We start from the raw sequence: 72089 nt of genomic DNA on the forward strand, positions 1-72089 counted from the left end.
GTCCAAGTAGGCTTTCTTAGCTTGGTATGCGTTCAACCTAAAAGATAAGTTGAACTTGTCCTATCATGCTTCATTCGTTGAGTCTCTCTCCTTCTCTACTAACACTTAGTCCAAATTCCTTATTTTTTATTGGACTATATCTTCAACATTTAGCCAATTTTACTAATCCTTTACTTCTAGGCCAACTCATGCCCTTAAGCTTCTCAATGTTCAAAGCATAGTTTGAATACTTAGGCAAATTGTAGCTTCTTTAATCTAACCTAGAATCCATTCTAACTTCTTAGCTCAATTGTTGGCTTGACTTATTCTTTAGCTTAGATCAAAGGCTTACATTCGGGGTGTTTGGTTCATCAACTTCACATGTCGATGTTAAATAACTCAACTCCATCAATATCAATAGTGTTCATAAAGTTTGCACATTTATTAAGAAACTTCATCTTCTCATTTCTCTCTTTTCCACATTTATCGATGACCATCTTCACAACTATACACAACACTCCCAAACACTCCATTTGTCTCCTAGAATCTCTATAAAAAAAAATGGAGAAAATGACCTGGATAGCTCAAATGAAAATTGACCTAGGTTTTGAAAATAAGGTTTCTCGCCTTTTCGATGTCATCGTTGAGTGAAATTAGTAAAAATACCAAAATTGAATCGTGCTCGTGATTCTCGCCTTCTTCCAATTCTTCTTTTTCCGTTTCTCTCTTGTGCTCTCAACTCCGTAGCTTTTTCTTTTTTTCTTTTTAAAAGTCCAATATGTATTTTTCTTCTTCTCTCTCTAAAATCCAAGATGAAAGATAGAGTGTGAATTAGAGCTACAACGAGACCAAGGAGTGAGAGTCAAATTGAAGAGCTAGGAAAAAAAAGCAAGAAGATGAATTCAGCTGCGAATGAGAAAAAAATTGCTGAACGAAAAGTAGAAGAATTAGAGAAATGAGGAAGAAACGAGATCTACGTTTGCTCTCGGTCCATCGAGTATATTTGTGTGTTGAATTAATAAATTTTCAAACCACGCCTGCGTAGTAGAAAGTGAAACTTCGCTTGATCTCTATGCCCCAAGAGAGGGGCCATCTCTACGAAAATCCACAAAAATCGAAACTGCAACGGCTCTTTCTTTATTTTCGCGCACTGAGCCGATGCCTTCCGTTAATGGCTTCCGAATCTTCCACACCTGAACCCCTGACAATCGATTCTTCCCTCTGCTTCGTCACTGCCATCGAATCGTTTTCGCGGCAACTGAATTTATCTCTTCCTCCGCTGAAGCTCCCATTCCGCCCCCCTCCTTTTCCCTCCGATTTCCCCCAATCCAAACTCATCCCCAAATCCCGTTTCGTCGTCGACGCATTCGGCCACGCCGGCGAGTATTCTCTTTCCTATTTCCTCTCTCATTTTCACTCCGATCACTATGGCGGTCTCTCCCCTACTTGGTGCAAGGGTATTATCTTCTGCTCCCACCTTACTGCTTGCCTTTTGGTCGAAGTTCTCAAAGTCCCTTTGCCTTTCGTCCAGCCATTGCCGCTCCGGGAGCCTACAACAATCGATGGTTGTGAGGTAATACTTGTTGATGCCAATCATTGTCCTGGTGCAGTGCAGTTCTTGTTTAAGATTCCCTGTGGGGATGGAAAGTTTGAGAGATATGTTCATACTGGTGATTTTCGGTTTTGTGATTCTATGAGAGTGGACCCTATTTTGGAAACATTTACTGGCTCGGATGCGGTTTTCTTGGACACTACGTACTGTAATCCGAAGTTTATTTTTCCCTCCCAGGAGGAGTCTATTGAGTATATAGTTAACATCATAAACAAAATTGGTGGTGGAAGTAAGGGTTCTATGGGGAACGTTCTTTTTCTTGTCTCAACTTATGTAATTGGAAAGGAAAAAATTTTGCTTCAAATTGCAAGTCGTTGTAATCGTAAGATAATGGTGGATGCTAGGAAAATGACAGTCTTACGGGTTTTGGGATATGGTGAGAGCGGGGTGTTTACTGAGCATGAAAGTGAAAGTGATGTTCACGTTGTTGGATGGAACGTGTTGGGTGAAACCTGGCCTTTTTTTAGGCCTAATTTTGTTAAAATGAAGGATATAATGGTGGAAAAGGGGTATTCTAAGGTTGTTGGTTTTGTTCCGACAGGGTGGACTTATGAGTTGAAACACAACAAGTTCTCAGTAAGGACCAAGGATTCACTAGAGATACATCTTGTGCCATATAGTGAACACTCAAACTACAATGAACTTAGGGAATATGTGAAGTTTTTGAGACCTAAAAGAGTTGTTCCCACCGTAGGTTTGGATGTTGATAAACTTGATAGCAAGCATGCTGGAAAAATTAAGAAGCACTTTGCTGGTCTAGTTGATGAAATGGCCAACAGGAAAGAATTCTTAAAAGGGTTTCATCGTGGATCCAGTGAAATGAGTGATGATGCTGATGAAAATACCACAAAGGCTGAAAATGAGTTCTGGGAGTTCGAGGAGAAGGAAATTTCACCATGTATGGAGATAAGTGTCAAAGCAGAAGAAGCATGCAGTAGTGGTATGGGGTTGTCTTCTCTGCAAGAAGTTGGTTCTACCAATCTATTTGAGTCAAATGATGAGGAACAAAACAAGATTATCCAGGAACTTCGTGAGTGCTTGCCTGCATGGGTCACTCAGGATCAGATATTAGATCTGATTGGCAGCTCTGGAAGAAATGTGGTTGATGCAGTTTCTAATTTCTATGAACGAGAAACTGAATTTTATGAACACATTACAACTCTAACGGATAACCTTCCCAAGCACCAGAGCAAAGTACTAGATAGCCCATTTACTTTTCCTGCAACAGATATTAAAATGAAGGTCGTTTTGGGAAAAGTCGACATTTCTTCAGGCCAGGCTTCAAAGTTGTCCAGTCCAAGGGGCACGACCAAGAGTAAAACTTCTCCTGGAAAAAGGAAGAGAAACGCTCAGGATAAGCCCAAAAATAAGTCAAAAAAGAATCCAAGTCTGCAATCGGATGGGTCAAAACAATCTACAATCACAAAGTTCTTCAGGAAAGCTTCACATTTGTCAGAAGGTCCTAAAATGAAATCTACAGAAGAGCAAAGTTGTCAAGATCAAAGTTCTCCAAATGATGTTACTGAATATGTAAACAAGATTGACAAGTTTATTCAAATAATAAATGGTGATGAATCTTTAAAAACACTTGTTGCATCATTATTGGTAAAGACCAACGGAGACATGAATATGGCACTTGACTTGTATTATGCTGATCCTCAGGAGAGGCTTGGTCAAAATGAAAAGGGTCACATCTTCAGTGAGAACCCAGTCCAAACTGAAAGCAATTTAGATGAATGCATATCTACCCAGAAGGAAAACATGCTAGAAAATGTTGGACTCAAGACTGATTTGTCTAAGCTGTCAGGTTCAATGAAGAAGATTAATGAAACCTTTTTATCTCTACCACCCGAAGAGTATGACCCGGTCAAGCATGGTTTGTATTAGTTCATTTACGATTTTGTCAAGCTGCCACATTTTCCTAAGATATGTTTGCATATTTGATTTTTTGATACACTGCTTGAAAATCTTGCATGATATAAACTTAGCCTGTTGGCGGTATGGACAGCCTGCCCCATATATACATCTTGTACGTACCTTTGATCTGCTTGAAGAGGAAAAAGGCAAGATAAAAGCTACATCTATGCTTTGCAATATGTTTAGAAGGTTTGGATTCTATTGATTGTGTCCTTTTGTTTTATTTTGTATTTTAAATGTCTTTTGCTTTGTTGATTATTGGTTAGGTTTTACACTATATCTTATGTAATACATTGTTTTTTTTTTTTTTTTTTCCTGTTCATTTTAAATTTTGCAGTTTATTGGTTTTGTCTTCTGAGGATGTGCTGCCTGCAGTGTATTTGTGCACTAACAAAATTGCTGCTGACCATGAAAACATGGTTTTGTTACTTAACTTTATTCTCTGTAAATTATGTTCCAATAATGCAAATTTTACTATGTTTTTTTGGATAAACGGGCTTTTTACGTTTTACCTGATGGTTAAGCACGGAAGTTGTTACCCCCCCTCCCCCAATCATCTTAATGTGTTTTTATTTCAGTTATTGGAGATTGAGAAAGGAAAAAAGAGTTATGGGGATAGGAGATTAAGACAATGTGAAATTTTCATAGTCATTTTGAAGCAATAGACTAGGATTTTCTTGAGGGTGTTCTTGATGGAAGATTTTTGTTTTGGGGAAAGAGGAAAGACTAAGTGAGTGGGTTGTCTAAAATCTTTTAAAGAGGGATTCATAGGGATCCTAGTGGTTTTTGGTCCTTTGTTAGATTCGATATTTCTCTTTTGATGTCGGTAATGAAACTTTTTGTGATTATGTGATAGGTCTTATTTTACTAGATTGGAGCCCCTTTCTTTAGTTAGGATTCCTTTTGTAGGCTTGGTTTTTGGGATTCTCTTGTATTCTTTTTTATTTATTCTCGATGAAAGTTTGATTCATTATATAAAAAAGAAACTTTTAAATTTTCGATGTTTTTACAAGGGTAAGAATTAAGATTAGAGCTTCTAAACAAGAGGGATGGGACAAGGCAGTCTCTTTTTGTTATTTATAATTATTATTTTCACAATTTGAAAGTAATTTGAAGGTTGCATGTACGATCCATGTTTGGTGTACAAGGAAAAAAAGAGGGAAAAAGAGCAATATTATAATGTATTTTCTATTTTTCTCAAAGTCTAAAAGTGTTGTGGTTCTTTTTGGGGAGGAGCTTCTTGCCACTCTACCCCTAGGCTGTTCTTGTTTTTGATTAATACAAAGATTCGTTTCTTATCAGAAAATGATAACGTGGATCTGTCTCTCATGTCCTTGAATCTTTGGGACTAATTAATTTCTTTTTTCATAAATCCTTTTTTTCCCAATCTCAGAATCGAATTGTGTCACGAAATAATAGGCATCTTTCGGAAACAAGTGCCTTAAGGAGGTTTTATAGGGATATTTATAGCATTTTTGGGTTTATGCTATTTCTAGATGTTGCTTCATAATTAATCTGTGCCTTTCTTTTTTTCCTAATATGAAATTCCCTCGCATGCTCTGTTTCTTTTATATGGATGAATATTATTGGGAATTTGAGTATCTAGTTGAGTGGTTGTGTAGATGTAAAATTTTTTAATTTAGAGTTGCATGCGTAGATTCTTTTGATATTTTAGTGCACTCTTGAATCTCTTTCCTTTCTGCAATGGGAAGGTCCAAGTTATTGTTTAGGTCATCTTTGGTGATTGGGCTAGGGTTCAAGTGATTTACAGTGCTCGGAAGGATTATTGTCTAGTGAAGGTGAAAGTCTTATTTTGAGTTCTTTTTTTAGTGTTATTCCGAGATTAATTATAGATCAAGCAGTCTGTCTAATTCAGTTATGAATGTCTCCTTGCAGGATGGTGTGTTTTGTGCATAAGTTCTTCAGAGTATGCGGATTATATCTTCCCCAGTTTCTGCATTGCAGACACCTCTTTATGGTGGAAGGATGTCTAAATGGCCTTCCCGCTTCCCTTTCATTGTTACACTTGCAATCATTTTAAGATTGTTTTGAACGATTCTCAATAATGGGCATGTGTATTGTTTTCTGGAGTAATGTTGTCAGAATTATCATTTGAGAAGTGAGGCTTGAGAAAAGTACTTGATTTTTTCTAGATTGAAAATTGTTCGTGTGTTAGGAATTAGGATGCTGCTATTGTTGTTGTCTCCTTCTATTACCGTGGGTTGAAAGTTCATTTTTTGGTCTTTTTCTTTTATAGTAATTACTCCCCCCTTCTTACATTGTTCTCAACCCAAGAATATTGTTATAATTTCATTTATTTTGAGGCTCATATTTGATGAAATTCATTGCTCGTGAAAAAACATTGCAGGAACTAAATATTGGTGGGAGTGTTGTCACAGCAGCACTTGAGGAGGCATGTGGGGTTAGTCGTTCAAAGATAACTGAAATGTATAACGAATTAGGTGATTTAGGTACGTACAACTTACACTTGCTATTTTTATATGTTGTCTTGCACATATTCTTATCACCCTTGGCCAGGTAGCAGCCTCCAGGCCAAGGTAATATCAATAACTTGCAAGGGTTTCTTTTATGTTTGAAGGAGATGTTGCTCTTGCATGTCGCCAAACACAGAGATTATTGGCACCTCCATCACCCCTCCTCATTAAAGATGTATTATCTACCCTTCGAAAAGTTAGGTAAGCGAAGTTGATCTTGAACTTTTTGATCACAGTAAGAATTTATTTACTACTTTACACTGATAATATATTAATATGAATTTTTTTTGGTTTTTGTTTTTGTTTTGTTTTGGTTTTTTTTTGTTTTGTTTTGTTTTGTTTTGTTTTTTTTTGTTTTTTTTTTTTTTTTTTTTTTTTGTTTAGAGGAGAAACAAATTTTTTTGGTGAAATAAAATAGAAGGGTACAGCCCCCAAATACCTAATGGTGAATTACACGAAAGTTTATGTAAGGTATCACTTGCAAACAGCAAATATCAGCACACACGCACATTGGTGTTTAATTTGAGTTATGCAATGATTATCTTTTTGTCCAATTATAGTCTATTGAAAGTTTTATTTATTTATTTTTAAATAAATTCATTTTTGTTTTGGAAAAGTAAACCTTGTCATCCTTTTAACTGTCATACTTTTTTCCCCCCTTTCATACGAGTGTTTATTAATGAAGAAAGAATTGGTTTTTTCTCATGTAGTATTTATCAGTGTACAAACAGGTAGTGGAAGTTCTGTGCGCAAGAGAAACCTCATTGTCAATCTCATGCGATCTTGTAGAGAAAAGGAAATGAAATTTCTTGTAAGAACCTTGGTAAGAACTTGCTGCTTTCGTCTTCTCCCCCCCCTTTTTTGTAGCTTTTAAATCTGTGTGAATGTGAACTGTGTATATTAAATTTAGTAGTCATCTTTGGTACAATTTGTAAAGTATAGTCGTACTTTGACATGTAGAGCAAAGTTTATTTTGCTTATTTACGGGAATTATGGTTTTACATGTATATTTAGCTAATATCTTTCAATTCACATCCCTTATCTGCAGCATCTTACATTAGTAGAAGTGTGGCATATAGTCCACTTTGGTCATAAGCTCAGACATTATAGCATATGCTACTTCAAATAAATACCTATTTATTTTTCAACAATCTCATTCCGTGGAGGAGTATCTTGGTAAGTTAATTGATGAACAACACCGGTACCTTTCAGGAAGCCACCAAACTATTCATTAAAACATCAGTTCCATTAGAGTGTAAAATCAAAATTTGTATCAAAATTAGGTTTCGATCGTGTTATAAAAATGCCTAAAAATGTCTTTCTCCTCATATATATTTTCCATTAAATAAACCCAAGATGGCGATTTTGGTCATCAATAACGTAATAAATAATCTCTTTTCACTAAGTCGTTATTTTATAAGCACCCCAAACATCACTGAAGTGAATAAAAAGGTTTGAAAGTTTGGTAAGATTATGGTAAATTTGAAAATAAATGCTTGAGATAAGAAAGAATGAGATGTCCTAGCCTAAGAAGTAGTAGCATAATTTGTTTAATGGAAAGAGAACTAATAGGACTTGAATATTGGGTTATTTTATTACTAAACGGACCTTCATTAAAATAGCAAAGACCATCAAACACACTCATACTTTTTTTTTGGATGAGAAACAATCACTTGGAATTTCATTGATAGTATGAAATTACAAAAGTGCAAAATTGTAGTGAGGGATTACATTATTCCACTGTGAAATAGGAGATGGAAGATTGTAATCACAGGGGTGAATTTACACAAAGTGAGTGATGTATACAAAAGGTGATCAAAAGAAGCGAGTGAAATTCGTCTCTCTATCTTCAAAGATACAATGATTCCGTTCTCTCCAAATGAGCCAAAAGTAGGCTTTGATGATGAAAGTCCATAATATCTCTTTCTTTGCTTTGAACAGATGGCCAATAAGAAGCATATTCAATAGAGTGAGAAGGTCATTTGGGAAGACCATTTGATAGTTGAAGCATGATAAAACTCTCTCCCAAAAAGATTGGACAAATTCGCAGAAAATCAATAAATGCATAGTGTTTATAGAAGAAAAACAGTGCATAATGGACTCTCCATTTTGATGACAAGGAGGAACACACCAATTTGGAGCCAACGTAATCCAAGGGGCCTTTTTAATAAGAGCATCTGCATTATTTATGCTACCGTGACTGACCTCCCATAGGAAGAATCGGGCATTTTCAGGAATGGGACCTTTCCAGATATTCCTATAAAGGGTAGCATTCCGATCAATGCCGCAAGAGGCAATGCTTCCCTTCAACTTATCATGGGTGTTTAGCAAAGACTTCCGGGGGAATGTACAACAACTTCTGGTTGGAACGAGCTTTAATAAACCCATTTGTTTACTATGGTTTAATGCGGTCAAGGCATTATTGGCAGAATTATGGTTTGAGAGAAATCAGAGGGTGTTCAATGATAAATCACTTGGTTGCCTGAATCATTTTGAATCTGCCCGTCGTATTGCTTCATCTTGGTGCATCCTCTCTAACCATTTTAATAGCTACAACATCCTGGAGTTCAACCTCAACTGGAGAGCATTTATCCTCCCTTCCTAATTGCGGTCTTTTGGCTCCAACAACTGCTGTTTTCTTCCTGTTATCTGTTTTCGTTCTTCCTTGGTTCTTCTCACTATGTTGTTCTCTCTTGTACTGACCATTTGTTTTGGTCTAGCTAAACAGTTTTGCATTGTTTTGGCTGTGTTTCAGCCGTTTCTCTTGTCCTTCTTGTGTATGTATGTATTTTGGATATGATGAGGGGGCTATGGGGTTCAACCTAGTTGAGATGTCCGAGTGCCCTTGCTGATTCTTAGGCCTATTGCTCATTGTATAATACTCTTGTACCTTGAGCTTTTGTCTCACTATTCAATTAATATAGAGACTTGTTTCCTTTCAAAAAAAAAAAAAAAAGCCATTCTTAAGGGGAGGGTTCCCACCCAAAAGTCAATCCAAAATAAAATATTATGATCATTGTCAATCACATGAACAATGTTATTGTGAATGAGATCACTCATCTTAGAAATGTAAGTCCATGGGCCTTTGGATTTTTCAAAGAATTTGCTGTGTGATTGATTGTAAAGGGGAGCCATATTTCAAATCAACAAGGCGCCGTCAAAGAGCATCTTTCTCAAATTGGTATCTTCATATCTATTTCGCCAAAAGGCCTTTATTTCTTTTCTTCAAGTGGGTCAAGCCAAGACCTCCTTGGTACTAGGAAGTTGGACTGCCAGTTAACTGAGTGGATGATACCTCTTTTGTCATTGTGCCCATCCCAAAGAAAGTTCGTGTATAGTTTCTCAATCTGCTCAATAGTCTTGGATGAGATCTTGAAAATAGATAGGTAATATATAGGGAGATTGCTGTGAGTGGCTCGAGTCAGAGTAGGTCTGTCGCCTTTGGATATATGAGTACCACCCCAACTGTTGAGGCGCCTTTCCACCTTTTCAATGACAGGTTCCCAAAATGCATATGAGAATGGTTTCCCATTCAAAGGTAAGCCATGATATGTGAAGGGCCAAGTGCCAACTTGACAACCATATGAAGCAGCCAATGTGGAAACCGTGCTAATAACTTGGAGTGATTGATGTGAAGACCAGATGAATGCTCAAAAGAATCAATAATCTAAAAATAGGTTTGCTAGTTTTTTCTCATCATTATGTGAGAAAAGGATAGTATCATCAACGATAAATAACACATAATAAACATCTAATATTACAAAAATATAAAGGAAATCCAACACTGTCTCTCAAGCTGGTTTGTAGATGTCTTTCACAACCAGCTTATTGAGAAGTTTATCGAATTGTTATTTTAAGAGTCCTCAGTTTGCATATCATTTCAGAAGGTCTTTAGTTAGCATATCAATTTTGTTCTGTCATCAGAAGATAAGATGTGCATATAACACTTGCATCAACTTTCTCTTTTATGAAGTGCTTGTCAAATTTCTCACTAGAAGGAACTTCTCCATTCTAAAGAAGATAATTCTTTCTTAATTAATAAGAATAGGTACAAGACTAATCTTAATAGAGATTACAAGGAAAAACAAGTTTTGGAAGGAGAAAATATACAAGGAAGCAATTACCAATTAAGAGCTCCTTACAAATAAGGAAATAGAATACACAGAAAATAGCTGTAAATTGTAATCTGACACTCCCCCTCAAGGTGGTGAGTGAATGTTTTCCATTCCCAGTTCGCTAACTAAATTCTCAAAGTTGTTGTTGCTCAATCATTTGGTGAGGATATCTGTTATTTGATTATCGGTTGACACAAAAGGGTTCAAATGAGACCGCTATCCAACTTCTCTTTTATAAAGTGTCTATCCACTTCTACATGCTTCGTTCTATCATGTTGAACTGGATTATGAGTGATACTAATGGTAGACTTATTATCACAATGAAATTTCATAGTTCCTTCCCATGGAATCTTTAAGTCTTTTTAGGATAATTTTTATCCAGAGTAATTCACAAATGCCCAAGGCCATCGCTCAAAATTCTGCTTCTGAACTTGATCTTGCAACTACATTTTGCTTTTTACTCCTCCATGTAACCAAATTTCCACCTAGGAAAGTACAATAGTCAGAGGCTGATTTTCTATCATCAACTGGTACTTCTAGATTGAATTTCTCACCTTTCTTAAATAGCAGTCCTCTCCCAATGGAGTTTTTGAAATAATGAAGTATCTGATATACTACTTTAAGGTGAACTTCCTTGTATGAGAGAGATATATTAGTTTACCAACTAACCCTTAGTATGTTTCCTTATTTACTGGAGAACTCTCTTCGCTTGCACATAATCTATGATTTTGATCAATTGATGTTCCCACTGGTTTGCTACCAAGCTTCCCTGTTTCAGAAAGTAAGTCAATTACGTATTCATCTGTGATAAGAAAATTCCTTTTTAGAATAGGCAACTTCGATTCCAAGGAAATATTTCAACTTTCCAAGTTCTTTTAACTTCAGATTCACTAAGCAAACATTTTCTCAGTTGATCTCGTTCATTACTATTGTTTCTTGTGACAATAATATCATCAACTTAAACAATTAGTACTGTAACTCCCTTGCCGAATTTTTTATAAACGTATGATTTCCTTGACTTTGTTTGTAGCATATCTTCCTCATAACTTGAGAAAATCTACCAAACTATGCTCTAGGAGATTGTTTTAATCCATTCAATGCCTTCCTTAGTTTACAAACCTTATTTCTTGTTTGCTCATACCCGGGTGGAATCTCCATATAAATTTCTTCTTTTAAGTCACCATACAGGAAGGCATTTTTCACATCATAGTGTAACATGTCCCATTCACGATATATTGCAAGAGATGGAAGTATTTGTACAGTGTTCATCTTGGCAACAGGTGCAAATGTTTCAAGGTGATCAACCCCCTGTAGGTTTGAGTATATCCCTTAGCAACCAACTGTGCTTTGTACTTCTCGTGTGTTCCATCTGCCTTATACTTCACCAAATATACCCAATGACAACCTACTGCCTTCTTGTCTTTAGGCATTGTAACTAACTTCCGTGTTTTATTTTTCTCAAGGCTTCTATTTCATGATTCATTGCTTGCTTCCATTCTTCATGTTGCACTGCTTCTGCATGTGTCTTTGGAATATTTGCATGAGCAAGGTTAACCACAAAACTTCTATGCTTGCTTGAAAGTTTGTCATAGGATACGAAGTGAAAAAGAATAGAGTACAAGTTCGCCTTCCCTTCCTCAAAGCTTTAGGCAAATCCATATCTGACTCATCATTAGAAGATAATATGATGTCAAATTTATCACTTACTATTTTCTCATTAATTTCAGTTCCAGAGGTATGTTCAGATTCTTGGACTTGCTTAGTTTTGTCATTGTTCCTCGTCAACTAAACCTGTAATGGTGCAACAGTATGAGAGTTTGATGGCTCCGATGAGATGCTTATGGGAGTTAAAGGTGAGGATTGTTTGGAGTCAATGTCAATCGGTATGAAGGAAATGTGAGGTCGGGAATGGGTAAATCCTTATCTTCCAGTAGTATGTCTTCCACTTGAAGAAAAGGTGATGCAAAGAAGCTAGTATCTTCATAAAAGGTAACACCCGCTGAGACAAAGTACCTTTTAGAAGGTGGATGATAGCATTTATACCCCTTTTGTGTAGAGGAGTACCCAACAAAAATACATTTGAGCGCCCTTGGATCAAGTTTACCTTGTTGATGACTATGAACATGAACAAAGGCTACAAAACCAAATAGTCGAGGAATCAAGTTATTGGTCGTGCAAAAGTTGAGATAAAAATTGGATAAATTATTCTCAGGAGTTTTCTGATCTAGAACAATAGAGGGTAGTCGATTGATTAAGTTTCTGTCAATATAGCTTTCCCCCAAAAGAATCTAAGGACATTCCTTTGAAAGAGAAGTGCATGAGTCACAGAAAGAATATGACCTATTTTTCTTTCTGCAACTCCATTTTGTTGTGAACTTTATACACTAGACGACTCACAGATGACTCCTTGTTTTTGAAGAAAGAAATTAATGTCTGATTGAAGTAATCTAGTATTGTCAGAATGGAACCATTTGGGTTGGACTCCAAATTGATTTTTTATCATATGAAAAAAGGTTTGAATAACAGAATTCACATTAGACTTTTGTTTCAAAAGATACGCCCATGAAGCTTGGGTACAATCATCAATGAAGACCCAACAAAATTTAGAAACATTTGGAACATTAGGACTCCAATCATCACTATAAATAAGGGAGAAAGGCACAGATAATCTTTTGGTATTACCATGGAAAGGTACACGCTTGTGTTTAGCAAACTCACAAATATCACATTCAAATTGATTAAAAATTGAACTTTTGGAACAAATCAGCAAACAAAATTTTAAGAGATTTCAATGATGGTCTCTTGTAATCTTTGTTTCATGTAATATTGTATCTTGAGCTTCTGCTCTTTTCATTATATCAATGAAAATTGTTGTTTCCTTCGAAATAAAAAAAAAAAGATTTAAATGATGGATGTTCTAGTCAGTAACGGTATAACCAAAGTGGATTTGAAGAAATTTGAGCTTGTGAGGTGAAGGAAATTTGAGCATCTTTCCCAACACTGTTTTGACCAGTAGGTTCATCAAGGTAGTAAAGTCCATTATATTCTTTAAATCATCTTCCCATTGCCCTGGTCCTGAAAAATACAAGAAGAATGAGAAAAAGTTACATTGCATCCCAAGTCTTTGATCAAATTCTTTACTGATATTAAGTCAACAGTCAAACGTGGTATGTGGAGCACATTCTTTTAAGTATTGTTTGAATTTAACTTGATGTCTCCTTGTCCAGCCACTGTTACTAAGGTTCCATCTGCTTTAAATATTTTCTTACGGCTTGGGCAGAGGCTATAGGTTATAAAATTATGGGTACTATTTGTCATATGGTCAGTTGCACCATAATCAATAATCCAAGCAGAGAGTTTAGGCTGAGAAATTGTACCTGAAAAGGCTATTGAACATGTACCTTGACTAGGAGTTTTTTGCGAGGTTTCTAAGAGACTTCTTAATTTTTCAATCTCCTTGGAGTTAAGCTCTCCTCTTTCAAATGGCTTTTCATTCCCTTCGCTTTTCTGAGTTGTTGAAATATGAGCTTTGTCCAGGCCCTTTATTCATGTAACCTTTATTTGGCCCATTTTTTGGATTTGAATTCTGACAATTGGTAGGTTTGCCATGCAACTTCCAACATTTATCCTTAGTATGCCTCGGTTTTTTTGCAATAAGTGCACACCACTTGATCCTTATTTCCTGGTTTTCCTCCTTCCTAATTATTAGATTCAGCATGGGCGGTTTGATCATTGATATACCTCCTACCTTCATGGCAGGTCCTTGTGCTTATGATTCCAGCATAGTATTGCGACGAGATTCTTCACTTCTAACAATTCCAATAGTCTCATTTAGAGATGAAAGATCTTTTCCCAAAATTTTTATTCGAATAGCATCAAATTCAACATTAAGATCTGCAAGAAACGTGTAAATTCGATCTTTTTCAATCATTTTTTTTTTAAAAAGCCACCTCTTCAGTGCATTTCATTTCAACACATTGGTAATGATCCAACTCTTGCCACAAGCTTTGAAGAATAGTTGAATATTCTGTCATTGTTTAACTCCCTTGTTTTATTCCTAAAATACGAGTCTTAATGTATATATTTGTGCATCATCCTTCACTTTTGAATAAGTTTCCTTCATTGTTTCCCATATATCTTTGGCAATTGAAAGAAACATGCATGTATCACTAACTGTAGGTGTCATTGAATTCCACAGCCAGTACATTATCATTGAGTCGTCTTCATCCCATGCATCAAACTTTGGGTCACCCAATTTGGGTCCTGTCCCAATTATATGATCCAACTTTCCTTTGCCTTTTAGAAAGGTTCGGACAAGTTGAGGCCATTTGAGAATATTTTTCCCGTCCAACCGAGAACTAGCTAGGATGAATATTTTGCATGGCTGTACTTTTATTGGTTTCCTACGGCAGAGCTTCTTTGAGGACTTTGGTGGAGTCTGACATAGTGTTGATTTGAGGACTAGGTCACAACACAAAAAATGGGTTTCACAAAGGAAAAAAGTACCCATTGGATAAAGAGAGCTTCCAGCTTACTGAAACTCAAATACCCAGATGTGTGAATGGCAAAAGAAACCCACAGACAAAAAATAATAATAATAATTCTGCAATTTACCCACAAATGACACAGAAATAAATACCCATGAATGGGATGCAACACAAATGAAAAAAGCTGCAGCCTCCAAGGAAGCTTCCAATACAAAGGCTTTGCGATGAGAAGAATTCATCTGGATGCAAGGTCGTTTTTCCTTTATCATCTTCTCTGCATGATGTAGTAGGATTAGAATAAGTTAGGGTATTATGGTCAAATCCTTAATTGATTAGGATTAGAATTAGTTTCCATGATTGATTAGAATTAGGATTAGTTTCCTTGGTTTATTAGGATGATGATTAGTTTCTTTGACTAATTAGGATTAGGATTAGTTTCTTTGATTAATTACGTTTAGGATTAGTTTACTTTCCAATTCTCTATAAATAGAGAGATTGTCTTCTTGTATTGGCAACTTTTGATTCATAATAAAGACTTTGATTTTATTATTGGAGATTTCTCTTCTTTTATCTCCTAGGCTAATCATTGCATCTTTCGAATCCTCTGCCTCTCCAAGAGCCACTAATGCTACACACGTAACCACAACACGTCTTCCGTGACCATAAGCACAGTGGATGAACACTGGCTTCTTCTGCTCTCTTTTTCTACAAATCCACCGAACGGCCGATTCGATTTCTTGAGGCTGAGGAGAGCGTGTATCCCAAGTTGGAACACACAAATAACCTACCTACACCAGAAACTTCCAATCACCTTGCAATTCACAGGTACAAGTACAATCAACAATGGCAGGATTACAAGGAGCCAATCTATCAGGTGAACTAGGCCAAACTCCAACAAATAAACCTTCACAAATTTCACTTTAAGGATCATCCCTATGGTACAACCCACATAATGAAGGAAGATATTGAACGAAATACAAAAATGGACGAAAAATAATTATGAACCAAATTGGAAAAGCAGGGGAAGATTGATAGATGGAAGAGAAGCAAGTGAAACCAAGAGAGAAACTAAATAAGCATATAAGAATTGAAACGATAACGATCTGAAGCCCTAGAATCTAAGAAATAGAAATAGAGAGAATAAGGCTGCTGCCTTCAACCATATCAAAGATGAAAGTCCTGGTTTCATCGTTTTGAAACCTCAAAAATTTAGATTAATTGAAACCCAGAAAGAATTTTTCAGATTAGAAGATGAAATGGGTTCATACCAAGGAAGCCTCCAATAAAGCAAATATACCCACTGTGTTCAATGGGTGAGAAGAAAATGTTCACAAATGGAAGAAAGGAATAAACCTAATCGACAGTGAAGGCCAACTGGAAATAAAGCCTCAAGGCTCTGATACCATCTCAATAGAAGAAACTTCTCAATTCTGAAGAAGATAATTCTTCCTCAAGGCTCTGATACCATCTCAATTGAAGAAAATTCTCAAAAGAAGATAATTCTTTCTTAATTAATTAGAATAGGTTACAAGGCTAATCTTAAATAGAGATTACAAGGAAAGCAAGTTTTGGAAGGAAAAAATATACAAGGAAACAATGACCAATTAAGAGCTAATTACAAATAAGGAAGTAAAATACACAAAAAAATAGCTGTAAATTATAATTTGACAAACTTAGATATGTTTTGTCATATCATGTAGAATTGGATTACGAGTTATAGCAATGGTAGCCTTGTTATCACAATAAACTAGTGTAATATCTTTCAAGACAATTTTAGTTCCTCAAGAATCTTGTTAATCATATACTTTCACAAATTTTTTGGGCTAAGGCTATAAATTTTGCTTCAGCCCTACTTCTGGCTACTACATTTTGTTTTTTCTAGCCATGCAACTAAATTTCCTCCAACAAAAGAACTATATTTAGAAGTAAATCTTCTATCAGTAGTACTTCCTCATTAGTGTACACTTTCACTTGAAAATGGTCATGTTTTTGAAATAATATACCTTAACCTGGAGTTCCTTCATATATCTCAAGATTTTGTACACAACTTCAAAATGAATGGGTCTAGATGAGTGCATAAATTGACTCATCATACTACTCCAAATGTTATATCTGGACATGTGTGAGATAAAAAGATCAACCTTACCTACAAGTCTTTGTCATATATCTTTCTCCATAATTTGCTGCTTGTAATTTTAGATTCGTTTGACAAGAGTATTTGTTCTCTGATTGCCAAGTAAGCCTATTTCTTGAAGTAAGTCAATAACATATTTCCTTTGATTAACAAAAAAATATCTTTTTAGATCTTGCAAACTCCATCCCTAAGAAATATTTTAAGACTCCCAAGTCTTTGATTTGAAACTCACTTGCAAGTTTGTTCATAACATCAATCAACAACATAAACAATTAAAATAGTAGTTTTGTTATTCTTAGAGTATTTGTAGAAGATTGTATGGTTTGCTTGACTTTGGAGGTACCATTCATGTGATCTGATGCTCCAAAATCTGTTATCCATAATGTTGCATAGTTGTCATAGTGAGACAATGGTGGAGTATTGGTAGTGGCAAAGATTGAGAGAATGTATCAAAAGCAATCACTATTGGAGGTGTTGAGAAGACCCGAACAACACCGGCAGCGACGAGACTTAGATCATGCCAACAATGGAAAAGAAGACTGATGAGACCTAGGAAGATGAAGAAATTTGAGACCCATGAAGGAAAAAGTGAGATTGAAGCATTTAGAAAAAATGGAGACCGAAAGCATGAAGCAACCCCATAGACATGATTGAAGGTGGCAGATGATGAGCAAATGGGCAATGATCGATTGAAATCGCGGTGGCGGAACAAAGTTGTTGTGTTGTACTCGATTTTTATTGAGTGAACAATTGGAATTGAGGCAAACAAGCCTAAGAAGTAACGTTGAAAATCGACGGAGGTGAAACTAGAAGAAGGAATCGCCATCGGAGGGAGATTGTTTTGACAAAGATGACGACTGACGACTAGGGTGTTTTATGGTTGGGGTTGCTAACCATTAGGGCTTGGATACCTTGTTAGATAACATGGGGTTCTATCTAAAAACCAATTGGCAATGTGAAGAGTGAACCTTGTACCCTATAAAAGTTATAAAATCTTCCATGTTTCCAACGTGGTGGATCCTCAACATGCCCCCTCAAATGGTGCCTCTTTGGATTTATCATTCTTGGATTTGATCCTTTTTTTTTTTTTTTTCTTTAGAACGAATATCGGTTTGGGCTTTATGGACTCTGATACCATGTTATTTTTGGAGAATATATTTTTTTATTATAAAAAATGGCCCAATAATGGGTAAAGATAATACGAGAGAAAATCCAACTACAGAAACTGGTATAAAAGGAAAGGATATCTAACAATATCTACGATTTGATAATTTTCTTAACAAGCTAGTTGTGGAAGGAGATGCTCTCAAAGGGCATTTGGTTTATCAAAGTGTTATTTCAAAATGTCTCTTGCCTTCGGTGTGCCCTTAACTTTCAGGGAAGGAGAATCTCTCAATTGAAGCCTTTTCCATTCCTTGGGTTTTTGCTGATTCTTGGAAAGCAAATGTGCTTCAGCTTCTTTGCCATTAGGTGGAATTCAAAAGCATTTTTAATTTGGGTTAATACTGAGAAGGCCATTCTTTCTAAGCTTTGGTTGGAAAGAAACCAGTGTATCTTTCAGAATTCTGCTTAAGCTCCTTATGCTTGTTTTGATTTGACTTGTCTCAAGTCTTCTTCTTGGTCTGTGTTCCCCTTACAAGAATTTTAAAGGGTTCTCAATTCAGGATATTTATAATGGCTGCAATGCTGTCATCTTTCTTTTGTAACTCTTTGTTTTGACTTTCGGTTTTTCAGTTGTATTTATCTGTTCATTTCTTCCTGTCTTTGATCATCCTTGTATTTTGAGCATTAGTCTCTTTTCATTCCCTTAATAAAAAGTATTAAAAAATAAAATAATAATTACGAGGTAAATGATTGATAGTTTAATCTAAATGCAACTATATTATTCACAAATCTACAAAGACGATAAAGTTCAAATATTTGATCATTAATATTCACACAAACATTCATAATAGTAGAATTTTTATAAAATGTACTATTACTAGAACTATGAAGCGATGCCTGGCCTTGAGAATAACAGAGCGAAGAGTTTGGTTATTGGTATCTGTTAAAAATTAAAGAATAGAGAAGAGATACACAAGGTTACGTGGAAACCCTAGTACAGGGAGAAAAACCACGATATAAAGACTTTTCTTATTCGGTTTTAAATCTGATACATTGAACACACAGGGACACACTGTTTAAATAGACAGTAGGAAACCCTAGGGGTCTTACACAATTACATAAATGCCCCTAGGTTAATAACCCTATTTTCAACACTCCCCCTCAAGTTGGAGCATAAATATCGACAAAGCCCAACTTGCTTACACAATAATTAAAATTTTGTCTCAGTAACCCTTTTGTAAGAACATCAACAACTTGTTGGTTTGAAGGAATATAAGGAATGCATATGTTTTCATTGTCCAATCTCTTCTTAATGTAGTGTCTGTCTATCTCTACGTGTTTAGTTCTGTCTTGTTGAACTGGGTTGTTTGCATTACTGATGACAACTTTATTATCACAAAACAATTTCATTGGAAGCTCATAATCTTGCTGGAGATCTGATAATACTTTCTTCAACCAGATTTCTTCACAAATCTCTAGACTCACGACCCGATACTCAGCCTCAGCACTACTTCTAGCAACAACTCCTTGTTTTTTACTTCTCCAGGTGACTAGGTCTCCCCAGACAAACGTACAATACCCAGACATAGATTTTCTATCAACAACAGACCCTACCAAGTCAGAATCAGTGTAAGCTTCAACAGATCGTTTATCGGTTTTTCTAAACATTAGGCCTTTACCAGGAGTTCCTTTCAGATACCGAAGAATACGTTCAACTGCTATCATATGATCTTCACAAGGAGCTTGCATAAACTAACTTGCAACACTTACTGCATAAGAGATATATCTGGTCTTGTGTGAGACAAGTATATTAACTTCCCAACTAACCGCTGATACCTTTCTTTATTGACAGGAATTCTATCATTCTTATCACCGAGTTTCGCATTGTATTCTATTGGTGTGTCAACAGGTTTACACCCAGTCATACTTGTTTCTTTTAGCAAGTCCAGAGTATATTTTTGTTGAGAAACTGATATACCCTCTTTTGAGCGAGCCACTTCCATTCCCAGAAAGTATCTTAGCTTCCCGAGGTCTTTAATTTCAAACTCTCTAGCCATCTCTGTTTTTAGTCTCGTGACCTCGACATCATCATCCCCAGATAAAACAATGTCATCAATGTACACAATAAGAACAACTATCTTCCCTGATGTTGATCTTTTTATAAACAGAGTGTGATTGGAATGCCCTTGAACATACCCCTGTGCTTTCACAAACGTTGTGTACCTGTCAAACCAGGCCCTTGGAGACTGTTTCAATCCGTATAGTGACTTTCGCAATCTACACACCTTATTTTTGAATTGACTCTCGAACCCGGGAGGGGGACTCATATAGACTTCCTCCTCAAGTTCCCCATTCAAAAACACATTTTTAACATCAAGTTGGTGTAGAGGCCAATCTTTATTCATAGCAACTGACAAAAGTACTCGGATCGTGTTAAGTTTAGCCACAGGTGAAAAAGTCTCAGAATAATCTACTTCATAGGTTTGAGTAAAGCTTCTTGCAACGAGTCTAGCCTTGTACCGGTCAATTGTCCCATCTGACTTGAACTTTATAGTAAATACCCATTTACATCCAACTGTCTTGTGTCCTTCAGGCAAAGTCACCGGTTCCCAGGTTCTATTTTTTTTCAGAGCTCTTATTTCTTCCATAACAACAGACTGCCATTCTGGTTTTTTCATTGCAACACTTATGTTATCTGGAACCACCTCAGTGTCCAAGCTAGTAGTAAATGCCTTGAACTTGGATACTAGATTACTATACGTCATGTAACTATGCATAGGGTATTTAGTACATGAACGAGTACCTTTCCTCAGGGCTATGGGAAGATCAAGTGATGCATCACGTTCTTTCCAAGGAACTTGATTGGTAGGAAGGACCAAACTATCATGCTCAGGACTAGGGTTAGACAAGGTTTGAATGGATGCTGACTCTAAAGGAATAGCATAAGATGACCAGTTAGTCTCTTCATTTACGTTCCCCCCCTGAAGATGACTAACAAGGAAAAACGATTGATCCTCGAGAAAGGTGACATCCATGGAGACATAGTACTTTCTAGATGACGGGTGATAGCATTTATATCCACGTTGATGGAGTGGATATCTAACAAAGACACACTTCTGAGCACGAGGAGTAAATTTCGTACGGTTTAAACCATGGGAGTGAACAAAAGCAACACAACCAAAAATCCGAAGAGAAACATAAAAAATAAATCGAGTAGTATGAAAGGACTCTTTAAACAATTCTAAAGGAGTGAAGATTAAGAATACGGGATGGCATCCGATTAATGAGATGAGCAGCGGTGAGAACTGCATCTCCCCAGAGGTACGACGGAAGATTGGTGGATAACATAAGAGATCGGGCTACTTCAACCAGATGCCGATTTTTACGCTCAGCTACTCCATTTTGTTGCGGAGTGTAAGCACACGAGCTCTGGTGAACAATACCTTTAGAAACAAGAAACTCTCTGAAAGAAGCATTAAAAAATTCTCGCCCATTATCACTTCTTAAAATCCCAATCTTTGTTTGAAATTGAGTTTCAACAGTTGTGTAAAATTGTTGGAAAACAGAGAACACTTCAAATTTATCAGTAAAAAGGAAAATCCAGGTGAGACGGGTGTGATCATCTATAAACGTGACAAACCATCGTTTACTAGTGGAAGTAATAACCGGTGAGGGACCCCAGACATCACTATGAACAAGAGAAAACGGACTCGAGGGTTTGTAAGGCTAAGAACGAAAAAAAACCCGATGTTGCTTGGCATGAATACACACATCACAATTAAAAGAAGAAGTACTAGCATTACGAAATAAATGAGGAAATAAATACTTCATATATTGAAAATTCGGATGTCCTAAGCGAAAATGCCATAACATAACATCATGTTCAGAAACAGAGAAATTTAAAGACATAAACCCAAATTGGTGATCATTCCTAGAGGAAGCTTCGTCAGAAAGGAAGTATAGTCCCCTATCGTGCCGGGCAGTGCCAATCGTCATCCCCGATTTCAGATCTTGAAACAAAACGGAATCTGGTGAGAAAATCGCCTTACACTTCAAATCTCTTGTTATTTTACTGACAGATAACAAATTATATGATATTTTAGGCATATGTAAGGTATCACGTAGAATTAAACCATTAAATGGAGAGATATTGCCCTTCCCTGCAACCGGGGCAAATGACCCATCTGTAATTCGAATACGCTCATTACCGGCACTTGGATTATATGACATAAATAACTCTGAGGAACTTGTAAGATGATCAATAGCTCCTGAATCCACAATCCATGGTTTTTTACCATTTATACTAATCAGGCCAAAAGAAGGGAAATTACCTGACTGTGCAATTGCACTCACCCCAATCGTACTCGAGCTATGTGTATTGTCACCAGAAGATTGCTTCTGAGTTGGTTCATCTACTGAGCCACTTACCAGGGCACGACTAGGATTAGATTTGTCATGAGACTATCGTCGCCTGCTATTTGGGGGCTTCTCGTGTAATTTCCAACATTGGTCCTTTGTATGCCACAGCTTCTTACAGTGTTCACAAACAGGTGGAGATTTTTTATCACCATCAGTACCGGACGGCTTCGCGACGAAGGCGGCTACATCAGTAGTAGGAATGGTATTATTCATGGCACATGACCGATCCTCTTCCAACCGTACTTCAGAACAGACTTCTCTAAGTGAAGGAGTCGGGCGCTGGCCTAATATCCGATTACGGACACCATCAAACTTTGGGTTTTATCCAACCAAAAACATATAGACACGATCTGCTTCCTCAATCTTCAAATATTGGGCTCCATCCTGTGGACAATTCCAGACAATCTCTCTACACAATTCCATTTCCTACCACAGAATTAACAGTTTGTTAAAATAAGAAGTAACATCCATGGACCCTTGTTTGCACTCATGGACCTGTTTGTGGAGTGTATATAGCCGAGAGGCATTCTGTCTTTTAGAATATAGATCTTGCGTTGCCTCCCAGATATCCTTGGCTGTTGTATACAGAGTGGTCTTCCTATCTGGGGTTCCATACTATTCACCAAAACAGACCGTAACAACGAATCTTCCTCTTTCCAAATTCGTTCTTGTGGATTATCTGGTGCCGGCTTTGGAATTTCCCCTGTCAAATATCCAAACTTGTGACGCTCTTCCAAGGCCATCCAGATTGATTGGGACCAGGAAAAATAGTTTTGCCCATTTAATTTTTCTCCTACGATAAATCCTGCAGAATTACCCATCGAACCAGATAAGTATGAAACATTAGGCACAATAGGCAATGAGTTTACCGGATTTCCTGAATAAACTGGTTGAGGATTTGCACCGAACATCGTATCCAAATCAGAAATCTGCTGTTGTAGGTAAGCCAACCGTTGTCTCACATCGTCTGGATAACGAGTTGAATTACAAGTGGTTGGAACAGGTGCTAGTCGCTTAAGCTGGTCAAAACCTCTGCTGTTGACCATGGAAGGACCATCGGGTTGGGCTGTGAAGGAAGAGCTCGGGTCGGTCTGGTCAGGTCGGGCTGTGAAGGAACCACGCGGGTCGGAAGCACGCGGGTCATACTCGGGTCGGGCTGGTTGGATTGTGAAGCAAGGTGGCGAACTTGGTTTGCTCCAGACGGCACCAACCTGTTCAGATCGGACCGATAACCATGCTCTTCGCGTCCGATGCTCCGATTCTTCCCGATTGTGATAGCTTCGGTCGAAGGTCATCTGTTTCGCGGCCAACCTGCTCTTCGCGTCCGAGGCTGCTGAATCTACCCTGATCATGACAGCTCCAATCGTAGGTCGTCTGTTCTTACAGCCTCGGCTTGTTTCTGCATGGAAGAGCTCGATTGGGCAATCTGACGTGTGGTTCCCTTGATGCGACTTTCCGATGATTGCAACTGGACAGTAGAAATTAACTCCGGTAGGGCATCCTGAAAACATTCTTTTACAGCCGCTCGGATCGCCGTTTTCATGTCAAAATTCGAATATCCATCAGCAGAAGAAGATTGGGGTTGATTTTCTTCCATAACAGCTAGGGTTTTGTCACCATGCTTTGATACCATGTTAAAAATTAAAAAATAGAGAAGAGAAGAACACAAGGTTACGTAGAAACCCTAGTACAGGGAGAAAAACCACGATATAAAGACTTTTCTTATTCTATTTTAAATCTGATATATTGAACACACAGGGACACACTGTATAAATAGACAGTAGGAAACCCTAGGGGTCTTACACAATTACATAAATGCCCCTAGGTTAATAACCCTATTTTCAACCGTATCAATTGTGATCCTTCTAAGTTGAGCTCTTCGGCAGCTTTTGTGCATTGTGAGGTGAGTGCACGCCTTCTTCCTGTTTAGGCTCCCTCTTGGTCACAATCTGAGGACCATCTCTTTTTAGTCTCCAATCATTGGGAAGGTCCACAAGTGCCTTGCTTCTTGGAAAGAAAACCTTCTTATAAAGATGTGGTCTTCGTTATCCTCTCGTTGATCTTCTCACATTCTTAATGGGAAGTACTTTTTTTCCCCTGAAATAATAATGGGACGTACTCAGTTTCTTATATATATGTATATATAGTACTTTTAACTGGTCAAGTATTGAAAATTCTTGAACTTTTGCCAACGGCATTCTACTTATATCTTTTGATTATCTTCCATTACAATGTCTATGTTTTTTTTCAGAAATATTTTATCATTTTATCTAGAGGTTTTCATTTTCTATCTTTGTCTTCTGTTCAGGTTCGTAACTTACGTATAGGAGCCATGTCGAAAACTGTTCTTCATGCTCTGGCCCAAGCTGTTTTCATAACTTCGTCGCTCAACATTTTCAAGGAAGGAATGGTGGAGAATTTAAAGGAGAAGCTTCAGGTTCAAGTTATATTTTTCTGTAATGACATTTTATCTTTTTTAAAGGGTTACGTCCTTACTTAAATAGGATCTGTCTATAGGTTGTACATCTGTGTCCTTGAGTTCTAAAAATCTCTTTTAAAGGGTTGTGCTTTCTATTTTATGTATTTTACAAGGGATTGACTTCATTTGATGTTGTCATGGTGATCTCTTGACTTTTGTTTTTTTGTAGAACTTTTCAGCTACTGTACTAGATGCATACAATCTGCTTCCAAATTTTGTAAGTCACTACTTGTGTGTTGTTAAGTTCGTCATTGTGCTTTTCGCTTTGCTGCATGAATAAAGAAGAATAGGAGAAACAGAGTGAACTTGTTAAGAACGTGAACTGAAGAGAGGAAATACAGCTAAAAGGCTTCGCATTGCTTATTCATTTTCTTATTTATTTATTTTGTATCTGGTAAGAGAGTAAGAATTTGTGTTGCTCATTCTTATTTACTACTAAATAAGAGTGAAATTAGTTTTTCCAAAAGAAGCTACGACAGTTCTCATGGAGGAAGGTAAGAGGTCAAGGGGAAGAAAGATTCCCAACCGGCCGACAACATAGAAAGGGAATAATTGCAAAGTTGATTAGATCAAAAACCCTAGAGACATAAAGATGTGGTCTCCTCCCAAAGTTGCTCTTTTGGTCTTTCTTCCTCGGCCCCTTCTATTTTGCTAAATCTAAATAACCCATAAAATAGTCTCTTTTAAAAGGAAAATATAAAAGTTTCTTTTCATTTATTCAATCAAATTTCCTTCTCACATGTTTGGTTTGATTGGTGGATTGATGTTCAATTAAAATGAAAAAAAAAAAAAAAAACCAAATTCAACTAAGCTTAATTAAAAGAAATAAATAACCCTATCCGTTTCGTCTTCCACCCTCCAACTTCTCTGTTTGCTGCCGTCTCCGATCACCGTCGTCCATCCTTGACCTTCTGTTGCTACCCTCGGTCTTCTCGTGCTCCATTCTCCGTAACCCACTCTTTCTCCCTCCCCCACCTTACTGCGTTCGTCAGCTTCCCTCGGGTTTATGTCTTAGTCTTCTCTGACCATCGTCGAGTCGCCTCCGATCTCTGTCAACCATCCTCAGGCTTCTGTCGCCTTCCTCGGCCGCCACTTCTGGTTTTTCTCCCCAAAACCCAAACTTTTTAACCCCATTTTTTCTCTCTTTTCTTTTCTTCTCTCTACCCGAAACCCTTGCTGCTTTTCCATTCATCAGCCTCTATAGCCTTGCCTCCATTTTCTTCCCCCCGACTTATCCTCTATCAACTCTAACCTCCCATTGCCTCTTCCACCTTTGTTGTACATCTTTTGTCCTAAGATTTTCCCATCCCTTTCAGCCCTCTCAGTCCGTGCTTTGGACAATTTGGAGGCAATGAGTTGTTGCATTAGAAACTCTTATTTTTGGATAAAGTATGAGAAGAACTTGTTTTCTATTGAGAATTCAAGTATTAATCAGAACTCAGAAGATTTACCTTTCAATCACTCATTTGCGTTGGTTTGAATTATCTTTGGTAGAGTTGTTACAAGATCCGCTTCATGTTTTCTTCTCCAAAAAGGATTGGGATGACTCTGGATTCATTCGTTTGGTTAAGCTCAAATCATTCAATGAAAGATTTTTCGACTGTGCTATTTGGCCGCCTACTGGTGGTAGGAAAATCTACGTGTTTTGGCTAGTTTCTTGAAGAAAGGTTGGATGGTTTTCTGAAAAATGATTAGAGACTTTTTGGGTAAAGTGGAGTCTTGTTTATTGTCCTCCCCTTGGTTTGGTGTTGGTGAGTCTGATTTTGGGGAGCCTTTAGCTCCAACTTTCTCATATGATTTGAAGGTGGCTAGAAAATTTCAGGTCGTTTCTCAGTTGATTGACTTTGATTCTTATTATTGTGTTAGAAAAGACAAGGAAGTGTTGATAATGAACTTCAACAATTTGTTTGTTGTTTCTCGTTTGTTTGTCTTCTATTCTTGAAAAGATATTCATATTGCTCAGGAAGATTATTTTCAGTCTAAAGTTCTAATCAATCCTTTCATGGTTGATGAGACATTATTAAAACTCGGTGATTGTTTTGCCGATATGGATATGGAAAATGGCGAGAAATTGGATCCTTTCATTTGAAGGCTGAAAATTGGTCTTATAAAGCACATTCTCATTGTGAGTTATGGAGGTTGGCTTTCAATAGAAAATTTACCTTTGCCTTTTGGCCTCCTACTTTTGAAGCCATTGGAGAAAACCTTAGGGGTCTGGTTAGTATTTCTTCTCAAACTCTGTACTTGGATTGCTTTGAAGCTCCTATTGAAGTTAAAAGAAATTTGTGTGGTTTTCTCCCAACTGAAATTGAAGTTAAAGATAAGACTAATGGTAATTTTCACCTTAGATATTGTGATATTTCTCCATTAGATCCTCCTAGCATCGTGTTTTGTGGTTTGATCCTCACACTTTCTTATTGGACTTCTTTCCTCATCGGCACATTGGACTTTTGTTGGCTTTGGGTTTTTAGTTTATGTGCTCTCTAGTTTTGCTTTCCTATTTAGTGTTGGTTTGTTAGGTTTTAAGAGTTTTGTCTTTCGATGTCTTCTCCTCTTTGTATCTCAATAGTATTTTTTCTCCTTTTATTTTTCGCATTTTCTCTATCCTCTTGAAGGTTATTGTATCTTTGAGCATTAATCTCTTTTCATTTTATCAATGAAAAGTTTTGTTTTCTTTGAAAAAAAAAAAATTAAAACAAACAAATAAGCTCTATCCTTGCCCCCCAACTCTCCTCTCCCTGCCCCAATTGGCCCAATGGCCTTGCCCCCACTCTCCCAACCACCAACCCCTGGCATACCCATTTCCTAGGCCAGCCAACTGGCAGCCCACAATTCTCCTCTCTTCTAATCTTTAAGGGGCATGTTTGAGAGTGATTTGAAAAATAGTAATTTGAGCAAAAATGACTTGCTTGTAAGTGATATATTAAAAATAATTATGTATTATCATTTTAATGTTTGATTTTTTACACTTCTTAACACAATTTTCATTCCATCAAAATTGATTTTGAATAATTAAAAAAATGTTTGAGAACGATTTCTACATGCCCTAACTCTAGGTAATGTTTGAAGGCCAGTTGGCAGCCTCCATTTCCTTTCTTCTCTTTCATACTTCAGCCTCCTTACCTCTTCTTTTCTCTAACTGCTCCATGTTGACGTTCATTTCCTTATCCCATTATTCTTTTCTTTGAGACTCTCCAGTTGCACCACGCCAATAACGTCCTCTCTTATCCCTCTCTTCCATTTGATTTTTAGCATAATCTCTTGCCTGATGCCAATTGAGGACTTGATGAACTCAAGGAATGCTCAAAGAGGGCTGTAGAACCTAAGATGAAAAGGAAATTACATCGAACCAAAGGTAAACAAAGAATTACCCAATTTAAACAAGAAACATTCTAAAGAAATACAAGAAATCGAAGTTTAGATAAGCCCTGCATGAGGACAATACAACTGTCTTTTATTCTTATTCTCGGACAATAAAAGAGTCTGATTGATTTTCATACAATTTTTTTCCCAAACTCATAATTGACTAATTGTTCATTTATGTTTTTGGAATTGTAGAATTTCTGTAGATTTCTTTCTGTTTTTCTCTTTCTTCGTTTCCATCAGTTTTCTTTTTCACATGTTTGTTAGCTGGTTTAATCAGCTATAAAATCCTTGCAAGTACGGTAATTATGAGTGAGAGAAGCAATTGTTTTTTTCTTTTAACTAAAAAGTAATGATGTGAGGTTGAGAAAAAGAATAATGATGTGTTGTCATTGTGTGTCATGGGAGTTGATTTAAGTCAATTGCTTTCTTCTTCTTCAAAGCAGGATCTGATTGTTCCTTCTCTTATGAGCAAAGGGATTGAATTCTCATCATCGTCTTTATCAATGGTTCCAGGAATACCTATTAAGCCAATGCTCGCAAAGTACATTTATGGGCCAGTTATAACATTCATCATTTTTTATCATTTTTTTTCTATAATTGTAATTTGTCTCATTGTTTGTTATTGGTTCCTACTGTAGGATTACCAATGGTATTTCTCAAGCATTGAAAATCTTTGAGAATAAAGCTTTTACATGTGAATTCAAGTGAGTCCTCTTCTCTTGGATTGTTTGAGAATAATCTTTGAGAATAACTCTTTGATTGTTTCTTTTAACTCAGTCCTTGTATGCATGCATCATTTGTGATCTTTATCTTGTTGATCAGCTCATGAATCGTGCTTCTTAAGAAATTTAGTGCAAAGCTTGTTATGCATTTCTTTATGGCAAATAGATGAACTTGGATTAGTGGTGGTTTCATTTGGAAATCTATATAATTTTTTTTTAACAAAATTGAACTTCTCGTTGAATTTAAAAGATACAAAAATGTTGAAAGAACTAGTAGTAGGATTTATAAAGGAGCAAAATAAAAATAAAATTGAATATAAAAGTACAAGGACCCTTGTTATCCAATCCAATGCTATCATAAATGTCTTATTCTCAGACCAACTAAGAAGAGCATGAAAGAGAGAATAGGGTTCCATCTTTAAAAGCCTAAAAAACTTAGCACAAACTCCATGAATGAGTGCAAACGAGAGAGGAGAGAGGATAGATAGTAACACAAAAGGCGAATGCATGTGCCCAAGTTAAAATTAGAGGGTGAGGGAGAGAATCGTCGTACTCTGACTCTTCTTACAACTCTTATTGTTCTAGGAATAGTACATTTATGTAACTCAGGGTGTATTGGTTAGTGATTGTTGCAGAAATTGGCACAAAAGGAAGAGAGAATCTCTTTTAATGAAAGAAACTTCTATCAAGAATGTACAAAGATTGACACTTTTGAGAATCTTCAAGCTTTGGCACCAAGTCCCACATTCGATTTCTTCTTAATGTGTCTACTTCTTCTTCCATGGCCTTTCTCCATTGGATGTTTTGTGACACTTCTTCGTATGTCGTTGGTTCTTCAAATGTTGCTAATGTTGCATTCTTTTTTTCTTTTTTTGAAATGGAAACGAACTTTTCATTGATATGATGAAAAGTGACTAATGCTCAAGATACAAAGTTCAAAATACAACAAAACGTGCATAGTAGTCCAGAGATCTAAGGTCTAAGGATCAGTAGGTGCACTTGTACATTTGAACTGGATTGCACCTCAATAGCACCCTTGTCATATCTCAACTAGGTTGACTGTAACAACCCAAATTTTTAGTATGTTTCTAGGACGCCATTTTATGCATGCATAGGCTTGACAATACATTTCTCGAAGAGTAATTGAAAAAAAAAAGAGAATTTTTATTTCATTAAATAAAGCTCAAATAAATAAAGAAGAGAAATCTTGGAAATACCGTTCGGGGTACCCTTAACCCAACTTTAAAATAAATAACAATTAAATAAATCAATAAATGAAATCAAGGAATATTTCATAGGATTTTAAAATGCTCGACTCCTAAACTAGACACTAGTATATGAAACCTAAGTGCAGAAGCAATAATTCGTCCAAATGGCCAGGTCACGGATCTCTCTTGTCATGCACCGGTCTATCTTTGCCCTTACCTGAAAAACATGAAAGGAAAAGGATGAGTATAAAAGTATACTCAGTAAGCGACCCACTACTGGGCCCACTCAGTGATCTATTAGCCTTTCCATTGGGACAGAAGTGCACAAGGGCATCATAGGCGTAGGCATAAGGGGCGAACCCGAAGGCACGCTTTCATAAGTAGTGACCCCGGAGGGCACAATCACAAACATACGCGATGGTTCCAAGGGGACACCTACAGAAGCATAAGGTGTGGGCCCGAAGGCTCACAACATGCGATGTGCATAGCCCAATAGAAGTGCCAACAATTACTGCAATCTCATAAAGTCATAAGCATACAATCGAGGTCTTAAATCATGCTAAGATCACAAAACAGTTCACAATTTATCCATACGTCAAACACTGTTACAACACATAACATCAACATTCCACGACATAAGCGTAAGTTACCAAAATTTTCAACTGACCAACAGGCATATCAAGATATCTCATACTAAAGTAGGGACCAATATGTAGTACATGCTTGGGTTCGAGGGCGAACCGGTAGTAAATCACTTACCTTGAATTTATGTCGAACAATTAGCAAACAAATTCCAACTATCAATCAAATCCCCCTTCGACTTGAGTCAAATGCTTGAATCGCCCTAGAATAAACCAATTTAATGTCAATCCTTATAAACACAACCTAACTCACCCAAAATGTCAATCCTTATGAACACAACCTAACTCACCCAAAATGTCAATCCTTATAAACATAACCTAACTCACCCAAAATGCACAACCAAAAGTCTCCAAACCACTTACTCAAAATGTCGACTTAACCAGAACTACACCTGAGCTTCAAGTACGGAATCCAATCCAGTCATAAGCCAAACTGAAGGGTTTCAAAACTCAATTCTAAAATCCAATTAACACAAATATTCACAAAACCAATTGGGGAAACAAGAATTAACCAGAACAACCATTATTTATAGCTTACCAAAAGGCACCCAAAGCGATCTTTGATGCTGCGGGACAGTATCGAAAAAATGTCTTGAAACCCCGAATTGAGCAACAGTGCATCATGAGTATTACTTAAATCAGACCAAATTTGATAGGCATTCAAAACCCATTAACTAAAAACCAAATAAAACTTAAATCTCACAAAAAATTCCAAGTTTCTGGCAAAACGGAAAAGATCGGCCAGCAACAGTAGACGACATCGGCGTGAGCAGCGGCGGATGGTGTGGGTTGAGGCGCGAGCGGCGTGGACGGCTGGGCTGAGGCGTGAGCGGCGCGGACGACTATCGTGAGGAGGCGGCGGCGTTCAGACGACCGACGACCTGTCAAACCACGTACGGCTGGGCTGAAGAAACGAGTTGGGGGAAAAGGGTGGTCTTGTGTGTGGGGCTGGGAGGAAGAAGGAAAAAAAATTTAAATTTTCTTTTCTTTCTTTTCTCTGCACACAAACCGAGGTCTCTTAAATCCCACATTTATAACCTGTCTCTTATACACATCTAGATGTGTATAAGAGACAGCTCCTGAGGCATGAGCGGCAAAGATGGTTGGGCTGAGCCGTGAGTGGCGCGGACGACTGGCAAACTGTAGATTCACGTACGACTGGCTGAAGAAAAGAATTGGGGGAGGATGGTCTCGCGTGTGGGGCTGGGAGGAAGAAGAAGGGAAAAAATTAAAATTTTCTTTTCTTTCTTTTCTGTGCACACAACCGAGGTCACTTAAATCCCACATTTATAACCAATTGTACCCCCACTAACCCTAACTCCTCCCTTTTCCTTAAAGAAATATATAATTTTTCTAAAACCCCCTAATTCCCTCATTTAATTAAATAACCACCCCCAACAAGGTAAAATCCAAAAATTAACTCAATTCCAAAACCGCAAATGACTTATCACATAATTTCAAACCCAAAAATAAAAAGGAACAAAACGAATTTTACCTTACAATTTTTGGGACGTCACATTGACACCCTAATGCTGCATTTACGTATTTGGAATTTGGTTTTCTTAGTCTGGTTGATCTTCGTAATTGTGGCTCTTGATTATGTACTCCCCTTTGTCAAGGACTTTGTGTCCTTAATTGCTCTTCTTCGTCTTCGTCGCTTTCTTCTTCTCCTTCACTTGACCTATCTCTTGTTTTGATCATTCTTTGAAAGACTTCTCATCTTTTGGTGCCTTTTCTGATATGGGTGCCACCATGATGAGGCTTCATCGAATATAACATTCATTGATGTATAGCATCGTCCATTGATAGGATTAACACACCTCCACCCATTTTCTTTAGTTGTCATATCCGACAAAGATGCATTTGATTGCTTTCTTGTTAAATTTGCTTCTGAGATGATCTAGTACAAATACGTAACACGAATAACCAAAGACTCGAGCGTGTCCAACTGCTGGCTTGATGTTCAACAACCTTTCGTATGGCAATTTAAACCTAAGCCTCTACTAGGGATGTTTGTGAACCACATGGGCTTCTATCCTCATGCACTCAACCCAAACTCTTCCTGCACATTATTTGCATGTAACATACTACGACATACTTCTGCAAGATGTTTATTTTTTCTTTTTGTCACTCCATTTTGTTGTGGAGTGTTTGAACACGTTAATTGATGATGTATCTGATACTTTTGGAAGTATTGAGAATTCATTAGACATATATTCTCCCCCGTTATTTGTACATAGGCATTGAATTTTCTTTCCTAATTCACCTTCTACTAGTTTGAATTCTTTAAGCTTTATAATTATTTTAGACTTCTCTTTCATAAAGAACACCGAAATATACCTGGATGGAGAAGTCATCAATAAAGGTCACCATGTAGTGCCATATTGCTGATTGAAGATTGCTTGAAAGGACCAAATACATTAGAATGCACCCAACTCTGATGGTTGCTTTACTCTAAATTTGGACTCCTTGAATGGTGGTTGATGTGCCTAACCATACTAGCAACCAACACAAGCCATGTCTTCTCTGATATCAAGTTGAGGTTGCCTCTTAAGCATAAACTTGTTTATCATTGCCTTCAATTTGTTATAACTAGCACGACCAAGTCTTGCATGCCACTAATCTGTTGTTTCATTCTTCCATGTCTTATTCATGTATAGGGCCTCTACTAACATGACGTAGATGGGGTCCATACTTCACCCTTCCATCAACGACATAACATTGACTTTGAGATCATGGTGCACCATGACATCAGTCGGTTCAAATACGACAAAGTTGCCTATTGATGTCAATTGAAACACTAATTCCAAATTCTTCTTTATCCCAGGCTCATAAAATACGTTTTCCAACTCCATTTGATTGGAACTGGAATGAGACACTATCATAGTTTTGCCAATGTGGGCTATTGACAACTTTGAGTTGTTTGCAGTTACGACAACTCAACTTCCTTTGTAATTTGATGTGTTTTGCAGCTTCTTATCACCTATCATGTGGTTAGAGCAATCTGAATTAATAAATCCAATCATTTTCCAAATTTACCTATTCAACATAGAGAACCAACACTTCATTACCCACCATATTGGATGTCGATTGAGGGTTGGGATCTGTTATTGCAAAACATGCATCTGCATCACATCTTCACTAATGCTCTCACCCTGGGAGGTGACTACAATTTTTTTATTTTTTTATGGCATGAAATCCTTCATGCCCAAGTAAAAGGATCTCTCTTGCTTCTTTATAGATTCTACAAATATTCATATTTCTTAGATTATCCTTGTCTAAAGAAATTTTCTAGAATTCCTTTGAACCTAAAGAAAACCTAGGACGTTTCTAGATCTTTACTTTTGTGGTGTTTATTTATAATTTACACATTTGAACATAATTCTAGAAAAACCTAATTTAGACCTTTATTTTATTTTGTAGATACTTCAAGAACCTTCTAGATTAGTTAGTGTTGTTTTCTACTTTAACAGTGATTCTAGATTAAAAAATTAAAAATAAGCTTCAATGAAAAATAGAGTTATATTTTTTTTTTTTTTGAAAAGGAAACAATCTCTTCATTAAGATAATGGAATGAGACAAAGCTCATAGTACAAGACTAACAACGATCAAGACTTGACACAAAGATCAGGAAGTGCACTCGGGCATCTCAACTAAGTTGACACCCCCATAGCACCCTCATCATTTAAAAAATAAATAGAACAAGAATAACAAAGACTAACAGAAAACCAACAAAAACATAGTACAACCAGAGCCATGGGTACAAACAGAGCAGAAGAAACTATTCCAATAAGAATGTTCATTACACCACACAACCAACAAAATAGTAGGAAAACAAGAATAGTAGGAATAGAGTTGTATTTTATGTTTTTAATTTTTTCAATTATGAGTTTAGTATAGATTTAAAAACTAGTGTTCTCAATTAGGCGTTTAATATAAATTTGAAAACCTGATCCCAATTTAGTCCATTGTTAAAAATGTGTTTCGCAATATACTTTTAAATGATGAAACTTGTGGTAGTTACTAACTAAATAATTAGTTGAATCTCAAATATTAATAATAAATATATTACATATTTTACTTTTCAAAATCTTGTATAGGTGTTATTTTACAATATTAAATAATTTATATTATATATTGTTCATATTTTATCTTTTTTTTTTTCAAAAAAAATAGAATGATGATTTATAATATGAAGTTGTACAATTATCAAAGTTTTTATCTTTTTTATGGTAACTTTGCATTTTTCTTTTAAATTTCATTTCAAGTTTAGAAGTAACATGTTTTCAAACTTTTCACTAAAGCAGAATACAGCTGTTCTAAAAATAAATTCACCGTACATGCCCTTCTTATCTAATTCTTCACCGTCTCCTTATCTTCTCCTGTAGATTAAAACTTGAACTTTTTTGCTAGTTCAGTTGCATTTTCGACTAAGTTTTCTTTTATGTATTTAGATATGATGGTCAGCGTGCACAAATTCACAAATTGGCAGATGGTTCTGTGCGAGTTTTCTCTCGGAACAGTGATGATACAACGTCAAAATTTCCAGATTTGATCGAAATAATTAATGAATTGTGTAAACCTGCTGCCTCAACTTTCATACTGGATGCTGAGGTAAGAGGTTGCTGTCAGACACTGTTTGAACCTTTTTCTTATGAACTCTGAAGCTATGTATAAGAGAACGGTATTTTTTATTATTGAGATGTGAGAAAACCCCCCACATATTCATACAAAAGATTTCCTAATGAAAGACCTAGAATTAAGCAATCAATCTAAATCTCTATGGAAATAAAATATACAAAAAAATGGAATATACAAGGAAACAATCTTAACAATCCCTAATTTTCAGCAAAGACAATTAAGCTTGATTTTCTTCAAACTCTTTTATCGGTTCTGTTGGTTGACAATACTTCTTCACCACAAAATGATATCTTACTGCTCCATGCTCTAGGTTGTTGCTGTTGATAGGAAAAATAATTGCAGACTAATGTCTTTCCAAGAACTATCATCACGTGGGAGAGGGAGCAAAGGCTCACTGGTTGCTGTTGATAGCATAAAGGTCTGGTATATTGTTACTTTTTAGTATTACCTGACATGGATTGTTGCTCTATAGCACCGATAGCAATGTATAACATGTCCTTTTAATGTTCTAAAGTACGGACGGAAGACGATCTAGCATTACTCTTTTTAGTTTCCATTTTGTACAGTGAAGTTTCCTGATTTTTCTCCCTTGCTCCTTGTTTTGGAATAACATAAGACAGAAGTATCATTTTTTGTATTCTTTTTTCTTTTGCCGTTTGGAGGTTTTCTGTTATCAAAGCTCAAATTTATAATGATACTTGAACTCAAGCAAGTTGTTTATTTCCATTTCTTCTTCTGTTGAACTGTGTTCTTCTTATTTATTTATTAATTATTATTTATGTATCCATCATTATCAAACCAAATGTGCAACCATCAAAACTAATTTTGGACATCTTTTGAGAAATCCACGGAACATTTTATTTTTTTCTCATTGAATTGAATTTGTCTTTCTCAAGAGTAGCATCTCCATACTAGGACTAAGCCTGACCTAACTACTTCTGTGGATGCTATGCTAATGTTAAAAAGTTGAACAGAGTTTTAGTGATAAATGTATGTCACTTACTTGGATATCTATGTTTCACTTTATGGTTGATTCATTGTGCAAACGAGATAACTTCTTATTTATTTTATTTATATCATTCAACCAGCTCAGTTCTAATAGCAATGCCTGGACAAAATATAAAAGGAAAGATAGAGGGTAGGGATATATGATGAAGAAAACGGAAAACTAGAAAGGAAAAAACATAAACTGTATGAAAAGGAATGTGCTTAAGATTAATTAATACTAAAAAATAAACGGGCCTAAAGATTGAGTCTTTAGTAAATGTTCTTCAACAGATTTGACGTATGATGCATTTTCTTTTTCGTTTTGGGGTCGATCATTTTTTTTGTAGCATCCATTCTGAGAAGTATTTGTTGTACCCCATAGCAGCTACATGCTGATCAAATGTTCAAATCTATCCATTCCTTTAATACTTGTTTGTTTTTGCAGGTTGATATTTGTGTGTTTGTCTTTGACATCATGCTTGCCAATGGAGAGCAGTAATCATTTTTCAACCCTCTCAATCTTCTCATGATTCGAAGTTTTGAATTTTTTAATTTCTCAGAATGATTTAGAATACTAATGCAATAGGATTAAACTAGAGTAATAGTGCATCATGGAATAGATTCATTGAATAGAATACTAATGCAATAGCCACTTGAGTCAATTGGCTATCAATGTCAATCATGGAATAGATCCATTCTCCTTGCCTTTTGAGTTCAGCTTTAAAGAAATTGTTTTTGGCTACTGATGAAGTTTGTAGGTTAGTAGGGTAGTTCATAGTCACACACCTAATAGTTGAGCATAGCATTTGATATAAGAAGTTGCTTTTATGTGTATAGACATATATGAAAGCCCTAAACGAAGGTAATTAATTCGAACTCTATTTAAAGTCTATGTAAAAATATCTCCTAATTGTTCTCTATCATCACATGTCTTGTAGACACCAAACATTTTTTTGTATTTTCGTACGAACAAAATGACAATCAATTTCAATATGTTTAGTCCGCTCATGAAATACTGGGTTGGATGCAATATGAAAAGCAACTAGGTCGTCACAACACAACTTGGTCGGAACTGTAATATTTTTTAAGAGTTGATGTCTCTACATTATTTCACATATTGATTGTGTCATAACCCTATATTCTTATTTAGCATTTGATTGTGAGACCACATTTTGCTTTTTACTCTTCCATGAAACTAAATTGCCTCCAACAAATATACAATAGTGAGGAGTTTATCTTCTTGATCCTGCCTTTGGCATCTAAAAAGCATTCAATCTCCATATTGCATTCAATCTCCATATTCCATGGTCTTTATGTATGATTCCAGGTCCATGTGCAACCTTCAAATAGCAAGGTATTCAAGGAGAAATATTGTCAATCCCAGTACCCAAAGGAAGCTGGCAACTCTAAGTCTGTTTTGCTTAGGCAGCCCGTGGTTGAGAGATTTTAGCATAAACTCCATAATTGGAAGTATGCATATATATAGAAAAGGGGCCATCACACGCTCATTCAATCTACTCTTTCTAGCTTCCCAACTTATTATTTGTTTCAGGCTCCTTCCTCTGTTATTAGTTGCCTTGATAAGTTGGTTCAAGATTTCTTTTGAGAAGGTTCTCGTGGTGATGGTGTAATGTAAATCTAATGAAAAAACTTTATTCAATTTGTTGATAATTTGAATACTCTGAATTTTTTTTCATATCTTTACAAATGGGTATTGTCCTAATATGTACACTAATGAGAGCCAAATATGGCAAAGATAATCAACGGTAATATGAATGGAAATAAGGAAAAAATATTACAGGAAAAGGAATGAACACTAATTACAAAATAATATTCCAAAGAGAGGGGAAAGGAGAAGACTTTCTATATTCAAGTTGGATTGTATATGTTGATTAAGTCCATCTTGGCCTTTAAGACTTCAAAAGTGTTCTTGAATAGAGCTTTTGTGAGAATGTCAGTAACCTGCATCTTGGTAGGTATGTAGTTAATGGAGACACTTTTGTTTTCTATTTTCTCTTTAATAAAGTATCGATCAATATCCACATGCTTTATGCGATCATGATGGATCGGGTCTTTGACAATACTTATAGTAGCTTGATTGTCGCAACGTACCTCTATTGGTTCTTTTGATGTGATTTTAAGTTCTGATAGGATGCTTTTGAGCTAGATTCCTTCACATATTCCTTGAGCTAGTGCCCTTAGTTCAGCTTCGACACTACTCCCAGATACGACTGCTTGTTTCTTGTTTCGCCAAGTGACTAGGTTTCCCCAAACAAAGGTACAGTATCCAGTTATTGATCTTCTGTCTATTTTTGAGCTTTCCCAAACAAACTTTGGTAAGCCTTTTGAGATTGTTGTTGATGCTAGTGGTGTTGAAATAGGAGCAGTGCTATCCCAAGAATCACACCCTATAGAATTTTTTAGTGAGAAACGAAGTGAACCTCAACAAAAATGGACCACTTATGAACAAGAATTATACACCTTAGTAAGAGCCTTACAATATTGGGAACACTACCTTATAGGTAAAGAATTCATTCTACTTACCGACCATTATTCCCTCAAGTTTCTTCACTCACAAAAACGTATTAGTAGAATGCATGCTAGATGGATAGTATTTATCTAAAAATTTGATTTTGTAATAAAACATACCTCGGGTACCACCAATAAAGTAGCTGATGCTTTAAGTAGAAAGTCATCTCTACTAACTCTTCTCCAAGGCACTATCACAGCTTTAGATCATCTACCCACTTGTTATGAACTAGACCCTGACTTACATACAATTTAGTAGCAGTGTAATACACATTCTGCCCCTAATGATTATCATTTGTTTGAAAATTATCTCTTTAAAGGTAATTCGTTATGTATACCTCAAGGGTCCCTAAGAGAAGCCATCATACATGAAGCTCGAGTGGTTTAGCTGGTCATTTGGTCGAGATAAGACCTATATAATGCTGTCTAAAAAATTCTTTTGGCCACAACTTAGAAAAGATGTAAATAATTTTATAAAACGATACTTTGTGTGCCAAATAGCAAAAGGCCAATCTCAAAATACAAGACTTTATACCCCCCCTTTCCCAATTCCCCAAAATATTTAGGAGGATCTCTCTATGGACTTCATCCCCTTGGTCTCCCACGCACACAAAGAGGGTTTGATTCTATTTTCGTTGTTGTTGATAGATTTAGTAAGATGGCTCATTTTATCCCTTGCAAAAAAACCTCAGATGCTTTAAATATTGCTCAATTTTTTTTCAAAGAAATCGTACGCTTACATGGAATTCCCAAATCAATAGTATCTGACAGAGATGTTAAATTCATGAGTTTTTTTTTTTTTTTTGGAAAAGCCTTTGAAAGAAATTTGGAATTCACTTAAAGTTCAGCTCAACAAGCCATCCACAAATAGATGGCCAAACTGAGGTGACAAATAGAACATTGGTAATCTACTTCGATGCATCTGTGGAGAACAACCCAAAAAATGGGATCTTGCACTCTCACAAGCAAAATTTGCATACAACAACATGCAAAATAGATCAACAAGGAAGTGCCCTTTGAAATTGTTTATAGTCATCCTCCTAGACTAACTTTTGACCTCACTAATTTACCTTCTGTTGACAGCAACCTTGAGGTAGATTACATGGTGGACAGATTCAAAAGATACATGAAGAAGTTGTGAAGAACCTAATAGCTGCCAATACTAAATATAAGGACAAAGCTGATGCTCACCAAAGGAGACAAACTTTTCAACCTGGAGATCTAGTCATGGTGTACATCAAAAAATCAAGACTACCAGCTGGAAGTTCTTCCAAATTAACCAACATAAAGTTCGGCCCATTCACAATACTAGAAAAATTTGGAGAAAATGCCTTCCGGAGAGATCAACCTACATCTATGAACATTAGCAACACATTCAACATTGCTGATATTTTTCCCTACTACGCACCTGATGAGTTTCAACTTTCATCATAAATTCGAGGACGAGTTTAATTCTCAGGGGGTCGAATTGATGTAGGGACATTTTGGGAATATTCTATAATTTCCATTTGTATCCATTTACAATTTAATTTGTTTTCTTTTTAGTTTAGGTGTGAAAACACCCTTCCCCTTTGGGTCTTTTTAAAGGAGTTTTAGGATTTGAATTAGTTAGTTAGTTAGGTGTGAAACAACCCTTTCCTTTTGGGTCTATTTAAAGGGATCATTGTGTACAATTCTAATACAATCAATAATACTCTACTTCACGATTTTCTCCAAGAATTGAGTTACATCAGTTACCTTCAGTTGTTGCACTTGTTTGATAGGCCTTTCCACATCTATCGCCCGTTCCCTTGTTGGCTTCCAATCCAGAGGTTTGCCATGAATATCCCAACACACTCCTTTATTGTGTCCTGGTTTTCTACAATGCTCACACCATGATCTTGGTTTCCGTTGTTGATTATCAGTTCCTTTGTAGTCCTGATTTCGATTGTAGTGGTAATCATGAGTATTTATACGTACCTCATTACCAAGATTTCGAGCAATTAAAGTTGATCCTTCAGGTTCAGAGCTTGCAGACACTCCTAACAGTAGTTTCTTCCTACTTTCTTCTCTTCTTACTTTTGCAAAAACTTCTCTGATGTTAGGTAAGGGTTTAATAGCCAAGATTCTACCACGTACCTCATCAAGGCCAGAAGAAATTTGAACACTTGTTTCTTCTCAACTATCTTTTTACATATAGCTCCATCTATAGTGCATTCCATTTGTGGCTTTCAAATACATCAAGTTGTTGCCAAAGACGAGGCAGTTGGGTGAAATAGTGAGTAACTTGCATATCCCCTTGCCGTATCTCGTGAATTTTGCCTTTAATTTCAAATTATTCCACTGTATTTTCTTGGTCGGAATAGGGTTTCACGAGCTGCTTCCCAGATGTCGCTTGCAGTCGAGAAGAGTAGAAATCCTTCACCAATTTCTGTCGTCATGGAGTTGATTAGCCTTGACATAACCATACTATTTTTCAGCTTTTCATGTCCTGTATTTTGGATCAACTTGGTATGGGATGAGATTTTTGCTTGATAGATAATCTTCCTTTCCTTTTCTACATATAAACATGATAACATATTGTGACCAAGGGAGATAAATCCTTCCATTTAGTTTGTGATTAGTAATTGGAAGAATGGTCCCTTCTGTACTGTTAGTATTCATAGATGTCATATTAGAATGTTCAATTCTGTAGAGGAAGATATTTACCACTTACCCAAATATTCCTTGTAACAAAGGAAAAACAGAAAAATACTTTCTCACAGACTTGAAGCTTGATGAAAAAATTATCCGAAATAATATAAAAAATGAATACGGAATGTCCAGACTCGGAAATGAAAAAAATAATGTGCCCAGTCTCGGAAATAAGGAAAAATGATGTGCCCAGACTCGGACGGAATGCCCAGACCCGGAAATAAGAAACGACCTGGACCGCGAACCTGATTCAGCAACCACAACCCACGAATCGGAAATAAGAAATGGCACGACCCACGATCCAACCTGGTTGGCTCCACGACTGGATTCAATAGCGGCATGGACTCAGCCCACGACCTGGATATGTCCGACCCAGTTGGATACACGCGACCCGATTGTCCCACGATGAGAAATCCTTGCTTTTTGTTGCTCAGCCGCGACTTCAATCCACGATTCTTGGCTGGTCTGCTTCAGAAGGTTTCGATCGGTTGTGGTTTGCTTTTGACGTGAGCTTGACTTCAATTTTCTTCTATTTGGATGATTTGTCACGGATTGGCTTTGGATGTGAAACTCCCGTTCATAGATAGAGTTTTTCTGATGCACAACTTCAAACGAATGGGTATGTTGATTGAAGTTTCAATGCCCTGTAGTTCCTTACTAGGGTTTCGGAAGTGAAAATTCACAGAGATGCTCTGGTACCATGTTGATAATTTGAATACTTTGAATTTTTTCTCATATCTTTACAAATGGGTATTGTCCTAATATATACACTGATGAGAGCCAAATATAAAATATTACAAGAAAGGAATGAACACTAATTACAAAATAATATTCCAAAAAGAGGGGAAAGGAGAAGACTTTCTATATTCAACACAATTCATCAAAATTTGCTCAATACAAGGGAGGGGTCTCTATTTATAGAGAATTACATGTGAGATAGGGTCTAATATTAAATTTACTAAACTATCCATATTTCTACTACGTCATATTCTATCCCTCCCAAAAGAAAACTCGTCCTCGAGTTTTAAAACGAAAATGAAGGTAAAAATAAAAAAGTAATCCACTTGAACGGAAATAACTATGAACATCCAACATCAATAATATCCAAATTTGATGGTTCAAGGCAACAAATCCAACAACTAATTGGTTCAAAAAATCCTTTGTTGTACAAAGATATGCAGAATTCTTAGAAGATTTAGGACCTTGATCAAAAGTCAGATTTTTTTTTTTTGTCTGTAGGTATGGGCTGAAAATTGAAATTTGGGCTTCAGGAGGTGATTCACGCGGGAAAATTGGGTTTTGTTCATTAAAATTCAGGATTCTCAATTTTTTTTATTGGCCTTCTGGAGGTTATTCATGTGGTTCGATTCACATGGGTTATGGGTTGAAAACCCAAAATTTCATAAACATATTGGATTTTCTTGGTCGGGTTAGGAAAAAGGAAATGGGTCAGAGAATTGTCAATTTGGGTCGGGTCTAGGGTTGGGTCTTTTGGGTCGGGTCAGAAAGGGAAAATCAGGTAAAAAAATTTGCAAAAATGTTCACCTCGCGGTCGCACGACTGCTTCATCTTCTTCAATTTCACATTGGACGACAGATAGGTTGCCTACGAGCTTCCAAGGATCTCCATCATCAACCACATGATTTTCTTCTTCCTTCTTCCTTCTTCCTCAGGTCTTTTGTTACGGCCACCACTGCCTTGTCAGTGATTTTGCTGGAAAACCCAACTTTTTTCGATTTGGGATATGTCATTTCCGAATCAACTTGCCCATGGTTATTGTCTATTTCTACCTTTGCAACGTCTTCGATCTCTTCCAAATTATGTTACACAAACTCCAATTTAAAAGTACTTTTGTCGTTTTCATTCCCACTGGTGATTTCTACTACATCATGGTGGCTTGCATAATATGAATTGGGTAGTTTCTCAGCGTCCTCAATTATTGGGTGGCCTCGGTATCGAAAATTTGAAACATCGAAATTCTACTCTTCTTGTGAAATGGACTTGACGATTTTTATTTGAGCATGACGCTTTATGGAGGAAGCTCATTGTTGCTAAGTATTATTCCTCTGATTGTGTTCTCCCATCTCTGGTGATTCTTCTATAGCTCCTTGGAGGTACATTTGTCAATTTACCGATCTGATTGCCAATCGGATAAGTCGTCGTATTGGTGATGGTTCTTCTACATCTTTCTGGCACGACTCTTGGCTTAGTTGTGGTGTCCTTGTCAACACTTATCCATGGCTCTTTCGTCTTGTGCAGCAACCTAAGGTTATTGTTGCTAACGCTTGGATCTCTTCTACGTCTACTTGAAATTTGAACTTACGTCGTAATCTTACTGAATTGGAGATTGCTGAATGGGCTTCATTATCCCTTCATCTGGCATCTGTCCGATTGCATTCCTCCCCTGATACTTGGTTATGGCCACTTGATCCTTTTATGGGCTTTACTATTAAATCTCTTATGACTGATTTGGTGGGTGATCTGGATTCGGGTTTGACTGACCTTTATTTAGCGATTTGGAAGGATAGATATCCCAGGAAGATTAAAATATTTCTTTGGGAGCTCAGCTGGGGTACCATCAATACTGCTGACCGTTTGCAGCATCGTATGCCTATGTCTTTTTCTCGCCCTTGGTGTCATGTGTCAGAAGCATGCTAAGTCGCTGATTCATCTATTTTTTCATTGTTTTTTTGCTACCAGCTTTTGGGATCTTCTCTTGCCTGTTTTTGGTTGGTCTTTCCCTTGTCCTAATAACGTATCAGATGCTTTGGCCTCAGTGTTAATGTGTCATCCTTTTGGTGGTACTAAGAAGGTGATTTGGTTGGCTTCTTTCGTGAGTTCCTTTGGTGCTTATGGGGTGAAAGGAACAGAAGACTTTCTAATGATACTTGTTCTTCTAATGCTCGGTTTTTTGAGTTTTTCTTCTCTATTACTTTTTCTTGGTGTAAATTAAAGCATCCTTTCACTCATCCCAGTTTATCAATTTTGGTTAGTAATTGACGATTCCTTTTGTAATTTCTTTACTTGGGGTTTTCCCCTTATACATATCAATGAATTGTTTCTTTTACTAAAAAAAGAAACATTCACGGCGATTGCTATAGTGGCGCAGTGACAACTCTGATGGGAGTTTAGATGAAACAAAAAGACATTGGACAAACCGTGGGCAGTTGAACGATAGTGATGTAAACGGTAGAAGCTACGCAAACATAAAATTTACCTCAAAACATCGGTGATGTTACAATCAAAGATGAACATTAAAATGGCTGAACGCGTGCACGATGTTGGGCTATGGTTGACATTAGGCCATGGTTGGAGTGTATCTTTGTGATCGTATGGGTCACTGACGGAGATGCTACACAATCTTGAAGACAAAAACTCAGAACAATCAATTATCTGCAAGTGTGAAGATTCTGATTGGAAGTAGAGTGCATTGTTTGAACTCGGTGGCTAGGGTATTTTTGTAGTGACAGCTAGAATTCCTCAGGATTTCTTAAGAGTTGAGTTTCACTGCTCTAGAACTATATTACTATATTAGATAAACATAGTGTTCCATCTCAAAATCAAATTCACAATGAGAGGAGTTACTCATGTATTTTATAAAATTTGTGACGTCTTTCCGTCTTTTCAACTTGAGATCCCCAAGATGATGCCTCTTTGGGTTCACCATTCTTAAATCGGATCCTAATTTTTTGGACTGAATACCTGTTTAGGCTTCATGAGTTTCGGGCTACCTCTTGCCCTTCGGGTTTTTTTATCAAACTCTTTTTGTATGCCCTTGTATTTCCTTGTTTCTCAATACAAGTTTGGTTTCTTATTTGGAAAAAAGTGAGAAAAAAACCATACAAGGGAAGTAAATAAAAGAAAAGAAACATATAAGGGTCTATTGGTGAAAGACGGCACAGCCCACTAAATGAAGGTTTAAAAAAAAAAGGAGAAAACTAGTAGGCTTTAAACATAAGCCTTTGACAAGTTGGATCTCTAATTTTTTTCAACAGAAAGTTTCATATTTTGTATTTCGAGTACTGTAATGTCCAATTTTTTCATTTTTAACTAGAGTTTCTTCGTAGAGGGGAAACAACGTCAGTCATTTTTGTTGTCATGTCCAAGATCTGAGTAGTTATTAGTGTCCTACTACTTTGACTCGTGTTATATCAGTGATGCACTTTGGGAATTTTATTTTGATTCTAGATATATTAATTTCTCTCATTTTACAATATACAATATGAGTTTGTTAAATATCTCATTGCAGACTGCTGGGATTACCTCTCCGGCATAGACGAAAATGTATGATCACCATCTTTAGTTATTACTTTACTTTTTTCAAAGCTATAATCCTGCATGAGTTAGTCTGATCAGGTGCATTATTCACTATCCGAATTTTAACAGACTTGAAGGATTTGTTTGGTGATGGGAGGCCAGGATATTTTGAATATGCCAAAGAAATTTCAGTGAGTACTTGACTTCATATATGAATACGACACTAACAAAATGGTGATTTATGGAATTATTCTACTCTGCAGATTGAAAAGGATGACACCTGCTTAAACTGTGAATCCACTTTGACTAAATTAAATTGTTTCCTTGGAGAAGCATTCCAGTCATCGTGTGAAGGAATTATGATCAAATCTTTAGATGTAGATGCTGGATATTTTCCCTCAAAGCGTAGCGATACATGGTTGAAGGTCTGAAAATTATCTGTTGATTATTTGTGTAGATAAGAAGTATATTGAATATGTATGTCTGATCAAAATCTTCAACTGTTTAGGTCAAGCGGGATTATCTTGAAGGATTGAATGATTCTCTTGATTTAGTCCCTATTGGTGCTTGGCATGGAAATGGAAGAAAAATGGGATGGTAGTACCATACACCTTGACAGTTTTCTCTAGTCATTAATCTGGATACAAGTTGCATTTCTCATTCTATATCCTCATCATTTAAGACACTGCAAATCATTTTATTGTCTCATGAATACTCTTGGGGGGTGGGGGGAAGAAAAAAAAAATGAAAACAATTTCCTTTCCTTTTTTTTTTGTTTTTTTTTGTTTTTTGCTAATACGATCCCTAACTCTCAACTCCCTCATACATGTTTTCAACCTTCTCTAGAATTAACTAGCCTACCCCTGTAACTATAGGCTGAGCGGAAATGTTATTTAATCATTCCTTTATTTGTCCATCTTCTATAAGTCTGGAAAGAGTTGGAGAAGATTCCTCATTAAATAGACAGGCAATCTAGAAATGGTATGAGTGCCCTCCTCATCTCTCCCTAGTTCATTCTATCTTTAATTTACTGTCCAAAGGTCAGCTAGTTATGCTCTCTCCTCTGCATTACAATTGCTAGCTTGTATCTAATCTAACAATGAATAACAATCTACCTAATGTGAGGTTACTGATGGGGATATGTGGGGAATATTATTAGGATTGTAGTAAGGGTATATTAGTAATTAGGAAGGGAAGTAGATATGAAGTATAGCTAATAAAGGAAGTGAGGAAGGAGGGAACTGGGACTTGGGAAAGATCCCAAAAGGGAGTGTGCAAGTACCTCGAATTGCTGGTTTATCTGGTAGTTTTTCTTGATATTGTAATATATTAGTTTTGTATATTTTTTTCTGGATACCTAACTATTTTGGGTAAGAATATGAACAACTGAAAATGAGATGACTTTGATCCTTGGAATCCCACCAACAAATAACAAGTTGTGATTATTCTAGAAGCAAAAACTTTATGACGGGTTACCAATGGTCTGCACTGTATAAGCTTAGCAGAACTCCCGTTTTGATATTTCATTTCCTATCCTGTGAGTTTCCGGTGGTAGTCATTTAGTATGAAAACTATTAAGTTGTTGTATGTCTTCAATGATTGTCATTTAGTATGATAACTATTAAGCTGTAGGATATGTTAGATGGAAGTTGTCTTTGCGGTTTATGAAGTTCAAATGAATGGGAGGTAAACCAAACTGAGGGAGTTATGTGAATGAGTTAAAATCCTGACTTTTATATGAATAAGAGTTGTGATACATTAGTACTTGAAGTGAAACCGCTGTGCACAATTCCATTATTTACAATTCCAGGTTCAGCCCTTTCCTTATGGCTTGTTACAACCCTGACACTGAAGAATTTCAAAGCGTATGTCGTGTTATGTCAGGATTCTCTGATGCTTTTTATATTAAGGTAACTAGTTTTCCGTTTATTTATTTTCTTTCTGATATTTGATATATAAATTATAAATCAGGGTAGCGGTTGAAATACGTATTATCAATTTACGAGTGTAGTATTTTGTTTTGTTAAACTGTGATGAACCAACTTCAAAAGGAGATGAAGAACTCTCAACCAAAATCTCTAATACTGTTCAAAAGTATGTCAATATAAAGGGAACGGCATGAGAATCCTTTAGTAGGACCGGGTCATAATGTCTATTGTTTCCTTGTCAGAAAATGGACGACAAAACTCGAACTAGAGAAGAAGAGCTCCCAGAAGAGAAATAATAATATCTCGAATAGAAAAAATGGTATAATGAGAAATTAAAGTGCAAAGCACCCGACCATTTATCCTTGTAACAATAAGTATATTTTCCTTGCCCACCAAGCTCCGAACAAAGTGCGTGAAAGAGGGAAGTCCATCGAAAATAGTTTTCCACATTTTTTTGGTAGCATCTAGTAAAATCTCACTTGAGTCCCACTCGAACGGATAAGATCTGTATATGCTCACAGTAACCTTATGTCATGGGGTGTTAGCCTTTCAAGAGAAGCCCCTCAACCAATTTACCAATAAAGCCATGTTTTATACCCTTAAACTACCATGCCTAGATCTCTTGCGTCCAACGGCTAGCCAGCACTCTCAATTCACTAAGTGAGAGCCTTTTTCTTCATTTTCCCCCTCCAAGGAAAATCCTTTTATGCCCCCTACCAGTTTTCTTAAGCCCTTTGTTGGAGGAGTTCTATCCCTATGCTTTCTCTCTGTCTAATTATAAAGCATCTCTTATATTTGATGGATGTTCCATATTCTTATTAAGCATGAAAAATTGCCAGCATATTTTTGTTTATACTCTGCTTGCTTCATGGTGGTATGCTTCTTTTCATTGAAACTGCAGATGAAAGAATTTTTTTCTGGGGATAATATTTTGTGTAAAAAGCCAGCTTACTATCAAACTGCTGAAGTTCCTGATATGTGGTTCTTGCCACAATTCGTTTGGGAAATTAGAGGTGCAGACTTAACAGTGTCGCCAGTTCACCAGGCTGCTGTAGGTTTAGTTCATCCTTCTCGTGGTATCTCAATTAGGTTTCCGAGATTTATTCGTTCGGTTCCCGATAGAAATCCAGAAGAATGTAGCACGGCTGCAGATATAGCAGAAATGTTTAATTCTCAGACGAGGAAAATGGATGTTGCATCAGGAGATTAAGCTTTATTTCATCAGCCTTTTGGTGGACAGCTTGCTTCAGTTCTGGCTTTACATCACATGTATAAGGGAACTTGTAAATTTTAGAAATATGGGTTTTAGATATCCATGTCTTTTCATTTGTGAGGCTGTAAATTGATTAGAATAGGGGTTGATTTGGAGTTTCGATAGTATGTGAATTTCATTCTGTATATAAAACCAAACGTTTCAAGTTTATATATGAATTGCTTTTTCTTTCAAGTTTATATATGAATTGCTTTTTTCTTTCTCAAAAGTTTTATAATTATGCGTTGCACTCGGTGATTTTCTCCTCACTAGTTTAGTTGCTTGTTAAACTTTTTTGAGCGACATTCTTAAAGAAAAGTATAAATTAAGTTTGAAATTCAGCCAACTTTCGAACCTTTTGTCTGCCTTTCCTTTAAAAAAAAAAAAAAAAAAAAAAAAAAAAAAAAACATATCCCTAGTTGCCACCATGGATCGAACCTCCCATCCACTTAGGATGAAAGATCGTGCTAATTACTATTGAGTTAAGCTCACTCGGTAGTTGCAATCATACCTCTCTTCAATCATATTGGGAAATATATATATATATATTTTAAATATTGTAACGTGAATTGTGATAGGATACTTAAATGGGTTGTACATAGATGGGTATAGCTCACATTAAGGAGTTTTTTCTGAGTTATCGAAAATGTTGGAGGATTCTATTAAACCCCAATCCTATTCACAGAAACAGAAGGGGAAAAAAAAGGAATTGCACAGAAGGCATTTGCTGCAAAAGCCGTTAGAGAAGAGGAAATGCAGGGAAGGTCCACAAAAGTTGTTATAAATGGAAGATCTAGGAATTAGTGTAGGCGGGGGAATTTTGAGTAAAAGCTTAGAGTAGCTTTTAGAGCAAAGGACTATCAGCTCTCTCGGATGTGTTGATTTGCTATTTGTTATCTTTTCCTTTCTTTATCATCTTTGTTATTTCCTTCATTTGCTATTGTTAGTTGTGTTAACTATGAGGTTTTGTTTTTCTTTTGTGAGCAAGACTCTGAATATTCATCTATATAAATATATCAGTTCCTTAGAGCTTGTTGCTCTATTCTATTGCATATTTTGTTGGGTTTTATTGAATGGAGGGAAGAAAAACCTAACAAATTGGTATCAGATCCCATCAATCTTGGGACGAACAAGATCAGTGGCTCAAAAGCAAATAAAAGAAAGAATGGAGACCAATGAGAAAGAGATTCCGAAATGAAAGATATGCTCTTAGGCCTCTGCAAGAGTATCGAGAAACTTATTGAGGAAGTGAGAGACAATAGCTCGACGCGAAAGATTGAGGAATTTGGGACAACCGATGGGGCTCGTCTCAAGATGAAAGGGAAGATTGATGAAGTAGACTCATCCCAAAACCAAGGAATTAGAGGAATAGATAAGAGTAAGTATAAATGCCTTTAGATGCCTGTTTTCTCTGGTAGAAACCCGAAATCATGAATCTACGGAGTTGAGCACTATTTTGAAATCCACGAGTTGACGGACATTGAGGAGGTGAAGGTGGCCATCGTTAGTCTTGCTCATGGCGAGGTTGACTGGTTTTGATGGAGCCATAATCGTAAGGCAATCACCACTTGAGAAGAATTGAAGAAATGGATGTTTGATCATTTTCAAGACATTGGAGAAAGTTTGGGGGTACGGTTGATATAGATCAAACAAGGACCATACACCGATTACGTGAAGAAGTTTGTAACCTACTTGACACTATTGTCGAAAATGGCAGAGAGTGTGCTCAAGAGCGCATTTGTAAATGGATTGGACCAACATTGCATGCTGAAGTCATCAGTCAACACTCAACAACATTAGAGGTGATGGTATTGACATTTAACATGTGGAGGCAATTAGGATCTTAAGCACTCTAATTTCATCAATTTAAGCAAAGCAACATACAAGTTCAACAAGAGAAAATAGAGTTTTGAAGTTATACGTTTGTTGAACTCTTCAATCCTTTAATTCCAGTACGAATTTCCTTTTCAACAAGTTGTAGCCCATCACTTGATCTTTCCCTACTATCTTCTAAGACCTTAGATTAGATTATGAGATCCAAAATGAGTAGGAACTTTAAAGAAATAAAGGAGGATTTCAGTTTTGGTGTTGCATGTGAAGGTACTTTCTTCTTCAGAATTTCAGCATGAAAACCTTCTTAATTCTCAGCAAACTCCACCTTTTGATCAGCATCTACATGCATATCAAAACGTCTAGAAGATGACACCAAAACAAATATATTTTTAGTGGAAATGTATGGTGTCATAAGTGGGATAAACCCACTTTAGGATTCTTATAATTTTCATTTTCATTTAAATTGATTTTTAAACAGAATCAATTTCTAAATGAAATCAAATTTCAATTTTATAACGGAAAAGATATTAATTCAATAATTAATATTAAATAAACCCATTAATTTTAAAATTAATTATATAATTAATTTTAAAATAAATAANAATTAATTTAATTGAATATAAAATACTAAATTAATTAAACACCAATTCCTCCAACATGAATCCCTATTCATGTAATTAATATTTTAATCATTTTTAAACCTTTTCAAATTCTCCATTTTCGTTTAATTTAATAATTAAACGTATAATTATATCGTATATAATAACTGATTCCCTTAATTTGAATTTGAACATTTCAAATTCTCTTATCACGCTATTATAAGGTTTAATCTGTTTGTGAGCTAATAAGAGGACAATGGACCTATAAATCATGGGCTCCAATAATTTGAGATTAATCAGCTAAACTCTTTAACCTAATTAACCAAAATTCGTTAACTACCGGGTCATTCCACAAAGGCCAAGTAGTTGCACTCCCCTCACTGTAGATATATTTTAGTCCAGTCGATATAACCATAATCAGTAAGTCAATCATTCATAGGTTTTCCATAATAGTGGCTAGGTCAAAAGTTGTTTTACCCCCAAGATTACATCTTGCTTCTTAAGTCCCATTGATCCTCCAATGAACAAATAGTTTGTGATCCAGTCACCAAATCGAGTCCCTCTTAGGCCAATGAGAGGGTGGGGCTCTTTGTTTGAGATCCAGAGTCAGTACTTAAGAGAACAACCTCTATATTATCCCTAAAAATAGGTAGGAGTGAGTTCCATCTTGCACCCTACGTCCCCAACTATTTACTCGGTCATACCCCTGAAATGGGAGGCTTATTGAGTCGGTGCTTTTGAGTCAACCCTTACCCATGCAAATCTATGGATAATCTTGAATAAATAAGAGTCCATAGTTAGCTTAGAATTAAGGTCAAGTTACCTAGGTCATCACTTTGAAATAGTCAATCTTAAACAGTAAACAACGTTATAAAATAAGAGTGACTTATTTCTTGATCTGATCTTATACAAACTCTTTGCATAGGACGCCTCCATTCGCATGTCTCCACATGAACGATTCAGGATCACATTGTTTGTACTGAATACAAAGTGGGTCGCATCCGATAGTGTTTCCAGAATAAGGTACCCAGTCTTATCCATATACTATAGATCGTTTTGGCTATCTACTCAAACTTGTTCCACTCTTATGACTCCACATAAAGTCCAAAAACTCATGTAATAGCCATGGATATTAGTTTATTGGATTTAGTTTTTACAAGTGCAATTTACATATTCAATAATAGTCTTATTGAATAAATCTTAATAACTTCTTTAGTGAAAACAAAACATGTTTAATTTTACAGACTTGTCGATGATGATTTAAACACTACTAGAACAAAACGAAGATGTGTTTGACATTCCTACAACTCTTCCTTCCAAACGAGCCATCGATCATCGGATATGATGGAGAGGCAGAATCTAATCAATATTTGATCATATAAGTAAGTTATGCTCAAAAGGGAGATGAGATGTTAGTCAGCAAAATGTTGCAAGCAGAAATCATCAGGCCTAGTCACAGCCCATACTCTAGTGCAGTGTTGTTAGTCAAGAAGAAAGATAGTGGATGACGATTTTTCATTGACTATAGGAAACTAATTCAAGTCACAGTGGCAGATAAGTTCCCCATTCTTATGATTAAAGAACTATTTGACGAACCACATGGTGTAATGGTTTATTCAAAGTTGGATTTTCGATCAGGGTATCATCAGATCTGAATGTGAGACAGTGATGTAGAAAATACTATATTTAGAACCCATGAAGGACATTATGAATTTCTGGTAATGCCTTTTGGGTTAACTAATGCATCGACCACTTTTCAGTCATTAATGAATCATGTTTTTTGGCCCTTTTTGCGTCGATTCATACTAGTGTTTGATGATATATTGATAAAAGAAACAAGCATAAAGAGGAAGCATGTAAAATCATTAAGCACTTTAATTAATTTGAGTTCAAAAGCATGCTTAAAATAGTTTTCATAAAATGAGGGTTTCATAGTGTATACCTTTGCTGATTCTCTTCAAACCCTTACTGAATTCCATGAATTGGTTATCTAAATCCTTAGTAGACCACTAAGAGGAGATTCTCTACTATTCTCAGCCTTGGATTGAGCAGTGGAAACTTAGAATTGAGGAGAATAGATGTATTTGAAAGAGATTTCATAATTTTTAGAAAAACAATTGCATGATTGAAAAATCTCGAAAATTGAAGTATTTAACAAGTTTAAGCATTCAAGGACTTAGACTATCAGCTAATTTACACTTCAATTAGCACTAAGTGAGTGAACAAGATGTTGAATTATGGATTAATCTACTTCAAATTGAAGAAATGGGATAAATCCACTAATTCATCTAATTTCCAATTTCAAAATTTAATTAAATTAAACAAAATTCAATTTAATTAAATTAAACAAAATTTAATTTCCAAAAAAGAATTTTTTAATTTGAAATGAATCTCTATTCATGTAACAAATATTTAAATCAATATTTAAATATTTCAAACTCTCCAATATCGAATATAATTATCCCAACCCTAAATTTGAATTTGAACATTTCAAATTCGCTCAATTTTCTAATCCAAGGTGTAATGTTTTACGAGCTAGTAGAGGGACCTTATAGACCTATAGATCATTAGCTCCAACGATTTGAGATTAATCAGTTAAACTCTTAAATCCAAGTTAATTTATATTTGTTAACCACTGAGACATACCACTATAGTTCGATGGTTGCACTCTCCTCATTGTAGATATATTTTTGTCAACTTGATTTAATCATAATCGGTAAGTTGATCATTCACTGGTCGTTCGTATTTATAGCTAGGTCAAAATCACCGTTTTACCCTTGTAAGTACATCTTGCTCCTTATGTCACACCCCTACTAGATTACTCTCTGAGCCTAGGAAAGGACATGACTGCAGTAGTTATCAACCCTTTTGTTGACACTTACTGCCTAATAACTCTAGCAGAAATAACTCTAATACCAACATGCAATCTCATACACAGCGGATGCCTCCTAGGCCAAATACATTAAGTTTAAACACACAACATATTTAGAGAGATTACATTACTAGTTTCACAAGTCCTGATACCCAAAACCTTAGTCCCTATATGAACAACTGAAATATGTGTACAATATTTATAGTAACCACCTAGCAGATGGGTTACAATATCTTTCTCATTTAGTGATAGAGCAGATGCAGAGTTACCTCCTGAGGATTTGACCGTTACTTGGGAGAAAGGAAAACATTTGAAAACGGGGTGAGCTTGCTAGCCCAGTGAGTGACTTAAGAAAGAAAACTGATTCTCATGCAAAAGTCTTGATAAAGAGATTAAACTAAAATATAAATTTCTTTAGTAACCTTGTACTGCAATATAAACATTTTCCAAGCATAAAGAATATAAAGTTGTTTTTATCATAAAACATTAAGTTGTTCCTTAGTTGAGAATAACCCTGTTGTGGTTAAATCCCCTCAGGCTCAGGAGGCAGGCTCGAGGTGGGCTGTGACACCTTAAGCTCCCAGTAATCCTCTATTGAACAATTGGTTTATAGTCCAACTAATAAACCATGCCCCTCTCACCCATGAGAGGGCGGGGCCCCTTTGTTCAAAACTAGAAATCAGTACTTAACGAAACAACCTATCTGCTAACCCTAAAACCGATAGGAGTAAGTTCCATCTCGCAGGACTATATCCCAACTATCTATCCGGTCTTATCCCCAGAATGAGAGGCTTATTGAGCAGTGCTGTTGAACTACTCCCACCTATGCTGATCAAAGGATAATCTCGTATAAACAGGAATTCATAGTTAGCTTAGGATTAAGAACGAGTTACCCTAGGTCATCAAATTGAAATAGTTAGTTTTAATAGTAAATGGTCGTTATAAAGAAAAGTGACTATTTCATGATCCGGTCTTATGCAAAAACTCTTTCGCATAGGATGCTTCACTCGCATGTCTCCACATGAGCGATTTTGGATCACGTCGTTTGTATCAGTATACAAAGTAGACCACATCTATAGTGTCCCAGGACAAGGTACCCATTCTCATCCATATACTTATAGACCATTTTGGTTAGACCAAACAATATCTCCATAATAACTCTTATTCCTATAGTCGTTTAGTTATCGTTTTCGGTCAGAAATTACTAGCACTTTCGTAATTCTATAAGTGTAACCCTCCGTTTTTAGACGTTAGAGGTTGGCCTCAACTATGCTACCGAAATGAAGAGTCAAGGTTAAGAATGGACCTAAGAAATCCTATCCATTTCTAAAGTTTGAGTTGTTCCGAATCCTATGTTACAATCCTCCGAAAAGATATCCGTCATTAAATGACTAGCAATGGTTGCCTAAAGAAAACCAGCAGACGCAACATAGGAATCTCACGGTCCAAACTAACGGAAGAGACCACAAGACACGTTGACACATATCCTTCACCCACTTACTATGAACTACTTCCCCCGTTCACTTTGTTATTGACTCAAACAAACACTTTCCGAATGGAGGTCACTCCCAGGGTGACACGAAGCGTCATATGAATCTCACGTTGTGAACTATGTGGAGACGTGGAAGTTGAAATCTATGTATCATATATTTGATTTATATTTGAACGACTTCCCCTTATTCACCAGAATCTAGATTTATGCAAATACTTTCCGAATGGAGGTCACTTCAAGGGTGACACGAAGTACCGCTTAAATCTCGATTGTGAAATCTTAGGGACGTGAGAGCTAAAAATAACATATCGTATATGTTATTAATCTCCCACTGAAGTGTTTTAATGACTTTATCCTATAAGTTATTAAACTCCCACTATTATACTATTAATTTGGGTAAAATTATACTTAGGTTCAGTTTCGGCTAATTAAAAAACCCTAAGTCTATGTTGTTTATCCAAGTATAACGCTTATAAATGAATTTTAAACCTACATGTCTAGGTAATAAACCGTTTTATTACCTCACATCGCTCAAGTATGCTTATAAAACCTATTAACAATGCTTAATAATTCAGCCATAATCCCTAGGTAGGAGGTGTTCCGTAGACCGTCACATCGCTCCGTTTTATTACCTCACATCGCTCACGTATGCTTGTAAAATTGGTTAACAACGCTTAATAATTCGGCCATAATCCCTAGGAGGACGTGTTCCTAGATCGTCAGCTTAAGTACCTCCAGTCTTAGACAGGATTGTATACCAGTGGAGTTTGTAATCACGTTTTACAAGATGTCAGCCTATTTTAACTTATTAAAATGGGTGATTAACTTACATGAGCATGCAGCTTATCTTCGTTATGGATTTTAATCAATTTTATAACAACTTATAAAAATTAGACATGCTTTTACATCCACAACAGACATCAAAGGCATACAAATTTAATATAACAGTTATATTAAATAAGTGAAACCCTAAACATGCATTTTATACATTATAACAATTTATAACATATACATAATACGTGTAACATGCTTCCTATGGTGGGATTTTGTATCTAAATGACATACGATATGTACAAACATGTTTAAATTTAAATACAACATACTTCACATGCATAATTATTTAAATAAACACTGATATGGTTCAACTTTGGCATCCTAAGCAAGCAAAATAACTAAATTATTACAAAACCAGGTCCAAAACAGCTTCAATTTTGGTGTAGAATGGCCCAAACTAACCCAAACCGCTCAAATTGAACACCGAACTGCTCGAACTGGACTCCAAAGCATCAAAATAGGTTGAACCAGTCCAAAAATGGTCAAACCGGACCGAATAAAAGTTAAACCAGTCGAACCAAAAAAATCCCACGCGAACTGGCTCGAGCGCGTGCCTTGGACCTAGGCTGGGATGAACAACGTCATGACGCTGCATCCCAGCATTGCGACGCTGCAGGAAGAACATCATGATTTGGGCAGCCATGAAGAACAGTGTTGCAACGCTCAAGGGCAACGTTGCAATGCTGCCTAGACAAAAGCCATTCTGCAAATTACAGCCATGAAATTTTCTCCTCGACCTTGCTTGCTTCAATCTCCAAATTACAGCTTAATTTAGACTCTAATGACTCCAAAGAAATTACAGAGTCTAGAGCATACATAAAAGCTCATCAAACAAAAGCCAATTACAAATTTAACTTGGAAATCAAAGAGGAATATAATGCCAAAGCTGAAAAAACCATCCATATCAGTCCAAACATGCAACTTCGGAAAATTCACCTACCAAAACTCAAATTAACACTAATTGAGTGCTTAAATCATATTATGATACCAATTGATAGAATACACAAGCATGCAACGGAAGCAAATAAAATCAATAAGCATTCTAATTATATTTAATTTGAGTTTTAAAATATGCATTTTTCAAAAAAAAAACACAATAGGGTTTCAAGTTTCATACCTTTGATGAATTATCCTGATTCCAAGCTGCTCTTCACTCCAATTCAGCTCCAAATCAACCGTTAACCACCAAGAGATCTTTTCTACTATTCTTAACTTTGAATTTGGGTGGTGGAACTCTAATTTGAGTTAATTAGGTGAAGGAAATTTCTGGGTTTGAGAGGAAGAAGAAGATTTGCGTTTCTGATCACCTCTAATGCGGATTCTTTCCGCCCCGAGTATGAGTTCAAAAACTCATTTCTCATATCAAAGCACTACCTCTTCCACTTCCATTCAGAGTCTTTTATCACTCTCCACCATGCAAGCACTCACCATCAACCAAATTTCCAACTCCAATTTGCAAGTGTTAGTGGGATTTGTATGTGCATGCATGAAGAACACCTCATGCATGGAGAAAATGTGGGAAAAACCCACTTTCTCCTATTTTTCCAAAATTTCCATTTTCTCAAATTTTAATTTCAATGATCAATTGATTCTTTAATTAACTAAAATTTGATTTGATTAATTAAGAATTAATCAAATTTGAAAAAACAAAATCCAATTTCTTAAATTGGATTAAAATATGAAATTAATTAAACATAATTAATTAATTTATTAATTTAATATCAAATATTAAATTGATCACACATCTAATTTTAAACATGAATCTTATTCATGTAATTAATATTTAAATATACCAACTCTCTAATTTCGTTTAATTTCAACAAATTAAATGTTAATTATATGGAATATAATTAAACAAATCCTAATTTGATTTTGAACTTATTCAAATTCAAACCCTAATTCAATTTGAACAATTGAAATGATATCTTTCCAAATTCACTCAATTCATTAATTCAAGATGTTCATGTTTTACGAGCTAGTAGAGGGACCTTATGGACCTATAGATCATGAGCTCCGACGATATAAGATTAATTAGCTAAAACTCTTTAGACCAAATTAACCAGTATTTGTTAACTATCAAGTCATACCACTATAGCTCGATAGTTGCATTCTTCTCACTGTAAATATATTTATGTCCATATGATTTAACCATAACCATTAAGTCGAACCTTCAAAGGTTGTTCGCAATAACGGCTGGGTCAATATGTTGTTTTACCCCTGATATTACGTCTTGCTCTTTAAGTTTCACTGATCCTCTAATGAATAATTGGTTTATGATCCAACAAACATCCTGGACTACCCAACCTAAAATATAAGGGTTGGGTTGGGTTAGTTTTAATTTTGGGATGAGTTGGGTTGAATTTTTTTTATGTTTTTCCAGGTTAGGTTAGGTTTGAGTTATGATAGAACTGAAAATATGCTATCTGGATTTGCTTAATTCGGGATTATATTTGGATTTTATGTGTTTATTATGTTATTTTGAATGTATCGAGCACTCAAGAGGTAGAATCGACAATTGCAAGCCAATCAGGGTTAATTTGAAGCAAATTGAAGGTAATTTGAGCATTTAGACTTCAAATGAGAAGAAATGACTAAAATGCCCCTGAACCGAGCATAGCAACCCTTTACACAGCATAGCTCTACACTCCAAGACAGCCTTGGTGATCATCGCAGCTTCGCAACCCTATCACTATGTTGGAAGGCATGACACTTGAAATACAGGGCAACGTCATAATGCCGATACTAGTATTGTGACGCTACAGACATTAACGGGAATTCGTTGAAAGTGAACGCTTGCCCAATCCATCCCATCGTCACTGTGCTTGTGCTACCTTGCTACCTTATGATGTGATTAGAAAAACCAGCTTTGCAACGTTGTCCTCAATGCTACAACACTACGACTACAAATATAAATGGCTATTTTTGCCGCTTAGGTCAGTTTGTCACGAACTCTTCTTGTTCTAGTCGGCCTATTCTTCGATTTCTCTCGAATTTTCTTCTATTTTTAGTTTGAGAATGTATCAAGACAATACCTTGGCATTTTCCATGATTATTATGGACTAAGGTACTCATCTTGCTTGAGTTTGTTGAGCTTATGAACTAGAGATTTGTGGTTTCTAATTTCAATTCTATTTATTTAATGTTTACGATTATTTCATTGGACGCTTGGAAATGCTATAATAATTGCTTTTCGATTGGCATTGGATATGTGACATGTAATCTTTTGTTGATCAATTAGAAGCAATAGGTTAGGGTAGCTTGCAAATCATCTAGATGAGCACTACTCTAACCAACTTAGGTTCGAATCAACCAAATGTTTAATTAAGGCTTTTCCTTATTGAATGTTCTACCTAGCTTTGCCTTAAATCTTAATGCAATTAGGTCAATTTGAATTTTCATGTTATTCATCGATTTAAATTAGTCTAATTAGTTGATTAGGTCAGATTAAATGACTGTTCCAATTAATTTTGTTAGGTAAAATTAATTACATGTCTCTAGTAATGAGAATTTTGTGATCAAATATATTGAATAGGCGGATTTCGTAAAAACCCAAGCTAGGCCTTCTCAAACTGAATTTTCCTCATTTGACTTTAGTTTATGCATTTTAATTTCTCGCAACCAAATAAACTTTCAAACCTCTCATTTGGTTACCGTGGATTGAAAACACTTTGATAAAGAATTTCTAGTGCTCCTTGTGTTCGACCCAATCTTTCTAATAAGACTAGCAGTTTTTTGTGGTGGATATGATTAAATTATTTGGTCCATATTTGGGCAACAAAATCCACTCCGACCAAATTGACACCATTTCTGGGGAGCCAAGTATTTTTTCTAAAAGGTTTTTGGTTTTTTGTTCATCATTGAATTTTCTTTTTTTTTTTTTTTTTTTTTGTATGAACCAATACTCCCAGGATCGAAATTCTTTGTTATATTTTGCAGAGCTTGGTAGGGAGGAAAGAAGACGAAGAAGAGAAGTTGGGGAACGAAGAGCTTTAGAGGATTAGATCTGTGTAGAAGGCACAATTTAAGAAGAGCATTCTGAAGAGGAGCTTGAACAAGAGACGATGGCACAGCCTGTCGAGCTCACCCTGAAGGAGCTTTTAGCTCCTTACCTTACCCAGCAGCCTCTCTGCATCACCTATCCTGAACGGGTAACTTTGATCTAAAAACTGGTCTCATTCACATCATGTGTAGTGGAATGCGCCCTCATGGTGTGACTGAAGAGTGGCTCAACCTTCAAGCCTTCCCCTTGTCTTTGAAGGATGATGCGAAGGATTGGTTATATTTGAAGGGATGAAAACCCTAAGGCACAACGGAAGCCAAAACACAGAACCATTTCGTTTTTTCAAATTGGCATTTAAAATCAAAACAATTTTGCTTTGGAATAAAAGGTAATATCGATTAAGCATGCAATTCCCAAAAAGGCTAATTATATAGGGGAAGAAACCCTAAATTGCAAACCTTTTGACAATTCTGTAGAATTTCTCTATTGAATTGGGATTGGGCACCACCACTTGGAAGCCTCCCTATTCTTGTAGGGAATTGAGGCTATAGAGAATTGTGAGATTCTCTCTGTTGGGATTTGGGAATATCACATAACGATTTTTATTTCTTTTGTCAGGAAAAAGAAAACACACACAGAGAGCTTGAAAGTCTTCTCTTTTCTTCCCTCTACAAAACAAAACCCTTTTGTTAGAGAGAGAAGGATGGTGAGAAAGGGAGAGAAAAACGTGGGATTGACTAATGTTTTCTCGTAACTTCCCAGGAGTTAATTTGTTTAATTTAAATTAAATAAAATTTAACTAAATTTATTAATTAAATCATATTTAATTAAATGATCATTTAAATCATATTTAAATGATCTCATATCACATAACCTATAGTTTTAATGTGCATCTAATGTACATTAATTTTAACCTATAGTTTTGATTTAATCAATTTAATTTAATTTAATAATTAATTAATTCTTCAATTAATTAATCATCCAATTAAATATCACATATTTAATTTAATTTTCCATTTGAATCATATTAGAAAACATTTCTCTCATTTAACCTATAGTTTTAATGCGCATCAAATATACATTATTTTTAACCTATAGTTTTCAATATGAATCTTATTTATATTAAATTAATATTGGAATGCCTTTCAAATATTTCCTTCTCTCATTTATTAATTTTGAATCATATCCAAAATTAATAATAAAGTCTAAAATTAAACTTTATATTAAAATATATCAGCATACATTAAAAATTCCCAATCCTGAATTTAAACATTTCAAATTCAATTTAATGGCAAATTACCTCAATACCCTTTACAAGCTAGGAAGAGGACCTAATAGACCTGTAGATCAGAAGCTCCAATAATGTGAGATCAGTTGGTTAAACTCATTTACCAAATTAATCAATTTTCCTTAATTGTGGGTACACTCCACTAAAGACCCACAGTTGTACTCTTCTCACTACAGATATGTTTCTATGTCCACGAATTTAGAACAATAATAGCAAGTTAGTCCTTCACGAGTGTTCGTAACACCAGCTGAGTCAAATTAAGTACCAATGCTCCTCCAATGAACAACCATTTTATGGTCAAAAAATTAAACAAAAATCCCTCTCAGGCTAGTGAGAGGGTAAGACCCTTTGTTCAAGTCTCGGAGACACCACTTAAGGGAACACTCATCTACTTACCCTGAAATTGGGAAGGAGTGAAATCCATCTTGTATGATTATTTTTCCAGCTACCCACTTGGTTTTATCTCCAAAATGGTAGGTATATTGAGTCGTCAAACTAGCCACTCTCACTTATACAAATCAAAGGAAAATCCCTCTGAACAGGATAAGGTACACTAATGCCTTGAATCACTGTGTTTGTATCAAATACAAAGTGGATCGTATCCATAGTGTTACCAGGATAAGGTAGCTAACCTTACCCCTATACTATAGACTCTTTAGGTTGTATCTTGAACATTGATCCCTATATGTCTCTACATACAGTTCAAGACTCATAAAACAGCCTAGGATGTTAGTTTATTGGATTTTAGAGTCAATAAGACAAAATTAAATAAAACTTCAATAACACTTATTGATAAAAAACATTGATAATTATTTATTATTGACAATCATTTAATTGCATTCACTATCTATGAGTTAGGACATAAAACTCAACAAACTTCCACTTGAACTAAAACTCTAGTTAGTAGGATGTACATTACATGGAATAACGAGGATGTTACAAATACAAAGTAAAATACAATGAACTAAGGCATTTCATACCCATTACACATCTCCCACTTGCCCTAGATTACACAATGTACATATCTCGTAGACGTAGATTCTCTAGATGACTCTTGGCACTTTAGCTGAGAGATTCTTTATAAATGGATCAACAATGTTGTGCTCCAAAGCAATCTTTGTAATGATCACATCTCCTCGTTGCACAATCTTCTGTATCAGGTGATACTTCCTCTCAATGTGCTTTTCTCGTTTATGGCTACGAGGTTCTTTCGAGTTGGCCACAGCTCCACTGTTTTCACCAAATAAGATGATCGGCTAGTTGATGTTTGGAACAACTTTCAAATCACTTAGGAACTTCCCTAGCCAAACTGCCTCCTTTCCTGCTTCACAAGCAGCTACATACTCAGCCTCCATGGTTTAGTCAGCAATGCATCATTGTTTGATGCTATGCCATACTACAACTCTCCCGTTCAAGGTGAACACTAATCCTGATCTGGACTTCCTAAAATCCTTGTCAGTTTGGAAATCAGAGTTTGTGTATCCCGTAAGGATCGAATCCTTAGCTCCATACACGAGCATATAGTTCCTCGTTCGCCTAAAATACTTGAGGACATTCTTGACCGCAGTCTAGTAATCTAACCTTGGATTGGACTGGTACCTATTGACTATTCCCACTGCATAACAAATGTCAGGCCTAGTGCAAAGTATAACATAGATTAAGCTCCCCAAAGCTGAGGCATAGGGAATACGTCTCATGTCCTCAACTTCTTGAGGTGTCTTAGAACATTGTTCCTTAGACAAGTGAACTTCATGCCTGAAAGGCAATGAACCCTTCTTAGATTTCTACATCGAATATCGAATCAACATCTTGTCGATATAAGTTTTTTGAGACATGGCTAGCTTTTTGTTCTTACGATCCCTAATGATTCGGATCCTAAGAACATATTGCACTTCTTCCAAATCTTTCATTTGAAATTGGGCTGCTAGCCACTTTTTAAAAACAGTAATGTATCCTACATCATTCCCAATGAGTAGGATATCATCCACAAAAAGTACTAAGAAAGCTACTTTATCATTGATGATTTTCTTGTACACACAAGACTCAACAACGTTTTGGTCAAAACCAAAAGATTTTGTATCAGTATACAAAATAGGTCGCATCCAATAGTATCTCCAAGATGAGGTACCCAATCTCATCCATGTATTTATAGACCATTTTGGCTATATACTAAAACTTAATCCAAATATATGTCTGTACATAAAATTAAAGTATTCATATTATAGCCATGAATTTGTTTATTGGATTTTTATAACATAAGGCAATATCAATAACATTTTATTGAATGAACAACTCAAAAATACCTTTATTGATAAATAGAATATGTTTCTAATATTTATGAGCTGCGAGTTTTAGGACATTCCTAATAGAAAGGTGTTTCAGAAACACTCTTCGATGGAACATTGTTCAAGATATGAATTGCCGTCTTTACTACATACGCCTAAAACGAGCTAGGTAATTGAGCATAGCTCATCATAGAACAAACCAGTCTAATACGAATCTATTTCTCCTTTTTGATACACCGTTTTGATGAGGTGTACCAGGTGCTGAGAATTGAGATTGGATTCCACATTCTATCATATAGTCTTGGAATCTTAAATCCGTATACTCTCCATCTCGATCAGATCGAAGTGTTTTAATCATCTTACCTAACAGATTTTCAACTTTTTCCTTATACTCCTTGAACTTTTCAAGGGCTTCAGACTTATGTTCCATTAGATATAAGTAACCATACCTCGAATAATCATCTATAAAATAGATGAAGTATTTGTACCCTCCTCGAGCTTTTACATTTATTGGACCACAAAGATTCGAATGTATGAGCTCTAAGGGCTCTTTGTCACTATAATCTTTTTCACTAAAAGGTCCTTTAGTCATTTTACCCTCAAGGAACGATTCACATGGAGGTAACGAATCATCTTCTAACTCACTTAGAAGTCCATTCTTTACCAATCTCCCAATCATATCGAGATTATTGTGACCTAATATTAAGTGCCAAAGATAAATATTATTGTTACTTGGAGAAATTCTTTGCCTTTTAGTTTGAGTATTAGCAGTCTTAAACATCTCATGATTTAAAAGTGCTTTTGTTTCGGTTGGCCTTAACACATACAAGTTGTTTTCTAATTTAGCCGAACAAATATGTACCCCATTTTTTGAAATGAACGCTTCATTACTTGTAAAAATTACTGAATACATATATTCGATTAAGCAGGAAAAAGATACTAAGTTCCTTTTCATTTTAGGAACAATATAAGACTTTCTAAGAAAAGAAATCTATTTCCAAAAAACACTTTGCAGTCCCCACTGCACAAGCTGAAATGAGTGTCTCCATTTCCAACCTTGAGCGTCATTTCACCCTCAACAAGCTGCTGGAAGGAACTAGTTTCTTGTAAAGAAGAACAAACATAATCAGTGGCTTCTGAATCAAGTTCTAAGCATTGTGGTCATTTTCCACTAAACATGTTTCTAAAACAAGTAAATCACAATTACCTTCCTTTTCCTTCATCTTCTTAGCAAGGTACTTTGGGCAGTTCCACTTCCAGTGACCTTCCATATTGTAGTGGAAGCACTTGCCCTTGTTGGCCGCCTTGGCCTTTCCCTTACTCTTCCCAGTAGAGGGAGCATTCCCCTTTCCTCCTTTCTTCTTCTAGACCTTCTTAAGACCAAAAGATGAGAGTACAGACATAGTTCATGAGGATGAACATTTATGGAACTTTCTGTAATGGACAACATTTTCCTCTCCTTCTACCGGTCCCTTACCTTTCATATAAGATTGTCAGGTCTGCTACTCATTCAAGAGAATCGTTATGGTGTACTGGATTTTATTGATAACCTCATTTCTGCGGAATTGAAGAAAGCTCTTTGAAAGAGATTCCAAGATAAAAGACACCTAACATTCCTCATCAATGATCGCCCCATTCATTTCAGCCACGTTAAACTAGATCATCAAGTCGAGAAATTGTTCTCTAACTGAATGGCCTTTCTTCATACGTGCATTATAAACGTATTTGAAAGCCTCATGCTAGATCTGAATGGACGGTTGCCCCAAACATACCCTGGAGGGACTCCATGATCTTATGAGTAGTGAGCATGGCCTCATGCTTCTTGTTGGTTACATCAGATAGACTTGCCAAGATATAGACTCAGGCATTTTCATTGGCCTTTGGCCAACAGTTCTATGCATCCCTAACATTTAGGGGTGTATTTCGAGCGGGGACCTGAGGACACTCCTTAGTTAAGATAAACTACAGATCATCAATAACAAGAATCGTATTCAAGTTCAATTTCCACATCACGTAATTTTTGCCGATTACTTTCTCATTTTTAAGTAAAGCGATAATTGAGGAAGACATGTTGAAAAAAAAACAAACAAACGACCGTTTTAGTTACCTTTACCTTAACCCATCACACAAAACATCCAATCAGTTTAGCAAGACCAGACAATCATAGAACCCTAAATAAACTATTGATTTTATTTTGCAATGACAGTTCAGAGGTTTAGTACAACTGCCACCGAAGGGTGATCAGATATCCCTCCACTAAATTAAGACTATCTCAGCTAATTACTAATTCCAGAATAACTCTTATTCCTATAGCTCTTAGTTATCGTTAATTTGGTCAAGGATTCATTAACTCGTTTAATCCTGTAAGTGTGACCCTTTCATTTTCGAATTTCAGAGGTACGCTTCAATAGCAGGAATGACAATTGTTGAAAATTAACCTAAGAAATCCTATCCATTTTTGGAGTTTGCATTTTTTTGAAACCTATGATTAGGCCTTGCAAAGGGATGGTCACTCTAGGATGACACGCAGAAAGATCATAAGAATCTCACAGTAAAACCTAATGAAGGAGACAGTAGGATACATTGACACATGACCTTCTTCCACTTACTCTGAACATTTACTCTATTCACCTTGATATTGACCCATGCAAACACTTTCCAAAGGGAGGCCACGCCCGGGGCGACACGAAGCCGAGCATGGATCTCACGGTGTGAACTCTTAGGGACATGAGAGTGTAAAAATGATATATCTTATATACCATTTTTCTCCCACTAAAATGTTCTAATTATTTTAGGATTTTGTTATACTTATCTAAATTTCGGCTAATGAATCTATCTAAGTCTATGCCTATTATAACTCTTACAATAAAGTCTTTATACTAAAGTTATAGATGTATTAAACCATTTAATTTACCTATGATATTTCATGCTAATAGGACCTCGGTTAATTCAAATCAGGTTTCGATCAAGTTCCCAATTAAGAGGTGTTACGCAAATCGTCAACTTAAATACCTAAAGTCTAGACAGAACTGTATCAGTTGAGTTCCCTTATAACCGTAATCCTATTTGTCCTACTTAGTTAATTTTAAAATTATTTTAAAAGAAACTAAGCAATTATTCTAATCTAATTAGAAATGTGAGCTTAGGTCTAATTAATTTTAAACAATTTAAAATTAATATATTTTTCCTAAGATCCTATGTTTGCATGCAACTCTTTGTTATAGGTTAATGGTTGCTAATCATTAATTTTTATAACTACTACAAATTTTAATGATTAGCCCTATAACATACTCACTATGATTTTAATTAATTAACAATCATACTTAATTAAAAAATTAACCATATTACTGTTGGGGTTTATGCCCTAAACCTCGTAGGGTCTTATGTTTGTAACTATAATGTACAAACATTTTATTTATACAATATGTGATGTTTTATTTCAAAATTAGTTACATTAACCAATAAACTAACATCCAAGGTTTTATCTTGTAGCATAAACATGTATGTAGAGACATACAGGTGGATCATGTTTAAGTGATAACTTAAATAGTCTGTAGTAGATGGATAAGGCTGGATACCTTATCCTGGTGACACTATGAGTATGGTCCACTTTATAGATGTTACAATTGTTGTAAAGTGCTATAAATGATCTGATCTTGATCATTCATATGGAGACATGTGAGCAGGAATATTTTATTCAAAGGAGTTTGTATAAGACTAGACCACGAAATGTTTAGTCACATTATATAACGTCGTTCATAATAGAGACTTACATTTCACTAGAATGACCATAGGTAACATAACCTGAATCCTGAGTGAGTTGTGAACTCCTGCCCATGAGGGTAGTCCTTTGATTTGCATGGATGAGAGTAGCCAGATCGCAGACTCAATAAGCCTACCATTTTGGGGATTCATCTAATTGAGGAGCTGAGAATACAATACACAAGAAGGAATTCACTCATTCCCCAATGTCGGTGCAAGTAGATAAATTGCTCTTTTAAGGGCTGATTCCGGGGCTTGAACAATGTGGCACCACATCTCTCTTGACCCGAGAGGGGTTTTGTAAAGTTGGGTTGTGATTTATTGTTCATTAGAGGAACCATGGTACTTAAGAAGTTAGATGTAACTACAGGGGCAAAACGGTAATTTTGGCCCAACTGTACTTACGAGAAATTTGTGAAGGGTCATTGTACTGTTGATTGGTTATATCCAATGGCACAGAAGTATATTTGTTGTAACAAGAGTGCAACTGTCGGTCTTTAGTGGAGTGTCCAACAGTTAACGGATGGTGAATAATTTAATTAAAGAGTTTAATTAATTATTTATGTACCGTTGGAGCTTCAAGCTACATGTCCATGAGATTTTCTTGGTAGCTCAACGGAATTTAATGAGAATAAGTTTTTGGATTAATTTGAATTGTTCAAATTAATTGAAAGTATATGATATAATTAATTTGATTTTAGTTATATGTGATATAATTACTATAATGTATTTGATACAATATAATATTAAATATTTATTTAAGAGAAATTAAATATTTGAATATGATTCAAATATTAATTATGTGAATTGGTTTATATAATTAAATTTTATATAAATGAGATTTAAGATACAATATTAAACTATAGGTTATATGTTATATTTAATATAATATAGTTTAATATATATTATATGATAAAGTAGTTATCTATATATTTTTTTTTAGAATTAATATAATAGTTATTATATATATATATATACACATAATTTTGATATATTAACTCCCTCCCCTTTTTCTCTCCACAACGTGCAGGATTGGAGTATGGTAAGTTTCTAGTCTTCTTCTTCCTAAAAGAGAACACAGAGAGTACTGTGCTTTCAAATTTTCTCTCCTACATTCACTCTTCTCTCATGAAAAAATTATTTTCTCTCTTCCCTCTCAAAACCAACTAGTCAGAGCTCCACACACTCCTAGATTCTCATCCCAGAGAATACAGAGGCAACCTATTGGTAGTTGCCATTTGGGATAAATTAGGGTTTCAAGTTCGTGACTTCTTCGGAGAAGAGAATACGTGAAGAAAACGTTCGTCAAGGGTAAGTCTCTTCTTCCCTATTCTCTTCTTAATTTATTTAGCATGTTGTATGTTTATTTATTAAATGCATGATCTTCTTCTTATTTACTGTAAAAATTAATGTTCTATAAAAATTGGATTTTTTGGGTCCGATCCGCTTCCGCTTATGGTCCCTTCACAAGGTTCCTTCAATTATATGCATTTCATGACTTTAATATAACCATTATATCAAGCTATGGATGTGTCATGCTCAATGCATATTGATTTTCATTTAAATATAACACTTATATAATATTATGAAAATCAACCAAGCAAATTCATATACATTAATAAATATAACTAATTATATTTTCTAATTAATGTCATGTAACATGCTTCTCCAATTTCATATATTTAGCATATCACATGCATTAAATAAATCTTGAAATTATAAATCATGTGTTTCATACCATACACTCATCTACTTACCCTAATAAATTTTGGGCCAGTGAGATGGTAGGGCGCTTTATTCAAGTCTCGAAGACACCACTTAAGAGAACACTCATCTACTTACCCTGAAGTTGGGAAGGAATGAAATCCATCTTGTATGATTATGTTCCCAGCTACCCACTCGGTTTTATCCCCAAAATAGTAGGCATATTGAGTTGACGCTGCCACTCTCACCCATACAAATCAAAGGACAATCCCTCATGAATAGGAGTTCATAATATACTCAGGAGTAAGACTAGGTTGCCTAGGTTATCCTATTGAAATAGCAACCTAACTAGTCAATGAAGTTACATCTAGTGGTTACTATTTTGCGGTATGGTCTTGTGCAAGCTCATTGCCTAAAGATACCCCCACTTGCATGTCACCTATAAGAATGATTTGGTTCACTGTGTTTATATCAAATATAAAGTGGGTCGTATCTATAGTGTTACCAAGATGAGGTACCCAACCTTACCCTATACTATAGATCCTTTAGGTTGTATCTTGAACATTGATCCCTTTATATCTCTACATACAATTCAAGACTTATAAAACAGCTTAGGATGTTAGTTTATTGGATTTTAGGGTTAGTAAGACAAAATTAAATAAAACATTAGTAACACTTATTGATAAAAATATTAATAACTATTTATTAATGATGGTCATTTAATTACTTTAACTATCTACAAGTTTTAGGGTATAAAACCTAATAGTATTATCTTCCATCGGGATACATCACCACATGAACAGAGATGAAGAAGAGGTTTTCGGACAAGTTTTTCCAGCATCTTGAGCTGCCAGAATAAGAAAAGAGATTTACAGCGCCTTATAAGGACATGGGGAGTCTTTATAAAAGTAGGGAGAGGTTTAAGTGCCTCTGCATTGGCTTCCCCAATCATCAAATCCTAGATCACCTCCTAATTCACTACTTTTATCAGGGTTTACTACAACAGGATCAAAGTGACATCAATGCAGCTGCAGATGAAGCACTTGTGAACAAAACCCCCTCGGAAGCTATGGAGCTGATTTCCACCATGGTTGAAAATAGCTAGCAGTTTGAGACTAGAGATTGTGTCTCTCAGCCAACCACATCTACACAAGAGGTAAATGACCTTAGAGTTGAAATTGCTGAACTTTCTACTTTAGTGAAGCAAGTTTGCTCTGCAAGGTCACAATCTCAAGAGCCTATTGTGGATGTAAATTATACTGGAAATCAACAAGGCGATCAAATGTACAACAATCGATGGGGCAACCAAGGACACTAGAGGAAGAGTAGTTCGAGTATGCCTTTGGAGGATATGGTAAAAAGCCTGGTAGAGTCTACCATGCAGATTCAGTAGAGCCAAAAGAAGTTCCAGTAGACTACTGCTTCTCACATTAGTAGCATGGCCACTCAGATTTCTCAGCTAGTCGACGTGGTCAATAGGTTGGACCCCTAGTATGGGAAGCTTCATTCCCAACCAGTCTCCAATGTGCATAATGTGAGTGCCATTTCTATTGTGAATTGTGTGGAGAGTCGAGAGGCAGCTGTTGACGATCTAGTAGAGGTTGCAAATGGAAGTGTTGAGGATGTTGATGAGTTTATTGCTAGCACACCTAGAAGATGACGTATAAGATTTGATCCACCTTTAAATTTTAAAGCTAATATCCCTCGTGCTCCTTTTTCTAGTAGGTTGATTGTTGCTGAAGGAGGATCACTTAAGGAGGAGGTGAAGTCTGTCCAGTCTTTTGGTGTCAAAAGCCCTACTGCAAAGGGTAAAAAGGTTTGGGTTGAGATTCCCAAGATAAGAAAAGTTGAAGTCCTGAGAAGAAGGAAAATGAACAAGGAGGGATGGTCATGCAGGAGGTAATACTATTAGGTATCTTCCTATTAAGCAGAACGACTCAAGTTCATTTTCTATGCCCAATCTGATAGGCACTAGGAAGTTTGAGCATGCTATGTTAGATCTAAGGTCTACAATTAATATTATGTCTACTCCTGTCTTCTATGAATTTTAGTCTCATATCCCACATTCGCCTGATATTTTAGTGCATTTAGCTGACCACTCTATCGTTAGGCCATTAGGATTAGTGAAAGACATGCTGGTTAAAGTCAATGGTCTAATGTTTCCTGCTTGTTTGTATGTTTTGGATGTGAATGATTTTTCCTCTCCCTCTGATTTATCTATTTTCTAGGGAGACCCTTTCTTAAGACAACTAATGTTGTCATCAATGTGGACGAAAGGTCTCTATAAATTGATCAGGAAGGAAAACTTGAAAAAATTTGTATGATTAATTTTCCTTCCCCAGTTTGTTGGGTTGTATGTCCTAAAACTCGTAGTTTTGTAAACAATAAACATATATGAAGTTTATTCAGACAAGTGTTGTTGATTGTTTAAGAACTCTAAATCCAATAAACTACGAACCATTACCTATTGTCATG

At 36.0% G+C, this 72089-nt stretch overlaps 1 protein-coding gene and 1 long non-coding RNA gene across 4 annotated transcripts; both read left to right on the forward strand.

Moving 5' to 3' along the window:
• Positions 1-782: 782 nt before the first annotated feature.
• Positions 783-49140, forward strand: LOC120070353 (DNA ligase 6-like). 3 transcript variants are annotated; one of them, XM_039022288.1, is made up of 19 exons: positions 786-3467; positions 3580-3697; positions 3846-3927; positions 5877-5979; positions 6108-6204; positions 6724-6826; positions 24571-24699; positions 24911-24958; positions 28551-28648; positions 28746-28811; positions 35133-35292; positions 35630-35737; positions 36752-36801; positions 45758-45792; positions 45895-45956; positions 46029-46190; positions 46274-46362; positions 47576-47675; positions 48595-49140. In XM_039022288.1, the coding sequence occupies exons 1-19, from the start codon at positions 1052-1054 to the stop codon at positions 48901-48903; spliced, it is 4335 nt and encodes a 1444-aa protein (XP_038878216.1). In that variant the 5' UTR covers positions 786-1051; the 3' UTR covers positions 48904-49140. The 3 variants fall into 3 exon arrangements, 2 of the variants coding, with proteins under 2 accessions (XP_038878217.1, XP_038878216.1); XM_039022289.1 differs by lacking the exon at positions 47576-47675 and having other exon boundaries at positions 785-3467; positions 48595-48730; XR_005479857.1 differs by lacking the exons at positions 46274-46362; positions 47576-47675; positions 48595-49140 and adding an exon at positions 37634-37776 and having other exon boundaries at positions 783-3467; positions 46029-46107.
• LOC120070354 lies at positions 6834-8546 on the forward strand. The gene is made up of 2 exons (XR_005479858.1): positions 6834-7179; positions 7945-8546. It is a non-coding gene; the product is annotated as an uncharacterized LOC120070354 (long non-coding RNA).
• Positions 49141-72089: the final 22949 nt, after the last annotated feature.

Source organism: Benincasa hispida, chromosome 1 (genome assembly GCF_009727055.1).
Source record: "Benincasa hispida cultivar B227 chromosome 1, ASM972705v1, whole genome shotgun sequence".
Taxonomy (NCBI): Eukaryota; Viridiplantae; Streptophyta; class Magnoliopsida; order Cucurbitales; family Cucurbitaceae; genus Benincasa; species Benincasa hispida.

Bases quoted from the DNA above. Each gene is read 5' to 3' on its own strand.
- LOC120070353 (XM_039022288.1), top strand. From the start codon at position 1,052: ATGCCCCAAGAGAGGGGCCATCTCTACGAAAATCCACAAAAATCGAAA. The intron at 35,293-35,629 runs GTAAGAGGTTGC...TCCATGCTCTAG, and splicing joins CTTTCATACTGGATGCTGAG to GTTGTTGCTGTTGATAGGAA. The intron at 46,363-47,575 runs GTAGTACCATAC...TTACAATTCCAG, and splicing joins AATGGAAGAAAAATGGGATG to GTTCAGCCCTTTCCTTATGG.